The sequence below is a fragment of the Myxine glutinosa genome, chromosome 4 (assembly GCF_964187855.1).
Source record: "Myxine glutinosa chromosome 4, kmMyxGlut1.1, whole genome shotgun sequence".
Lineage (NCBI taxonomy): Eukaryota > Metazoa > Chordata > Myxini > Myxiniformes > Myxinidae > Myxine > Myxine glutinosa.
The window spans coordinates 140147643-140219731 of NC_136264.1; positions in this window are offsets into that span (position 1 = coordinate 140147643).

Sequence of the window (72089 nt, forward strand, 5' to 3'; positions counted from 1 at the left end):
AGATTGTTGACACCGACAGTGTGCCTTGTCTGAAAATAGATAGGTCCATGTGGATGGGATCGCATATCGAGAGAATTCGTAAAATAAAATAGAAATATAATTTGATTATGAACATTATCCTTTTTGTCAAGGGAGATGGAATATAAAGATTTGATTTGCTGAGTTATGAGCAGCCATTCATTGATAGTAAATTCATTGATAGTAAAAAAAATTGGGAGTAATCTTGAGATTCCATTTTGATAGAATTTATATGAGAATCAAAGCTATTTATGGATATGAGCTTCATAAAAATGTGGGAGTACAAAATTAGCCAAATTTGGGAGAGGTCTTCCACTGACTTCCCAGAGTACTCTGCTCACAGATTTTTATATATATAAACTTGAATTTTATCAGCATATAAATTGTGCTGTATGTATGGATGTGTATTAGGCATAGATGATATGAGAAAATAGTAAAGAAAATTTTGCTGGTTTGAACTATTGTGAGTTTTGAGTTCTGGAGTTCAAACAAAGTCACTGGTTAACAGATGAGAAAGGATAGTAAATAAATTATTCGATGCTGGGTAAATTAAGTACGATATTACTAAGACTTATGAGAGCTATTGTTCTTCCTTACAGCAGTGGAAAATTATTGGGAAAAAATTAGATCCAACATAATGAATCTATAAATGAATGTGATAGGGATAATATCCTCAATTTGTACTAATTATTTGATTGTGGGTAAAGGAATTAATTTATCATAGTGGATTGTTAACAGCAGCCTGAAAATGTCCTGAGAGTGCATCCATGTAATCAGAAATCCCAGATTTGTTTTTACAAACAACATTTTGGTAGAGGTCTTGTGTGGACAAGCACTTACTTGGTAGATAAAAAACGGTACTGCATGCTGGCAGCCACTTTTGTGGCCATTTAGACCGAACAAATTGGGAGAAACTGTAATTGAATAGGTAATTTACAGGTGAGTATTTGGGAAGAAAAAGGGAATTTATTGAGATGAGAGACATTTTTCGAAGTTTTATTAAAGTGCTATAATATGACACTCGGCAAGGCAAACTGTTGGATGAGAAAAATCAGATCTGGTTATAGAATAAATTTATTGACCCCTTGAAGTTAATTCTTTGAATCATTGTTTCACTGGCATTTTTAGTTCACATTGGAAATAGTTTGGTAGAGCTTTGGTTAAAACTTTTGGTTGCGGTATCTTGGAACGAATTGATAAACCATAGGAGATTGATAAGAATAGAAACAAATATGGACCCAAAATAGAAAGTTGGATTCATGCCTCTCATTGCAAGCAAGCACATGGGGCTAAGGTGGACGATCCCACAGAAAATGAGGCTGCACCTAGCAGCCCAGCAGAACATTCAGTGGCGGATAAATGATAGTCGTGATTTACATTCATTTGAATTACATTTTAACACCCCTTGCATTGATAAACATTACATTTTCAACATTTAATATTCCGACTTGAATTAGGGAAGATAGTGACATTTATTTGCCTACATGACATACCATTATCTACTGATATTAGCGCAACATGAGGGATAATGTATCACAACTACACTCATGATTAGGGGATTTAGTTCGACCACGGGAGATAGGGGGATCAGGGTAAGACAAATAATCTGATTTATATTACATATTAAGGGATTTTTCTTTATTTACCTGTTAGGAAGCTTACAAAGGTTAGGAAGTTTGGTATATAATGTTGAATGTCATGGACATATAATTATGTTATAGGTATGAACATATACAAGGGGTAGCTCACATGTTTTACAGATGGCTACAGGTGGGACAAAGGGAAGATCTTATCAAGACAAACCGACAAATCAAGGGAAAACAGAGACTTCTACTTCGGATACTCCTTGAAAATGGTGATATTCATCCTAGGAATGAGTTCTCTAGTAGTGGGGACTCTGTGTTGCATGCATTGTTTCGGGGTAATAAGAGAACAAAACGCAACATTGGTAGCCGACATACAGATATATGATTATGCGGGACGACATAAGAAAAAAAGAAGTTTAATGGAAGAAAGGGACACACCTTTAGAACCCGATGGATTACACGGGATTAATACTTTTTTACATTTAGCCCACACAAGGGCTGATATAGCAAATGAAAGTAATTGTTGGATATGCACACAAATGCCGCATTCTAGTGAGAACGGAGTACCATTGGAGGCAGTTCCTTTTGGTTGGGATGAATTATGTAGTCGCTTCCCACAGAGGTTGGTAGCAACAATACGACCTGATTTACCAATGTCGATGATGCTAGGGGATGCTAGTTGGGAAAAAGGGGGATATCAATGTGAGGAATTTGAAGACAGTTATAGGCCTAAATATGACAATGAAGTTATGCCCCCTTACGTAACTATTCAACAACAAATAAAAGGGCTCCTATGTTTCATCCGACATCGAACCACAGAGAATAATAAGTTGATGGGAAACTCCACCTGCCACCATTATAGTTACGAGTTGGGCTATATGAGATTGCTTGTCCCAGTAAAGGACACTAGCTTAAAGATGATATCTTTGTACTGGGAAGGAACTTGGATGTCAGATACGACATGGACCTATAATAATACATATTTTATATGTGGACACAAGGCGTATGCGTATCTCCCACTGACATGGTCAGGATCATGTTTTCTTGGGTTTGTGCTTCCACACATGCGCTTGTTAACAAAGTCACCAACGCATATCCTGCACTCTAGGCAGAAAAGAACTATTAGCATGGGGGAATGGGTTGGAATGGTAATATTTCCATTTTATGGAACCTGGAAGGCAGGGCGAGAACTTAGGCACATGGCATTGGCTATGGAGAAGTTGGCAAATAAAACGGCTAGTGGATTGGAAAAACTTACGAGAGAACTGGCAGCAACAAGAACGATGGCATTACAAAATCGTATGGCGTTAGATATGCTGTTAGCAGAAAAAGGAGGTACATGTGCAGTCATTGGTACAGATTGTTGTACGTACATACCTGATGATTCAGAAGAAATTTATAACATAGCCGATACAATCAGACAAGAGGGAGCAAGATACCACGATTACATAAAAGGGGGTGCCTTTGCATGGTTGGGAAACACATTTGGAGGGGTGGTAGCTAAGATACTCCAATATTTGTTTGGTGGTTTAGTAGTTATATTGGCAATTGTTTTAGTGGTGGCTTGCTTGAAAGCCTTAGTGATGGTGTGTTTGAATAAGGTAACCAACAACACGATGATAACGCATGAAGTGACAAATGAGGAAAGAAATGTGGAACCACAAGAGGAAGACTTTTATGGCGACATAAATACTGAGATTAAAAGAACTAGGGCATGCCCGTACGTGGGTGCAATGCCCGTACGTGGGTACGTGGGTGCGAGTACGGTGACAATCCCCCCCCCCTCTATTTACATGAAATGGTTTGGTCCATGAAATGGTTTGGTCCATTCGCAACGCCAAAGCGAACGGCGAACGGCTTGCGAGTACGGTGACAATCCCCCCCCCCTCTATTTACATGAAATGGTTTGGTCCATTCGCAACGACCACAGAACCCCCCCCCCCCCCCCCCCCTCTATTTACATGAAATGGTTTGGTCCATTCGCAACGCCAAAGCGAACGGCGAACGGCTAAATCGCCATAGCTCGGTATCTCGCTGTCTGATGATATGGACCAACTTCTATCTACTCATCCCAACTCTCTCTTCCTCATATGTGGTGATTTCAACTGTCATCATGCCAGTTGGCTGGGTGTGGGTACCTCTCTCACCAGCCATGGCTCCTCAGCAAAGGACTTCTGCGACTCACTGGGACTGACACAATCTGTCAATTTCCCGACCCGGATCTCAGTCAACGGAACATCTTCTCTTCTGGACTTGGTTATGACTAACTTCCCTGAAAATGTCTGCTGCTCTTCTTCTGCTCCGATCGGAACATCTGATCATGTCCTTGTTAAAGTGGACATCTCTCTGACCATCCTCAGGGAGCCTGCTCAGCGTCGACGAGTCTGGCATTTCACTCAGGCCAACTGGCACGGTCTTCAAGCAGCCATCAATCATCTGGACTGGTCTCCCATCTCTACCACCTCTGACATCAACTCATCCTGGGAATTCTTCCAAAGTAAATTGCTCTCTCTCATGCACAGATTTATCCCATCTCGTCTTCAGTTGTCATACCCTTCCTCCCGTCCATGGTACACGGAATCTTGTGGTGAGGCTGTTGCCCAGAAACAACTTGCCTTCGTCTCCTGGAAAGCAAATCCAACGGAAGGAAATCTCATTTCCTTTCACAAAGCCCGAAACAAGTGTGTGTCCACCCTCAGGAGAGCCAGGAAACAATATCTCTCCGTTCTCAAGACCGAACTCTCTTATCTGTCTCCCTCTTCCAAATCCTGGTGGCGTCTGGTCAAATCCGTTTCTGGTGTTTGTTCCTCCTCCATCCCCTCCCTTACCTCAAACGGCTACACAGCTGACTCCGCACGTGAAAAAGCTGAATGCCTCAACTCTGTGTTTGCCTCTAAATCTTGTGTCCCAAACCCATCCCTCTCTGTACCCACCATACCCAGTCGTACCCTGCTGCTCCTGGACTCCGTGTCCTTTCCTCCTGACAAGGTGGAAAAGTTTCTGTCAACCCTCGACTCTGATTCTGCAACTGGACCCGACGGCATCAGCCCACGGGTCCTAAAATCCTGCTCTGCTGCTCTATCTCACCCTCTCTCTGTTCTCTTCACCCTCTCTTTTGCTCAAGGTCAACTGCCATCTGCTTGGAAATCAGCCAACATCACCGCTTTGCACAAAAAAGGTGCAAAAACAGATCCTAGCAACTACAGACCAATCAGCCTTCTCCCAATTATCAGCAAAGTCATGGAATCCATCATTGCTTCTGATATGAAATATTTCCTCTTCTCCAATGGCTTGATCTCTGATCATCAATTTGGTTTCAGACCAGGTCACTCTACTCTGGACATGCTGCTTCTGCTGTCTCAACAATGGATGGAGGTCCTCAATGCCAAACAGGAAATTAGAGCTGTCTCCCTCGACATATCACGTGCCTTCGACACGGTCTGGCACCCCGCTCTGCTCACCAAACTCTCCTCCTTTGGTATCCATGGAAATCTCCACGCATGGCTGGCGGACTTCCTCTCTAGTCGTCGTCAACGTGTGGCCCTGAATGGGTTTCTCTCATCTCCTCTTCCTGTTCAGGCTGGAGTTCCCCAAGGCAGTGTTCTGGGCCCCGTGCTTTTTCTGGTCTTCATCAATGATCTCTCTGACTCTCTCGAAAATCCTCTCTATCTCTTTGCTGATGACTCCACTCTCTGCCGCTCCATTCCTCTTCCCTCAGATCGGCAGTCTGCTGCCTCCTCACTCTCTGAAGACCTGGACAAAATCACAGACTGGTCAAACAAGTGGAACATGTTTTTCAATCCTGACAAATCTCACACTCTTACTATGTCTCTCCGAAAAGATCGACTGGACAACCCTCCCATCTACTTTCTCAACAATCCTCTCCAAGAAGTTCTGTCGCTCAAGATTTTGGGTCTCACTATCTGCCATGATCTTTCTTGGGAAAACCACATTTCCAAGCTGGCCTCCAAAGCCAGTCGCCGACTGGGCATCCTCCGTCGTGCGAAGTCCTTCCTCGGCACACCTGAGCTCCTCACCACATACAAGGCTTTCATCCGCAGCTCAATGGAATACTGTTCTCCCCTATGGGCCGGTGCTCCTGCCTCACACCTAGCTCGGCTTCACGCTGTTGAAACCAAAGCTTTCAGAATTATTGGAATCTCCCGCGATGAAGCTATCTCTGAGGGCCTTTCACTCACTCACCGCAGGCAGGTAGGTGGTCTTTCTGTCTTCTACCGACTCCTCTCCGGCCTTGCACCCCCAGCTCTCTCTGTGCTCTGTCCCCCAAATATTCCTACAGGTCGCACAAGATCTGCCAGCAACCCTCTGATGGTTAAACTGCCGAAATCTCGGCTCTCCGCTCACCTTCACTCTTTCATTCCGCTTTTCTCCCGCCTCTGGAACAAACTCCCTCACTCCCTTCAATCCCACTCCTCCCTCCAGGTCTTTAAAACAGCTGTTCACCACCATCTCTTATCTTCCCCCATCCAAAACCTTGATCTTTTCTACCCCCGCTAATTCACCCCAGATCCACCTTGTTTGAAATTCCAACTTCTTTCCTGGAAGTCCTGGCAGTGTCCATATGTTTTATACCTCTCCCACTGCCCCCTTCCCACGCCCCCCCCCCCCCCCCAAAGCCCTCGCCCTCTCTCAGATCTCTCGATGTCTCCATGTCTCTCGGTCCCTGCTCTTAAATGTTGTGTTTGTGTCCTTCCCCCTCTCTCCCCATCTTGTCTACCGCTCCCTATGTTATATGTTTTATGTGTCGGTTTGTCTTTCTGTGTGATTAATGTTCGCTCTTTCACGAGCCTCGATATTGTATACAAAAAAAAAACAAAAAAAAAACGACTTGTCCGATTAATTTCAAACCTTGAAAAGGCACATCCTCGGGTCCCCAGCAATATACCTGGCAAGTTTCAAGTATATCGGACCCGTGGTTGTCGAGAAACAGCGGTCACAGACAAACACACAGACATACACACACACACACACACACACACACACACACACACACACACACACACACACACACACACACACACACACACACACACACAGAGATTAGTGGAATTATAGATAGATGAATCAAGTGATGTTACAAATGAATACAGTAGAGTTAAGATAAGGGCATAACAAAAATGTTGTGAGCTGTGTCAATTACAAGATCAGTGAACTCATATCACCACGAGTGACACACTGTTAAAAAAAAAAAAAAAAAAAAAAAGGGAAAAGAAAAAGTGGAGAGGAATTATGGTAATAATACATTATGCTTAATTTGCTGGTTTGGGAAAATTGTTGTTGGGAATTAGATATTCCCGTTTGTGATTGTAATCATATACAATTTATTTTCTTAGAGTAGTGCTAAAATACCTGCATGAGTTAATTTTTGAACTATATTAACCTGAAAGCATTTGTGGATGCTATTCTTAGTTTAGTAGTGAAATACATACCTGATTGAATATTATTTGTGTGACGCATATAAATGAATATAACTTTTAAATGTTTAAGGAAAACAACAAATTGTTGAATGTGAAACTGTCGGAAGACATACATGAGTATGCTGATTTCATGGTAGGATGTACCCTATCTGATTCAGTGTGTGTGGAAAGCAGATTCAGATGTGACTGAGCATAAGGATAAGACGAGATCACATTTGAAGGGGGTGCTAACGGAATTGGGAAGAAGTTCGAGAAAGAAAATTTGTGGCTAAAAAAAAGGAAGTTAATCGTGGCATACACCCTCTTTCTCAAAGAATGATGAAGACATTCTCCTGTATAACTTGGAGATGGATGCTTACCTTCACCAAGGAAATTTATGTGACCATGTGCCTGGATCACACTGCAACATATGAAGGAAAGGCGATCACTTACTCTTGTTTGAAGGCTTCGAACATTCATCACATCAGAAGTTGCAGGACAACGACATTTTACCTGCAACCTCTGCGAAATGCGGGGACATATGTTATTACTTCACCAACTTCCGGGGAGCCAGCATGGAGCTGCAAACAAATGGCTGTGCCTTTTCACAACAGCTGTGCACGATCCTGCTGGTTGCTCATGGTATGGACCATGGATGACCTGAACACCATGGTCCCAACATCATTGTGGATGCATCCGGCATCCCTGTTCCACATCTTGCTGGCCAATTAACGTCACACCAAGACTTGCTGCCCACTCATAATGAGGGAGGAGGCAAGTCGACTACAACTGGGCGAAGGCCTTGTTCAGGAATTACTATGGTTTACAGCAAAAGTGGCAAGAATGCTACATGGAGAGGAGGGTCAGTCTATGACTCCACACTGTTACCACAACAACGAAATCCTACACAAAGTAGTGCAGGTGTTATGAAGACAGAAAATGTTTCATACCTGGAGTCAAACACAAGTGATCAGCCCTTCCTTTCAAACAAAGTCAACATTTGTGTGGAGGCAAACGTTTTTGCCAGATGTTGCAGATGCTTTACAAAACTTGAAGATGAAGTGAAATTGTTGTATCTTAGTGATGGTGAAGTGTTGTTTTGAAAAGATATTTGTGATGCAAATGCAATAGATTGAACAATATGGAAGGAGTCAATGACCAACGAAATGTTTTGTGATTCTTGCAGGATGACGGTGTATGCCTAAGGGAATTTAATTACCAAAGTTGTGGTTTGAGTACTTGTATTGATATTTACTTATAGTGATTGATTGTTTACTTATACTTGTATTGATGTTTACTTGGAGTGATTGATTGTTTACTTATACTTGTATTGATGTTTACTTGGAGTGATTGATTGTTTACTTATATTGATGTTTAGATTAATGGTTAATATAAACAAAAACAAAAAGATGAGGGAATTGTGGAAATGTAACTCATTGATCGTTGGAATTGGAGGGCGAAGCAGAGAGTCATTCGTAAATGAATGTCAGGAATTTGCACGAACGTAATCTCTCGTCCACCTGGTCACAACCCCGGGCTAGAGCACCCTCTTCTTTGTGAGCCAAATGGACTCCCAGCAGGGGGGGGGAGCGAACCGGCTCCGATGAGGCGAGCGTGGATGACCTCGGGGCATTTGCGGAGAAGGGATTAGCGCGACAAGGCCCATAAAGACAGGAAACATACTTTGAGTCGAGAGCACTTGCCGGGAGAGTCTCTGACGGAAGGAACGAGTACGGAGCTGCGCAGGAAATCGGCCGAGCAAGAAGGAACATGCGGATAGAGTTATCTGGTACATTGAGTTAATGGTAGTTATTTGGTATTGGAATGTTAAGTGAATAACCAGTTAATAAAGTCCGAATCTTTTGTAAACCTGTGACATCATTGGAGTCTTGAGTCTCACTACACTTCCACGACACAACCCAGCTGCTCCTCGACTCTGTCTTTCTCTCCTGACAAGGTGGATAGATTTCTGTAAAACCTCGACTCTGATTCTGCAACTGAACCTGACAGCATCAGCTGATGGGTCCTAAAATCCTGCTCTGCGGCTCTATCTCACCTTCTCTGTGTTCTCTTCACCCTCTCCTTTGCTCAAGGTCATCTGCCATCTGCTTGGAATCAGCCAACGTTACCGCTTTACACAAAAAGGTGCACAAACAGATCCTTGCAACGACAGACCAATCAGCCTGCTCCCAATAATTAGCAAGGTCATGGAATCCATGGTCGCTTCTGACATTAAATCTTTCCACTTCGCCAATGGCTTGATCTCGGAACAACAATTTGGATTCGGACCAGGTCATTCTACTCTGGACATGCTGCTTCTGCTGTCTCAACAATGGATGGAGGTCCTCAATGCCAAACAGGAAATCAGAGCTGTATCCCTTGACATATCTCGTGCCTTCAATACGGTCTGGTACCCCGCCCTGCTCACTCCTACTATGGTATCCATGGAAACCTCCACGCATGGCTTGCAGACTTCCTCTCTGGTCGCAGTCAACGTGTGGCCCTGAATGGAATTCTCTCATCTCCCCTTCCTGTTCAGGCTGGAGTTCCTCAAGGCAGTGTTCTGGGCCCTGTGCTTTTTCTGGTCTTCATTAAAGATCTCACCGAATCTCTGGAAAATCCTCTCTATCTCTTTGCGGATGACCCCTATGACAGCAGAATGACCCCTTTTCTGTATTCAAACTGGTTGAATGGGTGGTGGTTCATGTGCAGCCACCCGGCTGCTGAATGCATCATTTTTCTGTGGGTGCGTCTGCCGCTGATGCAATGCCTCTCTATAACCAGTTATCTGGTACTCATTTTGCCGACCTCGGAAGGATGACAGGCTGAGTCAACCCCACCTGGCGTTAAGTCAACGGGATTCAAACTCAGGACCTTGGGATACCAAGCCCGCCGCCCTAACCATTAGGCCAACACTAGATGATACTGGTTGAATGAGTGATTTTTATATTGCAGGCACCCATCAACTCACCAGAGGTGAGTTCAATTCGAAAGTAAAGGAGAATCACCAGATTGAAATCTAATTATTTCTAACAACTTCTAAAAGGTGCCAATAACACTGTCCAGTCCATTTTAGGATTTCTGTGTGGAATAAGCTATGATTTATTACATTTTTCAGCTTTTTTTGTTTTGTTCCACTGCAAACCAAAGAAATACATATGTGAATACCAAAATATTTTTTAATTTCAACAATTTTCTGGAATAAATGGTGCATTGTTTGAAAAAATTGCAAGGGTGCCAATATTTTTGGCCACAACTGTATATATGAAATGTCTTACTCCACTGGCGTCAGTGTCTGACATTACCAATGATATGGAAAACAGATTGTAACCTAATCTGCATATTCTGTTAATCTAATCTGCATGAACAATACGATGTTTGTAAATCCTCCGAGGGTCAAACAGACCATTGTTGGAAAATTCACTCCGTCATCTCCGTATCTCTTTGGAATGTAAAGGCTTTGTGATGATAATCTCAACATATGGGACATTTGACCCACAAAGGGGCTGGTCATAAGCTGTCCTGCACTGATACCTCAGGCTATCTCAGGTTCTGTATAAATGGTGAAAGGTTTTCTGCCTCTTCACAGGTTGGCTTGATGTAATCCCAAGACAATCTCCCCGCAAGTGTGATGTTATGAACGATATTATATTTGGTTGTTTTATTTTGCGTTTAATAAAATATTGATATGCTCCGACAGCACCAAGCCACCTCCTTGCTTATGGAGCACACCAAGCGACCTACTTGCTATCGGAACACACCAATTGACCTCCTTGCTATCGGAACACACCAATTGACCTCCTTGCTATTGGAACACACCAATTGACCTCCTTGCTCACGGAACACACCAAGCGACCTCCTTGCTATCGGAACACACCAATTGACCTCCTTGCTAACGGAGCACACCAATTGACCTCCTTGCTAACGGAACACACCGAGCGACCTCCTTGCTAACGGAACACAACAAGCGACCTCCTTGCTAACGGAACACACCAAGCGACCTCCTTGCTAACGGAACACACCAAGCGACCTCCTTGCTTTCGGAACACACCAAGCACCTCCTTGCTAACAGGGCACACCAAGCGACCTGCTTGCTAACAGAGCACACCAAGTACACTCATATAGTCGATATTTGACATTATGTTGCCTTGACTGCTCACCTTCACACACAGTCAAAGCTAACTCAAACGGATCATTGATTTCGACACTGGAATCACTTTTGGCACCTTGAGTAGTCGGTTGTTTGTTTTGATGTTTATTGCTTAACAATATACCATTTAAATTACATCTCAGAGAATACACATTAGTAGTAGTAGGAGAATGGGGGTTCTGAAGCACACTAGAATTTAACATTGAAGTCAATGGAGAAAATTAAGGATAATTATTGACTCACTGGATTTTCAATGAGACTTTATCCTCAAATTCATTCCCATCCTCAAGATTTCAAGATGTCCAACAGATATTCGCTGACGCTCATTCTCACTCATTCTTTTTTTTATCTCCTCCATATATATAATTGATGTTTATAACTTCTCATTGAATTCATCATTCTATACTCTTCCCTTCTCAACATCAAACAATCATAATCTTGCTCAAAATGTATAGTCTCTTGAATTACATTCTTCTTTATTCCCTTCCACTTTCTATCATTCTTTTTAACATCCCCATCAATATATTTATATGCAAAGACCTTCGCTCTCATTCCCAAAATTTAATCGTAACATTTCCACCCAATTCATCTTTAAACTTTCCAATAACCTTTTTATTAGTTGTAGAAAACAACTTGTTGTTTTGGTTATAATTACTTGTATCATCTATCTATAATTCCAGCAATCTCTGTGTGTCTGTGTGTCTGTGTGTCTGTGTGTCTGTGTGTCTGTGTGTCTGTGTGTCTGTGTGTCTGTGACCGCTGTTTCTCGACAACCACGGGTCCGATATACTTGAAACTTGCCAGGTATATTGCTGGGGACCCGAGGATGTGCCTTTTCAAGGTTTCATATTAATCGGACAATTACTTACCGAGCTATGTCCAAAAAACGCTTCAACCAATCAGAGAGCAGCGAGCTATCACGTGTGCCGAACGTGGCGATCAGACTCTGCCTCGGACGGCACATTTGACAGCGTATTCATTTATTTCACGTTGGAAAACTATGTTGCCGTTAAACTATGTTTTAAAACGAATTCAAACTGCGATTAAATTAAAACGATTCATCCTAACTGCGATTTGCGAACTTCCGGACAGTGACGACTTATCTTCCGGCAGCCAATCACAGAACGCTCTGTTGCGTAGGCGTGGCCGATGTGAGACGAGCGGAGCTGAGCGCGTTACGAGCTGACCGCCATTACGGTACGTAATTCGATTTCTTATGCGCATTATTTCTCCCAATTCAGTCAGAGCGAAGGGCGGAAGCGAAGAGCGTTGCTTTTTTTGTTTACGGGCGTACGGGCGGGGTAGAGCGTACGGGTAGCGTTTTTTTTTTTTTTTGGCCACGGAACGGGCACCCACGTACGGGCAATGCCCTAGTAAATATCAATATCTTGAGACATATCCTTAAAAATATCTTCCGTATTGATTTTCAAAATAAAACTGTCTGTATCTGATGTGGATTTCTTCAGACCCCTCAAACAGATGGAGCCAGATTGTGGACAAGACAAAAAGGTTACATGTTGCACTATGTCCTATAAAACAGCATTTCATTTATTTAATATGGGTGATAACCTCCCCTCGTCAACTATGTACTATTTCTCTGCGCGAGGCAGCTATCCGTATCGGTTGAAGGAATGAACACAAGATGCATGTTGACAGTTATCTCGACCTTGGCCAAAAGTATATTAATGCCAGTGTAACTTGGCGTGGTTAAGATTTCTGAGTCGTGGAACTCTGAAATTCTTCCTTACGTAAGTCTCATCTTGAATAAATTTCTCTTGTGCACTGTCCGGAGTTCTAAGTGATTTCTTGAGTGATTGGAAACTGGTAAAATCCCTGACATATCCATATAAAATAAATTAATATCATCCACATATCTCCTCTTCAAGTTGTAGTAGTAGTCATGTATTAATAATTTTGACAAGCCAAGAATTGTTGTTCCTATATAAACAGGCTTATCCATTTCAATACTCTCTTTAATCATATGAATAGCACAAAAGTTCTCTGAAAACACCTCTACTCTTTGAAAACTGGGTCTATTAATTAATTTAGATGCTTGTTTCCAAGATGTAGCAAGTCTTATATTTTGTCTGTTCCTAACTTTTTCCATTGTCTTCCAAACACAGCATTGTTCATCAATTTATAAAAGTCCTTCTCAAAATCTGTCTTTGCCTCTGTTCTTCTCTTTGTATTAAAGTCAATGTATGTTTTCAACCAATGACTTGGTTTAAACTTTAAAACTCTATGAATCTTCGTTCCTCTCAAACCAGCCGCCAAATATTGACTCACATTCCTTTGATGAATGAATGAATATGAATGAATGAATGATCGTTTTAAGGCCATTTTCCCCTCTAGAGCGGGGGTTAGCCTTGCGGGCCCCATGACAATCATGGTTCCCTGTTTGCGGCAATGTTTTTATGGCCGGATGCCCTTCCTGACGCCAACCCTTGGTCACGCTCTTACGATGCGCAGGGATACGGTGTACCTATTCTAAATCGGGGTACACACCGTGATCATTCATCCCAGCAAGCTGGTACTCAATTTGCCAACCTCGGAAGGATGACAGGCTGAGTCAACCCCACTGGCGTTAATTCAGCGATCGATCGGGATTCGAACCCAGGATCCAAGGATCCCAAGCCGGCACCCTAACCGCTAAGCCAACACCAGGCTTTGATGTAGGACAAAATTTTCTTTATCATAAAATGTAGTAAGTAGTTTCTCTGCAGGCTTTCCTTTAGTAGAAAATGATTGTTCATAATCACCAAACCATTCCTTCTTTGGTTTCATCTTATCAGGGGCAGAGGGTAGGTCTTTATGTTTGTTATGTAGTTTTTCCGGATATTTTAAATCAACCTCAAAATAATATCCTACCTTTGATTTATCCAATTCACTTTGATTTGATATAACAATATCTTGTAGAACCTTTTCATAATTCTTTTCTTTTACCCATTTAAGTTTTCCATAAGGTAAAGCCTGAGACATAGCCCATCCATACAAATTGCTAGCATCATAATGCATCAAGTAAGAACTATCTTTTGTTGCATCATAACCAGGAAGATATTTGTTGTTTGCTTTAGCATATCTCTTTGAACATACTTGAGATATTCCTCCTCTTTTAGCCTTCTCTATCATCAAAAGCATATCTACATCACCGATTAAATCCAAATCCTGTTTTGTCATTTTTAACATCGCACTCCAAGCCAACCTTGGAGCTGTATAATAATGAGCAGGGTCTAATCCATATGAATCCTTATTATGACAAACTTCTCTGAAAGCCTCAAACACATTAGCCAATAAGAGCACATCAGTCTTGAGATATAAATCATGATATTCACCAAGATTCTTTATATTAAACTTCTTCCAAACATTTTGTGCTTGAGTAAAATCTTTATCAGTTATATGAGTTTTATTCAACTTGTTGTAGAAGTCTTCTTTAGAGGGGAGTTGTGTCTCTTCAAACCTCTCAAACGGGTTAATATAATCATATGAATGTATTCCCTGCTGTGATCGGAGTTCAATATCCTCTTGATTTGAAAAATGTGATTTAAGATTAGGAAACTTTTTAATGTTTGATGCAAAATTAGATAAAGGACTTGACATAAATTTAAATGTGTCAAGAAATCTGATATGAGTTCTGTGAGATGTATGAATTTTTTGTGAAAGAGATGTATTTCTGATCTGATTTAGGAATGGCTGAAATGTCTCCAGGTGTTTCACTCAATTATTTTATAAACAGATGTGTATCATAGTGTGCATTGTTGTGAAGAAAGACTGGAATGAAAGAGGGGGGTTTATAATAAATATTACAACTTTGATGAGCCGGAGCCCTGCAGGAACCTGTGAGATGACAATGATCTCTTACCTTCACTAATTTCCTCTTCACAAATATGACAGATATTGTTCTGCTCAAATTCCCTTTTCTCTTCTTTTGTGATATTAATTGGCTCATTGTGTTTTCTCATTATCTTAGTGAATCTAACACAGTCCTTTTCCTGTCATCTCACAAACTCTTCTGAAGCATCTTCTCCTCTATAAAGTTCTAACCTGTTGTATTATCACCAACAGATGATTTGATGTAATAGCAGAAACCACAAGGAGTATGCTTTTGATATTGATTTGTGTATGATTGTTTGGGATTTGGAGAAGTAGTATTTATCTTTTCAAGGACACATTTAAAATCAGCGTATATTACAAATGGATGTTTTATAGTCCTGTTGAAATCTTTAAATGATATGTTTGAACCTACTTTGGGCAAAGTAATTACAGTTGAATTATTACTACAATATTTTGAATGTTGCTTTAATCGCTATTTCGTATGAAAGAAGTTGAGACCGCTTACAGGGATATGTTTTACATTTTCTATTGACTACTTGTGAAGTGGTCAATCTTGATAAATTTTTGATGTAAGCATAATGTGAATTTTCTGCTGAATTATAATGAAGAAGATCAATATGTGTTTTATCATTTTTGTAGTCATCCGTAAGTTTCAAGATCTGAACTTTGTTTGTATCCGTTAATCCATATACATTAACAGACAGTCTATTCATTTGCTCAAATTTAGGAATATCAGTTAATGACATTGGAAACTCTTAATCTTTAACATTCAGCATATCCTCATATTTCTTATAATGAGATACTGTTTCAGAATCCTTTTTAGAAGGATGTAAATGAGCAAGAACAGACCATAGAAAACATTTAATATCTTTGTTTTGAATATTAATAACCACCTTTTTAAGTTTAATTTCTCTTGGTAAATCAATGTAAGAAGAAGCAGGAAGAGGGTCTGATTTCAATATGTGTCGATCCAGAAAAATGATTTTACTCATGCTAAATCCACCACCTACCACAGTTTTATCAACATCCAGTTCTTGTCTTTGGAGTTCATCATAAACAACACAAACTAATAAATCTTTGAATGATGTGATAAAGTGAGGGTCTGTTCTCATATGGGGAGTTTCTTCATCTCCTTTTCTTGCCATATTCATTTTTACTCCCATATAAAACTTAAAAGTATTCATTTCACTTAATGTGTTTTTAATTAGAATTTCAACACTTGGTTTAATCATATAAATTGCCTCGGCTATTGAAGATGGTCCTGGGTCTTCAAATTGAAAGGTTCCTATTTTTATATGTCCTTTAAATGCATTATCACTCTTTTCATCGAGTATCCAAACATAGTCTTTTGTTTGCGTGATTGACGGTGAGACTTGAAGCCTCCCTTTTTAATGTCCTTATTAGATGCCAGAAGCAGTTCTCCAACATTTCGTCTCTGCTTTTTTGTTGTAAGGTGTTTGTTATAACAGACCTTTGAGACATACTGAGAGCAGACATCACAGTGCATAACATTAGACTCTGGAGGCAGCTCTCCAGCATTTCGTCAATGCTTTTTTGTTTTCAGATGGTGAGCCAAAGCACGCTTATGATATTCGCGATTACAAACATCGCAATACCTTGTATTCACCATATTTATATAGAAAAAAACTTGATGAAAATCTCGTGGTAATTTATAGATACATTTTCGCTTAAAATAAAATTTTCTTGATGAAAATCTTGTGTTAATTTATAGATACTTTTTTGCTTAAAATAATATTTTCTTGATGAAAATCTCATGGTAATTTAAAGATACGTTTTTGCTTAAAATAATATTTTCTTGATGAAAATCTCGTGGTAACATATAGATACTTTTTCACTTAAAATAAAATGTTCTTGATGAAACTGCCGTGGTAATTTATAGATACTTTTTCACTTAAAATAAAATTTTCTTGATGAAACTGCCATGGTAATTTATAGATACGTTTTTGCTTAAAATAATATTTTCTTGATGAAAATCTCGTGGTAACGTATAGATATACTGAAAACCACTCATTTTTGGTCATCTTTATGCAGGAAGTTCAATTTTTTTTTTACTTAATAAATACAATGTATCAAGATACAAAAGACAAGTTTCACTCAATCACTACATTTGTAAAATATACTGAGAAATATGTCAAAGATGTAAAATTGAACAAGGATAATTATAACAACTACTGGATAAACCAATTATGAGTGATAATATGAGTTCTTCAATTTCCTTAAATGGAAGAGCTTTTAATATATCTGGAAGAACATCCATTAAAGTAGTTCTAACAAAAGTTTCACCTCTAAAATAGCAATCTATTTTAAGCTGGAAAAAGCAATGAAAAAAGTAAAAGTATCAGAAAAGAAAACCCTTGTGGATGAAGCTTTAGAAAGAGTAGATAAAACCATTAATAATAAGCATGGATAAATTTGTATTTTTTTTAACAACCCCAAATGTGTAAATCTTGATGAAATGAAGGATGTTAATATATCAGGTGAAATGACATTTCGTTCAGTGGTGGTTAAGAAACATTTTAAAATTATCTTTAATATAAAAAATGTAATAGTTGAATCTGTTAATGAAAAAAAAAAAGGATATATATGGCAATGTTTTTTCTACTAATTAAATACGAGTCATTATTCAAGTGAAGATTTTGAGAACTATGATAGTGATAACAGTATCTCTAATGGAACAGAAGACAGTTATGATACTGAGAGTTTGTGTTCAAACGAAAGTTATGAAAGTAGTTTTATAGATGATGATTATGAAAGCACTGATTATAGTGAAGATGAAATTGATTTAAAGTAAAGTTTTACGACAAAAATATGATGAATCTAAATGAAATACCAGATGTTCAGCCTCTTGAATTCCCTGTCACTCCATATGATAAATTAGAGAATTGTCCGGGTTGTGATAGTGGGATTAAACACAGAGTCAAAAGCCCATAAACAATGTTTATTCTGTGATTACCTTTTAATTAATGACAATAAAAAATATAAAAAGAAACAACTATTTTAAAATTACACCAAAAATGAATTACTTTACAAGATTAATAAGAGAAATTAACGTTAAGTATGAGGGTGATAATACACCTTTCCTTACAACGGAAGAGATTGATAAAATTTGGGTTAAGTTTCAAGGATTGATGTTACTTGCTATTCACGATTGTCATTTTCAGGGAAATATCAACACAAGATATTATATAAATAAAATAATGAATTATCTTGAAATTAAACCTGAATTCAGGATAAAACATAGAGTTTCTAAAAATAAACGCCTTGTTGCCTGCAAAACAGCACAGAAAGTTCTCCCAAGACCAAAGAGACAACAGGAGACCTGATTGGCAAGTAAAATATGGACCAGATAGATCAGATAGTACAGGGGATGATAACAACTGATGTTTTCTGTGTGGACAACTGGGACATTGGAAGAGCCAATGCCCGCAGGCCAACTGGAGAAACAGTGGACGAAACCAGACGAAGTGAAAGTTCTCCATTAAACTTATTGAACGACAATCTTCTTGGAGGGGACTTCAATCATTTGCATATTCCTCCACCATTTGGCGAGCCAGGCAGGAGGATTCTCTTGGGAAAGTTCTCAACCAAGTTAATGCCTCTTGAGGTGGGAAGCGAAGTGCCATCTGCCCCGCCCGAATCCAAATTGTATCCTTAAGATGAAATAGATTAAATAGTGAGGTATGAGGAAGAATCACATTTATACCACCGCAGGCGTCTTCCCCCTTCCCATGATCAACATGGGGGTCAGAGGGTTGGATCTGTTCAAGATGCACCTGTTGCACCTGGTGTACCTGTTGGATCTGTTGCATCCCCTAGCGCACCTTTGGAAGAGCAGGTACATGTGGTAACACCTGGACCTGGTGAAGGAGCTGCTGCTGCAGGCTCCCCAGGTGAGACTGGAGGTGAGATGTCACCTGTAACCATGCATGTTGAGGTTGAGGAAGAAACGACTAGTCCAGGTACTGCCCAGGCAGGTGCTATGGGAGGACAGCAGGTAGATCTTGGTAATGTGGGGAACAAACAGAGTGACCAAGAACCGATGGTCCTGCCCTCAAATTATCTCAACCCTCAGCATGATTCCCCAGCCCATCATTTGCGAAGTAGTGGGCCGGCTCCCGCACTGCCACCAGCCTCTCAAAGGGTGACACCCTTGAAGGGGGACCATGACACTGTAACGACGGGGATCTCTAAACTGTCATCCTACATTACTAATTTCTCCCAGAGACAGGTTCCGGGGGTTGGACAGAATAACAGAGTCTGTGTGCAGACCTTTTTTTTTTCTTTTTCTTTTTGTATACAGAGTCGAGGCTCGTGAAAGAGCTAACATTTATCAATCAAACAAACAAGCAAACAAAGTATATAAAAAGGGGAGCGGTCGACAAGATGGGGAGAGAAGGGGAGGAAGCACACAAACACAACATTTGAGAGCAGGGACATCGGGAGATGTGTGGGAGGGAGAGGGCCTGGGGGGAGGCAGGATAGGCATAAAACGCAAGGACACCAAGGACTTCCAGGAAAGAAGTCGGCACCTCAAAAAAGTGGATTTGAGGTGAAATTAGCGGGGGTAGAAAAGATCAAGGTTTTGGATTGGGGAAGATAAGAGATGGTGGTGAACAGCCGTTTTAAAGACCTGGAGGGAGGAGTGGGATTGAAGAGAGTCAGGGAGTTTGTTCCAGAGGCGGGAGAAAAGAGGAATGAAGGAGTGAAGGTGAGCAGAGAGTCTTGATTTTGGCAGTTTAACCATAAGAGGGTTGCGGGCAGATCTTGTGCGACCTGTAGGAATATTTGGGGGACAGAGCCCAGAGAGAGCTGGGGGAGCAAGGCCGGAGAGGAGTCGGTGGAAGACGGAAAGACCACCAACCTGCCTGCGGTGAGTAAGTGAAAGGCCCTCGGAGATAGCGTCATCGCGGGAGATTCCAATGATTCTGAACGCTTTGGTTTCAACAGCGTGAAAACGGGCTAGGTGTGAGGCAGGAGCACCAGCCCAGAGGGGAGAGCAGTACTCCATTGAGCTGCGGATGAAAGCCTTGTATGTGGTGAGGAGCTCAGGTGTGCCAAGGAAGGACTTCGCACGACGGAGGATGCCCAGTCGGCGACTGGCTTTGGAGGCCAGCTTGGAAATGTGGTTTTCCCAGGAACGATCATGGCAGATAGTGAGACCCAAAAGCTTGAGTGACAGAATTTCTTGGAGAGGATTATTCAGAAAGTAGATGGGAGGGTTGTCCAGTCGGTCTTTTCGGAGAGACATCGTAAGAGTGTGAGATTTGTCAGGATTGAAAGACATGTTCCACTTGTTTGCCCAGTCTGTGATTTTGTCCAGGTCTGCAGAGAGTGAGGAGGCTGCAGACAGCCGATATGAGGGATGAGGAATGGAGCGGCAGAGAGTGGAGTCATCAGCAAAGAGATAGAGAGGATTTTCAAGAGAGTCAGAGAGATCATTGGTGAAGACCAGAAAAAAAGACCTTGGCCTTTTTATGAGCTTAGGGAAATAAAAAAAACAATGTGCCATCGATTAGGCGTGATCCGATTAAATTTTCAGATGAATTGAAGATGATTGTAGATACTCAACTACCAACTGTGAGGGACTTGGACATCCTTCTTCTGATTATAATTCCCAATTTCACACAGCTGGCCCAATTGAAATTGGAGATCAGAATTAGATTGAAATTAGATTGAAATCAGTGCAAAATGGGGAATTGGGCTTGGGGGAGGGTGAAACGAAGGAGCAGGTAGGCAAGCTGATGTAGGCCATAAGGAAACTTCGACCAGAGGCTGACTGGAGCAAAGTAACAACTTGTAAACAGAAGACTGGGGATGATCCAACTGATTATTTGGAAAGATTGTGACAAGTGTTCAGATTACATTCAGGGGTTCCTGGGGAACAGGTAGACCATTCTTTGAAACATATTTTTGTGCAAGGCATATTGCCCAAACTGAGGGGAGAGGGAGAAAAACAGTGTGTTACCTGGGAAACTAGGCCTGTTGCAGAAATATTGGCGTATGCTTTGCATCACCATCATCTGCAGGAAAAGAATGCTTCATCAGCTGCAGCAAAGCTAATGCATTTGCAGACGCAAACCTTGTTGCCTGCAAAACAGCACAGAAGGTTCTCCCAAAACCCAAGACCCAATAGACAACAGGAGACCTGATTGGCAAGTAAAATATGGACCAGATAGATGAGATAGTACAGGTGAGGATAACAACCGATGTTTTCTGTGTGGACAACTGGGACATTGGAAGAGCCTATGCCTGCAGGCCAACTGGAAAAATAGTGGATGAAACCAGATGAAGTGGAAGTTCTCCATTAAACTTCTTGAACGACAATCTTCTTGGAGGGGCCTTCAATCATTTGCATATTCCTCCACACTGCAAAAACACAACAACAACATGCATTTTAAGGCCATTTTCCCTGCTAGAGCGGGGGTTAGCCTTGCGGTCCCCATGACAATCTTCTCCATCTTGCCCTATTTTCTGAATCTCTCCTTGTTAACCCCCTTGCCCGCATTTCTTCTTCCACCATCTTTAGCTAAGTCTTTCTCGGTCTTCCCCGTCCTCTACTTCCTTCTACATTCATTTCCATCACTCTTTTCAACAAGTCACTTTCATCCTTCCTCAACACATGACCAAACCATCTCAACCTGTTCCTCTTCACAGCATCAATCACAGGCTCTATTCCTATCATTTTTCGCAATTCATCATTTGTCTTCCTCTCTCTCAACGATACTCCGCACATCCATCGAACCATTCGCATTTCCACCCTTTCCAACCTTCGTTGCTGCTCTACGTTCATTACCCATGTCTCGCTCCCATAAATCATAACACTTCTCACACATGCAGCATACACCTTTCCCTTCAGCTTCAACGACGCTCCCCTCCTCATCAGCACGCCACTCAGTTCCCGAAACTTCTTCCATGCACATCTCACTCGAGCAAACTTTGCCGAGTCTGATCCACCTTCTCCATTCAGCATGTCTCCGAGGTAGCAAAATGTTTTCACACCTTCCAGCTTCATGCAGTCTCCAAGATCCAACTCAACATTTCCTACATCTGCAGCTCCCTCTGTGCACACCTTACATTTGAATGTAGCTGCCACACTGGTTAATGACCCTCTCAGACCACTACATTTTTGATGAACCCACTCAGCGCACATTGTACATTGAATGGAGTTAACTCCGACACCCTTCCTGCACACAGCGCAGGGCCACTTCCCAGTTCTTTCCACCTCACCACATGCTTTACCACTTGCCATCACCTTCGTCTTTCTGATATTCACCTTCAGACCTTTTGTCTCCATACATTCCTTCCACTTGTTCATCTTTTCCTTCAGTCCATCCATACTTTCCACGATCAACACCAGATCATCTGCATACAACAACTCCCACGGTAAACCCTCCTTTACATTCTGAGCCAGCACCTCCAGCACAGCTACAAATAGTAGTGGACTTAGTACCGACCCCTGATGCACTCCCACCTTCACCTCAAACTCACCACTGTTCCCGTCCTTCGTCCTTACAGCTGTGCGCGCTCTTTTGTACATTGCCATCACTACTCTGATCAACCATTCCTCCACTCCTAACTTCCTCATTGCCCATGTCAATACTTTGCGTGGAACCCTATCGAATGCTTTCTCCAGATCAACAAACCCAAGAATCAACTTCTTCCTCTTCTCCATGTACTTCTCCTGCAACTGCCTCACAATAAAAAGCACGTCTGTCGTTCCTCTTCCTTGCATAAATCCAAACTGCATTTCGTCGATCTTCACTTTCTTCCTTATCCTCCTCTCCAGCACCCTTTCCAATACCTTCATTCCATGCTCCAATAACTTTATCACTCGGTACGAGCCACACTCTAGAGGGTCACCTTTCCCCTTGTATAGAGGGACGAGGGTACTCAGTTCCCAATTCACTGGAATGCGGCCTTCTTTCACTGCCAGATTACAGATCTCTGTCATTCTCTTCACACCCCAACTTCCTGCTGCCTTCAACATATCTCCCACAACTCCCGTCGGCCCTCCCGCTTTTCTACTCTTCATTGCTTTTATCGCTTCCTCAACTTCCTTCTCAGTTATCTTCTCTGCCAGTCCTAAAACTGGGTTACTCTCTATGTTGCCATCCCATTCATTCTCTGTATTCAACAGCATTTCCATATATCTTTTCCATCTTCCTTTAATTCCATCTGGGTCTACAATAATTTGTCCCACTTCATCCTTCAAGCAACTCACCGCCATCACATCACACCTCTCTTTCGCTATCTGCTTTGCAATCCTGAATACTGCTCTCTGACCCTCTTCCGAATCCAAGGGTTCTCCGAAAAATTTCCTACATGCCTCCTGCGCCTTTGCTACCTCTTTCTTTGCAGCCTTCTTGGCTGCCTTATAACTTTCATGCTCTGCTGTTTCTGCTCCCATTCCCTTCGCCTTCTGCCACTCCTTGAACTTCTTCCTCTTCTCGTCAATCCTCTTTCCAACTTCCTCATCCCACCACCATGTTTCCGAGTGCCTCTGTGGTCCTTTTGTCCATCCACATATCTCACCAACGGCTCCCAACAGACTAGCTTTCATTGACATCCAACCACTTTCAAGCTCAACCACATCATCCTCTACCCTACTCAGCCTCTCTTTTAATGCCTCCCTTACTGTCACCTCTTTCAACCTCCACACCTTCATTCTCGGTTGGTACTTCACCCGCCCAGCTCTCCTCACACCTTTCACCATTATGTCGCAGACAACCAAGTGGTGCTGTGAAACAGCCTCCGCCCCCGGGATCACCTTTGTGTCCCGGAGGTGCCCCCTATCTCGCCTACGCACCATCAGGTAGTCAACGGTTGTCGTCGACCCACCTGACGTGTATGTAACAAGCTTATTATCCTCTTTCTGGAATTGATTATTACAAATCAACAAATCAGCTCCATCAGCAAACTCCAAAATCCTTTCACCTTCTCCATTTCTCACACCATATCCGTAACCCCCATGAACTCCCTCAAAACCATCCATACTCCTTCCCACATGGCCATTTAGGTCTCCTACCACAACAACTTCCTCATCTTTCACGTTTTCCATCAGCTTCTCTATCGCACACCAGAACTTGTCCTTCTCTTCATCGCTCCGACCAACCTGCGGAGCATATCCCGAGATGACGTTCACCAAGAGCTTTCCAATCATCATTTTCACCATCATCAACCTATCACTCACTCTAGTCACACTCACCACACTGTCTACAAACTCCTCAGAAAACAGGACACCAACACCATTCACACCCTCCAGATACCCTTGCCACACAAACTTGTATTTCTGTCCCTGCCTACCCTTCACCATTCTCACACCACTTCCCTTCCATCTCGTCTCTTGCACACAACATATGTCCACTCTTCTTCTGACCAATACTTCCACCACTTCTCCTGATCTCCCTGTCATTGTCCCTACATTCCATGTCCCAAACCTCAGAAACCGATCTCCACTTCGGGCTGTACCCTGCCCATTTGTAGTTGTAATTGTCATGGTTCTCTTTTTGAGGCAATGTTTTTATGGCCGGATGCCCTTCCTGACGCCAACCCTCTTAGTCGTCTCTTACGACACGCAGGGATACGGTGTACCTATTCTAATCCAGGGTACACACTGGGAAACGTTTAAAACATGGAAATTCTGGGGGGGTGTGGGGGGGTGGGGGGAGGCATCACGGCTGCGGGGGCCCCTTCAGCACCACACCACGTTTGCCCAGTCAGCACCACGGCGGCCCGGTCAGCACCACACCCTTGGAAAGGACTTCGATGCTGTGGAGAGATCGAAGCAAGCCTCCTTGCTCGAGCGGACCGGAAGCGGAAGTCCATATATATAAGCACATATATATAATGTGCACATTTCTCCAAGGATATAATATATTGTGGGCTTTCACTAAAAATACTCGCAAATAATAACGGTGGGGTAGCAGAAAAGGAGGTGGGGTTGAGAGGTTGGGGTATTCCGGGCAGATGGCTCTGGCGTCGAGGTCGATGTTGATGGTGCTTATGACGATGGAGTAAAAAAAAAAAATTTTTATGTCAAATACATATTCAACAAGGGAAACGAGTAGAGGATTTCTTCCGTTTCTAATTCCTTTATTTGCTGGTTTAAGTGTGGCGGGAGCATTGACGGGTGGTATTTCAGCAGCGGTAAAAACTGCTAACGAAAGGAAGGTTCAAATACAGGCTCAAAATACTTGGGAAGACATAACAAGGAGTTGGAGAAACAAATTAGTGGAAGTGGTGTCATTGTAGATTTTGCTGAAAAGACTGAAAGCATACCTGAAAAAGCGAGATTAAAGTATAATTTGTCTTTGATATGAAATCCAACGTTGAGAGAGAAAGTTGATAGATTTATCGTGAAAAAATTGATAAGTGCTAAATTGAGACCTGGGCTTGGTTATCAAAAAACTATTAAGCTCCAATGATGTCATCATGACTGAAGAGCAAATCGTTTTAGCTGATGAATTACATAAACCTATAATCACAAAATTTCAAAGAAGGAAGGTTTATTTCAAAGGTGTTGATTACATCTGGTCTGCTGATTTAATTGAACTAAATAAGTATAGGGGATACAAGTATGCTTTAACCGTTATTGATTTGAGGAGTAGATTTGCATGGGTTGCTCCGTTGAAAAACAAAAGGGGTAATACTCTTATGTTAGCTTTCAGTGAAATATTTAGTAAAAGCAAAAGGAAACCAAAGACGTTATGAACTGATGAGGGAACAGAGTTCTATAACAAAACATTTATGAGATTTCTTAAACATAATGGTATTGCATTATCCAGCACCTTTAATGAAGAAAAGGCAGTTGTTATTGAGCGTTTTAATCGCACTTTGAAAGAGAGACGATATAAAAAATTTACTCAACTCGGTTCTCAACAATGGGTTTCGATAATTAATTCAGGACATTGTCGATAATTACAATAATACAGTTCATTCATCAACAAAATCAAAACCATCGGAAACATTTACAAAAATAGAATACGAAAAGGAGATTAATCTGAGAAAGCCAAAGTTCAAAGTTGGTGATGTTGGAAGAATATATGGATGGAAAAGCCATTTTGAGAAAGGTTATACAAAGAGATGGACTGATGAACTCTTTAAAATTGTTGATGTAATGAATACAATTCATTGGACTTACAAATCATATGATTTAAAAGGAAAAGAGATTTTAGGTTCATTTTATTCACAGGAATTACAAAAGACACAAGTAAGCAGATAATACCCTTGAAAGCAATAGGTTGACACTTTACAGTCCACTACTTTACAGAGATGGGAGGATTAATGTTGTTGTTTGGGGGTTAAGAATCTAGAAATATACCTTATTCCTGGACTACAATCCTCCTCAACCCTGAGTAGCTCTTCTGTGAGACCGCTCTCAAGAAACTCTTCATAATTATTTAGTAGTCTAAGAGTTGTTCTTAAAAATGGGTTCCTCTTTTCACCTTGTATTGAGCACCCAAGTCTAATAGTTAGTGGCTTGATTTATTAAAGGAGTTATTTAGAGCTGTTTTAAAGTATCTATCACATTGTTCCACAGCCTCCTGAATAGATTTAGGTTTATTAACAAACTTTTGTAACTTCATAATTGTTAGGGGTTTCTCCATATTACAACAGTGCTCCATTTACAAGGTAATATTAAGAGATGCTTCTTAGCTTAAAATAAAAATTTCCTGGTGATTTAGCCATTTCATCTCTGCTCAATAAAGATACTTGTACCAAGAACCAAGTTCCAACATATTGTTTGTCATATACTTGATGGTGATGAGTGTTATAAGAAAATTCAATTATTCCCGAAAGTAAAACATAAACAAATATTCATTGGTCCACTTAGTGAGTATAATCAAATGCAGTCTCCCTCCCCAATTTCTCCTTCCCTCATTTCTCCCTCTCCTTCCCCTCCGCAATTCCCCTTCCCCCAATTTTCCCTTCCACCACAAGTAGAAGGAAAATAAGGTGTCTTGAATGCGCCGACTGACAGTGAACGAATGTAGTGAGTGAGAATGAGCGTCAGCGAATGTCTGTTGAACATCTTGAAATCTCGAGTATGGGAAGGAATTGGAGGATAAAATATAATTCAAAATCCAGTGAGTCAATAATTAACCTTAATTTTCTCCATTAACTTCAATGTTAAATTTTAGTGTGCTTCAGAACCCTCATTCTTCTACTACTTGCATTGCATATTATATCACCTGCTTTATATTATGGCGATGAAGTTAAATAAGTATATCTTTTGAGAGAAACTAAACACAACCAATACACCGTAAATATCCAGGTTCAAGGTGTGACCTACCTACTGCACATGCGCAGCAATTATCACGATAATTCATTCACATTTTCGTTGTCGCGAGAGCAAATCTAAAGCACGATTATCATCCCATCGCTATTATCGCCCAGCACTAAATTATCGTGATAAACTTAAGCATTTGACGCCCAAATGGTTCATCGGAAACCAGCTTCCATCATCTCTTGTTATGAAAGACCAATGAGACACCTTCGTCCCATGATGACGAAAACGAAGCCGACGTAGAAGACGAGATAAGTGACGCCGATAATGATGCACCACCAGGTAAATGATCGAGAACTGTGCTCCAAAAATGTTGAAAGCCGCCTTCAGTGCAATTAAATTATTCAGAGGACTCGGAAGATCAGACAAATACAGAAGAAGGAGATATGTTTTCAAGCTAAGAATGGGAACAGGATTTCACGACTTCGGAGGAAGAGAAGAGCGATTCTTCCGACAGTAACTATTTTCCTTGAACTGAATTCTGCAAAAATCCTTTGGAAAAACATTTGTCGCTTTAGTATTAATCAATGTAAACCAAGATTTGACAATTTTTTTGATAAATAGACTAAACCCAAGAGTCAACCATTATGTTTCAACTCATTTTGGCAATGGTTAAACAGCTGTCGTCTTAAAATTTTGCAACCATTTGGAAAATAAGGCAATTAGAAATACCAAATTACTAGCTGTTAAAATAACTTGTTTTTAGTCCTTGTTTTGTGGGAAAATGGTTGTCACATCTTTTTGTTTTAGCAAAAAAAACAATGTCAGTGTCAAAAAACCCTTTTTCTGAAATCCAAAGTTGTGATGACGTCATCACCCAAAAATACTGATGTCAGCAAATCTAATAAAACTATATCAAATGAAAGCTTGTTGCAAAGTGAGTCTTAATATGTCATTCGTATTTCAAAATAGCTTATTAATGCAACATTATTGATTATTTTGTTCTGATTTTTAACATTTGAAGACATCATTGATCACGTGATACCTGAGCATTTCTGAACAGGTCACCTGATGAATTTTGAAAGTTTGAACCCTTCCCTGCAGAAATCCGTTGAGAAATCAAATGTTCGGCTACATGTCAGATTGTCAGGCTATATGCCCTGCCTATAACTGGATATTTGAATTAAGGATAAACGTTATGCACATGTTCATCAGGATCTATCCAACTCTCAATAAACCTGAATCATCATGGATGAATGTTCATGTTAGATCAGATCGACGAGCTACAACTTCATTTCTTGTAGGATATAGCTATATACTCAGCAGTATAGCAAGCAGTAGGATATAGGATATAGAAGTCCAAACTCAAACTCAGAGAACAAGTCTAACCTGTGTAAGCTGATAGAAGAAAAAAGCAAGAAAAGAAGGAAAGTAATAATAGCTGAACACTTAATTTGTTTCAAATATTTTATTTTTTGTATTTGTATACATAGTCTCGGCTTGTGGAAGAGCTAGTACACTGAATGGATCAGGACATAATAGGACAAAAAGGAGCAGTAGGGAGAGGGGGAACCAACAGCAGAGGCAAAGGCCAAGATAGAGTCAGACTTGTACAAACAATGAGTGTGTGGAGGATTGGGGGCAGCAGAGGACAAATGGGGTGGACAACATGGACACAGAAGGAAACTCCAAGGAAAAGTGGAAATTTGGAAGGATGGCATGGGATCGGAAGAGGGAGAGTTGGGGGGGTTAAGGATGACAGAAAATATCATTGTTTTGGATTGGAAATAATCTGAGATGGTGGTGAACAACTGTGTTGAAGACCTGGATGGAAGAATGACATTGAAGAGAATGTAGAAGTTGGTTCCACAGGTGGGAGAAAAGAGGAACAGATGAGTGCAAGTGGGCAGTGATTCTGGATTTAGGTAGTTTCACCAGAAGGGGTTGATGGTGGATCGTGTGAGCCCTGCAGAAGCCAGGGAGGGGGTGGGGGACAAAGCACAGAAAGAGCAGAGAGTGCAAGACCAGAAAGGAAGCTGAAGAAGACAGAGACCAATGACCTGTCTGCAGTGGCGAAGTGATAAACTCACAGACTCACCTTCAGCGTGGGAGATTCCAATAACCTTGAAGGTTTCCACAGCATCAAGCTGAGTAACATGCAAGGCAGGGGTGCCAGCTAAAAAGAGTGAGCGGTATTCCATCAAGCTGCAGATGAACCTTCTAGGTCGATAGGGGTTCAGGTGTGGAAACTATGTGGTTCAGCAAAGAAAGATCATGGCTGATAGTGAGACCGAGGAGTTTGAATGACTGAACTTCCTCAAGAGGAATGCTAAGAAAGTAGATAAAGGGTTTGCCACACTGTCCATTCGGAGAGAGAGATAGTGAGAATGTCAGATGTGTCAGGAATGAAAGAGATATTCCAAGTGTTTGACCAGCTAGTGATTTTTTTCAAGGTCTGAAGAGAAGGAAGAGGCTGTAGCCTGCCTGTCTGAAGGATGAGAGATGTCATGGCACAGGGTGGAGTCATCAGCATTATAGATAAAGAGGATTTTCCAAAGAGATAATTGTTGAAGATCAGGCATAGGACTGGGCCCAGAACACTGCCGTAAGGCACTCCCGCCTTGATAGGGAGAGGAGATGAAAGGATCCGTTGAGTGCTACACTTTGGCCATTAGAGTAGAGGAATTCAGTAAACCATGTGTGGAATTGACCTTGATGCCATAAGCATCGAGTTTTGGAGAGCAAGGCAGGATGCCAGACTATCAAAATCACAACATATGCCCAGAGAGATGTCCCTAACCTCATGTCTGGCATTGAGGACCTCCATCATCGGTGCATGAGTATAAGCAGCATGTCCAAGGTGGAGTGACCTGGTCTGAAACTAAATTTGAGATGTGGTTGTTGGAGAAAAAGAAGGATTTCATATCAACTGTGATGATCGATTCCATGACCTTGCGGATGAATGTAACCAAGCTGATAGTTCTGTAATTAAGGGGATCAGTTTTTTGCACCTTTTTATGTGGTGTTGTGATGTTAGTGCATTTCCAAACAGATGCAAGATGACCGAGCACAAAAGACAGGGTGAAAGGGTAAAGTGAGAATGTGCAAGAGCAGCAGGGCAGGTTTTTGTGGCACGTGAGCCGATGCCATCCGGCACAGTTACAGAATCATAATTGAGGTTTGCCAGACACTTCTCCACTATCTCAGGTGTAAAGGTCACATCGTTCAGGAGCAGTTGGGTATGGCAGGTGTGTGTGAGAGAGAGAGAGAGAGAGAGAGAGAGAGAGAGATAGAGAGAGAGAGAGAGAGAGAGAGAGAGAGAGAGAGAGAGAGAGAGAGAGAGAGAGAGAAAGAGAAAGAGAGAGAGAGTGTGTGTGAGAGAGATTGAGATTCGGGGTTCGGTCCGGAACACAAGATTTGGAAGCAAACACAAAAACGATATGTAGCATAGTTCAAAAAGTTGTGGATGACGTGACAAAAATTGGTTGATGCGTTGGGTAAGTGACAAGAACAAGCCGATTCGATTTTGGTTGGGTCCGGATCCGGATCTGAACTATCAGTGGAATACAACACATAAATTGTTCAGCCTGGCGGATGTATGCTCTCTACCGAGTGCCGTTCTAGTTAATTGGTGTATTACTCTCAGTGCATATTTGTATACTTTGAGGTTCAAACTTGGTAAGGCTATTGGTAATTGTGATGCTTTCAGTCGTTTTCCCCTACCCAAGGGAAGGTTACCAGATGTCCCAGATGTACCCATATTTTGAGTTTGTCCGGCAGTTGATGGACAATTCTTCAGAACCAATCACATACCTACAAATACGAGACTGGATTGGAAAAGACCCCATTGTTGTGTCAGGTGTGTCATTATTTAAAAACGAGTTGGCCAGATAAATCACTGTCCGAGGAGCTGTTACCATTTTCCGAAGACAAACAGAACTAAGCATCGACATGAACGGGAAGTGTATTGTATAGGGTGATTGTTCCCATCCCAGGCCGGGCTCGGTTCTTGGAGGAATTACATGAGGCTCATCCTGGAGTGAGCATGGAAGGGTTAGCACATAGTTATTTGTGGTGGCCGAATTTGTGTAAGGACATCGAGAGTGTTGTACATCTGTGTAATGCTTGTCAGATGAATGTGAAGAATCCTCCTATTGCTATGTTACATCCTTGGGAATTGCTTGCCAAACCTTGGTGGAGATCGATCACTCCACGTCGGATCAAGTACATCCAGTCAGTAACAGGTTAGCAGAACGTTTGGTAGAAACATTTAAATATTCCTTGTAAAAGATGGCAGCGGACAATGATGAGTTGATGAGTTGTCCAACAATGTCACTCAGTTCCAGCTAAGATATAACGCCACACCTCATGCAGTCACCGGAGTTTCTCAGGCACAGTTGTTATTTCAAAGAAATGCAATATTGCATCTTGTTTTGATCAAACCCTGTTCTCCCCTATGGGCTGGTGCTCCTGCCTCACACCTGGCTCGGCTTCACGCTGTTGAATCCAAAGCTTTCAGAATCATTGGAATCTCCCGCGATGAAGCTATCTCTGAGGGCCTTTCACTCACTCACCGCAGGCAGGTAGGTGGTCTTTCTGTCTTCTACCGACTCCTCTCCGGCCTTGCTCCCCCAGCTCTCTCTGTGCTCTGTCCCCCAAATATTCCTACAGGTCGCACAAGATCTGCCAGCCACCCTCTGATGGTTAAACGGCCGAAATCTCGGCTCTCTGCTCACCTTCACTCCTTCATTCCTCTTTTCTCCCGCCTCTGGAACAAACTCCCACACTCACTTCAATCACACTCCTCCCTCCAGGTCTTCAAAACAGCTGTTCACCACCATCTCTTATCTTCCCCCATCGAAAACCTTGATCTTTTCTACCCCCACTAATTCACCCCAGATCCACCTTGTTTGAAATTCCAACTTCTTTCCTGGAAGTCTTGGCAGTGTCCATATGTTTTATACCTCTCCCACCCCCCCCCCCCCCCCCTTCCCATGCCTCCCCCCCAAAGCCCTCTCCCTCCCACAGTTCTCTCGATGTCTCCATGTCTCTCGGTCCCTGCTCTCAAATGTTGTGTTTGTGTCCTTCCCCCTCTCTCCCCATCTTGTCTACCGCTCCCGATGTTATTTGTTTTGTGTGTCTGTTTGTCTTTCTGTGTGATTAATGTTCGCTCTTTCACGAGCCTCGATCTTGTACACAAAAAAAAAAAAAAAAAAAAAAAAAAAAAAACCCACGTTATGTGTGCAGGTGGGAAAGTATCAGGACAAGCAGAGACATCGAGGTGAAACATCAAGGAAATTTGAGGACAATGAATGGATATGTCAAATATGCCAATAACATGGGGTAAGGGATACCATGGATACCAGGAGTTGTTTCGAAACAAACAGATCCAACATCATATCATATTCTAAATGAGTCAGGCCAAACACTTCGATTTCATGTTGATCAAATGCGGACTCGGGAATCTGATTGACAAGACACGAGGAGGACAGAGTCTGTTGGTCTGGTACAGCGTACAGCCAATAACGATTGTAAGGAAATGTAACACTTACAGTGGATGTTGAGTCTTCTGTAACACCAGTGCGTCGTTCGCAACGAATGTCCAAACCACCAGAGTAGATCACGTGAAGGATTTTGTTGTCACTTGATGGAAATGGACGTCATGTGTCAGAGTTCCACGTCAGGACTGCTCTCTATCCCCACGTCAAAGAGTATTAGCTCGCGGCTCATTTTTCTTGGGAACGATCCGTTTGTCTGGTTTGTTGATGTTCCGTTACTAAGCAACGGGCAAGCGCTTGCCAAGCCAGCTGTTCCTTAGCAACGGTTTCGAATGGAGTGCTTGCTTTAGTGCTTACGCCGCTTGACAAGCCCTCGACAAGACATTTGGTAACTGAACACACCCGACCCTGATCTTAATAACGACGCATCTCTTAATCTAAAGGAAATGCAAAACGAAAAGAGGAAACGAAATATGTCGGGAACGAAATGAAGAAGGAACTGCGTCGCTTTCTCGATTAAATAGTGCAGAATGAAATGAGGAATCTAATTTGGAGGTGATTGTTGTATTGGTTCTTCAAGAGGACGCCGATTGATATCAATTGAAATAGACTTTTACAGAACAACATTCCCAAAACCCGCCATCGACCCGGAAGTGACGTATTTTCGGAGTAAATCCGGTTGTTGTTATAAATTCCGGATGGCATAGGCATTGCAGATGTTACAAATGTAATCAAATCGGGAGGGAACTGCGCGGCTTTCTCCACAGAAGATGAAATATGAGGGGTGAAATTATTGTGGGGAATAAAATCTGGAAGGAACTCCGCATCGTTATCTCCATTGGATGAAATAGGAGGAATTAAGGAAGGATTGAATACAATGTGAAGGTGATTGAAATCTGGAGGGAATGAATTGGGAGGGGTCTGCACGGTTTTCTCCTCATTTGAAATACTGTAGGTGGGAATGAAATCTGTAAGGAATGAAGCGAAAAAGTGATTGAAATCATGGGAGGGAATGAATTGTGAAATCTGGAGGGAATGAATTGGGAGGGGTCTGCGAGGTTTTCTCCTCATTTGAAATACTGTAGGTGGGATTGAAATATGTAAAGAATGAAACGGTAAGGTGATTGAAATGTGGGAGGGAATGAATTGTGAAATCTGAAGGGAATGATTTTCTCCACAGATTCAATATGGAGGAAATTTCACTCTCTCCGTGTCCATGCTGCCAAAAACGGGGTAATCGTCTCTCTCGCAGTAACGGGTCACTGGAATACCACTCCATCTCGCATGAATTGTTGCTTTTGTTTATTTTATTCTTTCCATTCCGTATATTGATGCGTTTTATAATTTATGTGATGAATTGTCTCCAAGGGTGCTTTAAATGTGTTGAAGTGCGGTGCTGTGCGCACGACCTGTTTGCCAAGAAGATAAGCAACAACGCGGGTAACCAAAAAGAGGATGAGGATGTTTTGAGGATGTTTCACCCACGTTGAACCAAAATAAATTTTCCCACTGCAATTGGGTGGTTTTTTTCGGGGACACCATCTCCGTGGTAGATGGCCGATGGCTCCCAAAGGGAGCTCATCCGCCCTTTGCCAGGTGTTCTTTTTACTCCTGGCAGCGTATCACAGTCACCCTGCGCCCCGAGTAAAGCTAGTTTGGGGTGATGGTTTAGTCGCCAACAACCCAACCACGTGGCAGGCCGCAGTGGGTTACATGTTACCTCTCGCAGTCCCTTCATACCTGGCAAAGGGCAGGTGTGACCTGACTAATGAACGAAAAACAAGAAGGAAAATAAAGCATCCACAACAATTCCCACCAAAGGGAAAAGTTGATGGGCCCCAAGCACGCCCGTCAAAGTGATGGACATCCATTGTGATTTCCATCTCCACTTCACCGATGAAGGAAATTTTTGAGGATGTTTCACCCACGCTAAACCAAAAAATGAATTTTCCCACTGCAATTGGGTGTTTTTTTTCGGAGACACCATCTCCGTGGGAGATGGCCGATGGCTCCCAAAGGGAGCTCATCCGCCCTTTGCCAGGTGTTCTTTTTACTCCTGGCAGGGTATCACACTATCACAGTCACCCTGCCCCCCGAGTAAAGCTCGTTTGGGGTGACGGTTGAGTCGCCAACAACCCAACCATGTGGCAGGTCGCATTGGGTTACAGGTTACCTCTCACAGTCCCTTAAGACCTGGCAAAGGGCGGGTGTGACCTGACTAATGAATGAAAAACAAGAAGGAAAATAAAGCATCCACAACAATTCCCACCAAAGGGAAAGTTGACGGGCCCCAACCCCACCCATCAGTGATGGACATCCATTGTGATTTCCATCTCCACTTCACCGATGAAGGAAATTTTTGAGGATGTTTCACCCACGTTGAACCAAAATAAATTTTCCCACTGCAATTTGGTGTTTTTTTGCGGAGACATCATCTCCGTGGTAGATGGCCGATGGCTCCCAAAGGGAGGTCATCCGCCCTTTGCCAGGTGTTCTTTTTACTCCTGGCAGGGTATCACACTATCACAGTCACCCTGCCCCCCGAGTAAAGCTAGTGTGGGGTGACGGTTTAGTCGCCAACAACCCAACCATGTGGCAGGCAGCAGTGGGTTACATGTTGCCACTGGCAGTCCCTTCATACCTGGCAAAGGGTGGATGTGACCTGACTCATGAATGAAAAGCACGCAGGAAAATAAACCATCCACAACAATGCCCACCAAAGGGAAAAGTTGACGCGCCCCAACCACGCCCGTCAAAGTGATGGACATCCATTGTGATTTCCATCTCCACTTCACCGATGAAGGAAATTGTTGAGGATGTTTCACCCACCTTGAACCAAAATAAATTTTCCCACTGCAATTTGGTGTTTTTTTTCGGAGACACCATCTCCGTGGAAGATGGCCGATGGCTCCCAAAGGGAGCTCATCCGCCCTTTGTCAGGTGTTATTTTTCTTCTGGCAGGATATCACAGTCACCCTGCCCCCTGAGTAAAGCTCGTTTGGGGTGACGGTTTAGTCGCCAACAACCCAACCATGTGGCAGGCCGCAGTGGGTTACATGTTACCTCTCGGAGTCCCTTAAGACCTGGCAAAGGGTGGATGTGACCTGACTCATGAATGAAAAGCACGAAGGAAAATAAACCATCCACAACAATGCCCACCAAAGGGAAAAGTTGACGGGCCCCATCCACGCCCGTCAAAGTGATGGACATCCATTGTGATTTCCATCTCCACTTCACCGATGAAGGAAATTGTTGAGGATGTTTCACCCACCTTGAACCAAAATAAATTTTCCCACTGCAATTTGGTGTGTTTTTTCGGAGACACCATCTCCGTGGAAGATGGCCGATGGCTCCCAAAGGGAGCTCATCCGCCCTTTGTCAGGTGTTATTTTTCTTCTGGCAGGATATCACAGTCACCCTGCCCCCCGAGTAAAGCTCGTTTGGGGTGACGGTTTAGTCGCCAACAACCCAACCATGTGGCAGGCCGCAGTGGGTTACATGTTACCTCTCGGAGTCCCTTAAGACCTGGCAAAGGGTGGATGTGACCTGACTCATGAATGAAAAGCACGAAGGAAAATAAACCATCCACAACAATGCCCACCAAAGGGAAAAGTTGACGGGCCCCAACCACGCCCGTCAAAGTGATGGACATCCATTGTGATTTCCATCTCCACTTCACCGATGAAGGAAATTGTTGAGGATGTTTCACCCACCTTGAACCAAAATAAATTTTCCCACTGCAATTTGGTGTTTTTTTTCGGAGACACCATCTCCGTGGAAGATGGCCGATGGCTCCCAAAGGGAGCTCATCCGCCCTTTGTCAGGTGTTATTTTTCTTCTGGCAGGATATCACAGTCACCCTGCCCCCCGAGTAAAGCTAGTTTGGGGTGACGGTTTAGTCGCCAACAACCCAACCATGTGGCAGGCCGCAGTGGGTTACATGTTACCTCTCGGAGTCCCTTAAGACCTGGCAAAGGGTGGATGTGACCTGACTCGTGAATGAAAAGCACGAAGGAAAATAAACCATCCACAACAATGCCCACCAAAGGGAAAAGTTGACGGGCCCCAACCACGCCCGTCAAAGTGATGGACATCCATTGTGATTTCCATATCCACTTCACCGATGAAGGAAATTGTTGAGGATGTTTCACCCACCTTGAACCAAAATAAATTTTCCCACTGCAATTTGGTGTTTTTTTTCGGAGACACCATCTCCGTGGAAGATGGCCGATGGCTCCCAAAGGGAGCTCATCCGCCCTTTGTCAGGTGTTATTTTTCTTCTGGCAGGATATCACAGTCACCCTGCCCCCCGAGTAAAGCTAGTTTGTGGTGACGGTTTAGTCGCCAACAACCCAACCATGTGGCAGGCCGCAGTGGGTTACATGTTACCTCTCGGAGTCCCTTAAGACCTGGCAAAGGGTGGATGTGACCTGACTCATGAATGAAAAGCACGAAGGAAAATAAACCATCCACAACAATGCCCACCAAAGAGAAAAGTTGACGGGCCCCAACCACGCCCGTCAAAGTGATGGACATCCATTGTGATTTCCATCTCCACTTCACCGATGAAGGAAATTGTTGACGATGTTTCACCCACCTTGAACCAAAATAAATTTTCCCACTGCAATTTGGTGTTTTTTTTCGGAGACACCATCTCCGTGGAAGACGGCCGATGGCTCCCAAAGGGAGCTCATCCGCCCTTTGTCAGGTGTTATTTTTCTTCTGGCAGGATATCACAGTCACCCTGCCCCCCGAGTAAAGCTAGTTTGGGGTGACGGTTTAGTCGCCAACAACCCAACCATGTGGCAGGCCGCAGTGGGTTACATGTTACCTCTCGGAGTCCCTTAAGACCTGGCAAAGGGTCGATGTGACCTGACTCATGAATGAAAAGCACGAAGGAAAATAAACCATCCACAACAATGCCCACCAAAGGGAAAAGTTGACGGGCCCCAACCACGCCCGTCAAAGTGATGGACATCCATTGTGATTTCCATCTCCACTTCACCGATGAAGGAAATTGTTGAGGATGTTTCACCCACCTTGAACCAAAATAAATTTTCCCACTGCAATTTGGTGTTTTTTTTCGGAGACACCATCTCCGTGGAAGATGGCCGATGGCTCCCAAAGGGAGCTCATCCGCCCTTTGTCAGGTGTTATTTTTCTTCTGGCAGGATATCACAGTCACCCTGCCCCCCGAGTAAAGCTAGTTTGGGGTGACGGTTTAGTCGCCAACAACCCAACCATGTGGCAGGCCGCAGTGGGTTACATGTTACCTCTCGGAGTCCCTTAAGACCTGGCAAAGGGTGGATGTGACCTGACTCATGAATGAAAAGCACGAAGGAAAATAAACCATCCACAACAATGCCCACCAAAGGGAAAAGTTGACGGGCCCCAACCACGCCCGTCAAAGTGATGGACATCCATTGTGATTTCCATCTCCACTTCACCGATGAAGGAAATTTTTGAGGATGTTTCACCCACGCTAAACCAAAAAATGAATTTTCCCACTGCAATTGGGTGTTTTTTTTCGGAGACACCATCTCCGTGGGAGATGGCCGATGGCTCCCAAAGGGAGCTCATCCGCCCTTTGCCAGGTGTTCTTTTTACTCCTGGCAGGGTATCACAGTCACCCTGCCCCCCGAGTAAAGCTCGTTTGGGGTGACGGTTGAGTCGCCAACAACCCAACCATGTGGCAGGTCGCATTGGGTTACAGGTTACCTCTCACAGTCCCTTAAGACCTGGCAAAGGGCGGGTGTGACCTGACTAATGAATGAAAAACAAGAAGGAAAATAAAGCATCCACAACAATTCCCACCAAAGGGAAAGTTGACGGGCCCCAACCCCACCCATCAGTGATGGACATCCATTGTGATTTCCATCTCCACTTCACCGATGAAGGAAATTTTTGAGGATGTTTCACCCACGTTGAACCAAAATAAATTTTCCCACTGCAATTTGGTGTTTTTTTGCGGAGACATCATCTCCGTGGTAGATGGCCGATGGCTCCCAAAGGGAGGTCATCCGCCCTTTGCCAGGTGTTCTTTTTACTCCTGGCAGGGTATCACACTATCACAGTCACCCTGCCCCCCGAGTAAAGCTAGTGTGGGGTGACGGTTTAGTCGCCAACAACCCAACCATGTGGCAGGCAGCAGTGGGTTACATGTTGCCACTGGCAGTCCCTTCATACCTGGCAAAGGGTGGATGTGACCTGACTCATGAATGAAAAGCACGCAGGAAAATAAACCATCCACAACAATGCCCACCAAAGGGAAAAGTTGACGCGCCCCAACCACGCCCGTCAAAGTGATGGACATCCATTGTGATTTCCATCTCCACTTCACCGATGAAGGAAATTGTTGAGGATGTTTCACCCACCTTGAACCAAAATAAATTTTCCCACTGCAATTTGGTGTTTTTTTTCGGAGACACCATCTCCGTGGAAGATGGCCGATGGCTCCCAAAGGGAGCTCATCCGCCCTTTGTCAGGTGTTATTTTTCTTCTGGCAGGATATCACAGTCACCCTGCCCCCTGAGTAAAGCTCGTTTGGGGTGACGGTTTAGTCGCCAACAACCCAACCATGTGGCAGGCCGCAGTGGGTTACATGTTACCTCTCGGAGTCCCTTAAGACCTGGCAAAGGGTGGATGTGACCTGACTCATGAATGAAAAGCACGAAGGAAAATAAACCATCCACAACAATGCCCACCAAAGGGAAAAGTTGACGGGCCCCATCCACGCCCGTCAAAGTGATGGACATCCATTGTGATTTCCATCTCCACTTCACCGATGAAGGAAATTGTTGAGGATGTTTCACCCACCTTGAACCAAAATAAATTTTCCCACTACAATTTGGTGTGTTTTTTCGGAGACACCATCTCCGTGGAAGATGGCCGATGGCTCCCAAAGGGAGCTCATCCGCCCTTTGTCAGGTGTTATTTTTCTTCTGGCAGGATATCACAGTCACCCTGCCCCCCGAGTAAAGCTCGTTTGGGGTGACGGTTTAGTCGCCAACAACCCAACCATGTGGCAGGCCGCAGTGGGTTACATGTTACCTCTCGGAGTCCCTTAAGACCTGGCAAAGGGTGGATGTGACCTGACTCATGAATGAAAAGCACGAAGGAAAATAAACCATCCACAACAATGCCCACCAAAGGGAAAAGTTGACGGGCCCCAACCACGCCCGTCAAAGTGATGGACATCCATTGTGATTTCCATCTCCACTTCACCGATGAAGGAAATTGTTGAGGATGTTTCACCCACCTTGAACCAAAATAAATTTTCCCACTGCAATTTGGTGTTTTTTTTCGGAGACACCATCTCCGTGGAAGATGGCCGATGGCTCCCAAAGGGAGCTCATCCGCCCTTTGTCAGGTGTTATTTTTCTTCTGGCAGGATATCACAGTCACCCTGCCCCCCGAGTAAAGCTAGTTTGGGGTGACGGTTTAGTCGCCAACAACCCAACCATGTGGCAGGCCGCAGTGGGTTACATGTTACCTCTCGGAGTCCCTTAAGACCTGGCAAAGGGTGGATGTGACCTGACTCATGAATGAAAAGCACGAAGGAAAATAAACCATCCACAACAATGCCCACCAAAGGGAAAAGTTGACGGGCCCCAACCACGCCCGTCAAAGTGATGGACATCCATTGTGATTTCCATATCCACTTCACCGATGAAGGAAATTGTTGAGGATGTTTCACCCACCTTGAACCAAAATAAATTTTCCCACTGCAATTTGGTGTTTTTTTTCGGAGACACCATCTCCGTGGAAGATGGCCGATGGCTCCCAAAGGGAGCTCATCCGCCCTTTGTCAGGTGTTATTTTTCTTCTGGCAGGATATCACAGTCACCCTGCCCCCCGAGTAAAGCTAGTTTGGGGTGACGGTTTAGTCGCCAACAACCCAACCATGTGGCAGGCCGCAGTGGGTTACATGTTACCTCTCGGAGTCCCTTAAGACCTGGCAAAGGGTGGATGTGACCTGACTCATGAATGAAAAGCACGAAGGAAAATAAACCATCCACAACAATGCCCACCAAAGAGAAAAGTTGACGGGCCCCAACCACGCCCGTCAAAGTGATGGACATCCATTGTGATTTCCATCTCCACTTCACCGATGAAGGAAATTGTTGACGATGTTTCACCCACCTTGAACCAAAATAAATTTTCCCACTGCAATTTGGTGTTTTTTTTCGGAGACACCATCTCCGTGGAAGACGGCCGATGGCTCCCAAAGGGAGCTCATCCGCCCTTTGTCAGGTGTTATTTTTCTTCTGGCAGGATATCACAGTCACCCTGCCCCCCGAGTAAAGCTAGTTTGGGGTGACGGTTTAGTCGCCAACAACCCAACCATGTGGCAGGCCGCAGTGGGTTACATGTTACCTCTCGGAGTCCCTTAAGACCTGGCAAAGGGTCGATGTGACCTGACTCATGAATGAAAAGCACGAAGGAAAATAAACCATCCACAACAATGCCCACCAAAGGGAAAAGTTGACGGGCCCCAACCACGCCCGTCAAAGTGATGGACATCCATTGTGATTTCCATCTCCACTTCACCGATGAAGGAAATTGTTGAGGATGTTTCACCCACCTTGAACCAAAATAAATTTTCCCACTGCAATTTGGTGTTTTTTTTCGGAGACACCATCTCCGTGGAAGATGGCCGATGGCTCCCAAAGGGAGCTCATCCGCCCTTTGTCAGGTGTTATTTTTCTTCTGGCAGGATATCACAGTCACCCTGCCCCCCGAGTAAAGCTAGTTTGGGGTGACGGTTTAGTCGCCAACAACCCAACCATGTGGCAGGCCGCAGTGGGTTACATGTTACCTCTCGGAGTCCCTTAAGACCTGGCAAAGGGTGGATGTGACCTGACTCATGAATGAAAAGCACGAAGGAAAATAAACCATCCACAACAATGCCCACCAAAGGGAAAAGTTGACGGGCCCCAACCACGCCCGTCAAAGTGATGGACATCCATTGTGATTTCCATCTCCACTTCACCGATGAAGGAAATTGTTGAGGATGTTTCACCCACCTTGAACCAAAATAAATTTTCCCACTGCAATTTGGTGTTTTTTTTCGGAGACACCATCTCCGTGGAAGATGGCCGATGGCTCCCAAAGGGAGCTCATCCGCCCTTTGTCAGGTGTTATTTTTCTTCTGGCAGGATATCACAGTCACCCTGCCCCCCGAGTAAAGCTAGTTTGGGGTGACGGTTTAGTCGCCAACAACCCAACCATGTGGCAGGCCGCAGTGGGTTACATGTTACCTCTCGGAGTCCCTTAAGACCTGGCAAAGGGTGGATGTGACCTGACTCATGAATGAAAAGCACGAAGGAAAATAAACCATCCACAACAATGCCCACCAAAGGGAAAAGTTGACGGGCCCCAACCACGCCCGTCAAAGTGATGGACATCCATTGTGATTTCCATCTCCACTTCACCGATGAAGGAAATTGTTGAGGATGTTTCACCCACCTTGAACCAAAATAAATTTTCCCACTGCAATTTGGTGTTTTTTTTCGGAGACACCATCTCCGTGGAAGATGGCCGATGGCTCCCAAAGGTAGCTCATCCGCCCTTTGTCAGGTGTTATTTTTCTTCTGGCAGGATATCACAGTCACCCTGCCCCCCGAGTAAAGCTCGTTTGGGGTGACGGTTTAGTCGCCAACAACCCAACCATGTGGCAGGTCGCAGTGGGTTACATGTTACCTCTCGGAGTCCCTTAAGACCTGGCAAAGGGTGGATGTGACCTGACTCATGAATGAAAAGCACGAAGGAAAATAAACCATCCACAACAATGCCCACCAAAGGGAAAAGTTGACGGGCCCCAACCACGACCGTCAAAGTGATGGACATCCATTGTGATTTCCATCTCCACTTCACCGATGAAGGAAATTGTTGAGGATGTTTCACCCACCTTGAACCAAAATAAATTTTCCCACTGCAATTTGGTGTTTTTTTTCGGAGACACCATCTCCGTGGAAGATGGCCGATGGCTCCCAAAGGGAGCTCATCCGCCCTTTGTCAGGTGTTATTTTTCTTCTGGCAGGATATCACAGTCACCCTGCCCCCCGAGTAAAGCTCGTTTGGGGTGACGGTTTAGTCGCCAACAACCCAACCATGTGGCAGGTCGCAGTGGGTTACATGTTACCTCTCGGAGTCCCTTAAGACCTGGCAAAGGGTGGATGTGACCTGACTCATGAATGAAAAGCACGAAGGAAAATAAACCATCCACAACAATGCCCACCAAAGGGAAAAGTTGACGGGCCCCAACCACGCCCGTCAAAGTGATGGACATCCATTGTGATTTCCATCTCCACTTCACCGATGAAGGAAATTGTTGAGGATGTTTCACCCACCTTGAACCAAAATAAATTTTCCCACTGCAATTTGGTGTTTTTTTTCGGAGACACCATCTCCGTGGTAGATGGCCGATGGCTCCCAAAGGGAGCTCATCCGCCCTTTGTCAGGTGTTATTTTTCTTCTGGCAGGATATCACAGTCACCCTGCCCCCCGAGTAAAGCTAGTTTGGGGTGACGGTTTAGTCGCCAACAACCCAACCATGTGGCAGGCCGCAGTGGGTTACATGTTACCTCTCGGAGTCCCTTAAGACCTGGCAAAGGGTGGATGTGACCTGACTCATGAATGAAAAGCACGAAGGAAAATAAACCATCCACAACAATGCCCACCAAAGGGAAAAGTTGACGGGCCCCAACCACGCCCGTCAAAGTGATGGACATCCATTGTGATTTCCATCTCCACTTCACCGATGAAGGAAATTGTTGAGGATGTTTCACCCACCTTGAACCAAAATAAATTTTCCCACTGCAATTTGGTGTTTTTTTTCGGAGACACCATCTCCGTGGAAGATGGCCGATGGCTCCCAAAGGGAGCTCATCCGCCCTTTGTCAGGTGTTATTTTTCTTCTGGCAGGATATCACAGTCACCCTGCCCCCCGAGTAAAGCTAGTTTGGGGTGACGGTTTAGTCGCCAACAACCCAACCATGTGGCAGGCCGCAGTGGGTTACATGTTACCTCTCGGAGTCCCTTAAGACCTGGCAAAGGGTGGATGTGACCTGACTCATGAATGAAAAGCACGAAGGAAAATAAACCATCCACAACAATGCCCACCAAAGAGAAAAGTTGACGGGCCCCAACCACGCCCGTCAAAGTGATGGACATCCATTGTGATTTCCATCTCCACTTCACCCATGAACGAAATTGTTGACGATGTTTCACCCACCTTGAACCAAAATAAATTTTCCCACTGCAATTTGGTGTTTTTTTTCGGAGACACCATCTCCGTGGAAGACGGCCGATGGCTCCCAAAGGGAGCTCATCCGCCCTTTGTCAGGTGTTATTTTTCTTCTGGCAGGATATCACAGTCACCCTGCCCCCCGAGTAAAGCTAGTTTGGGGTGACGGTTTAGTCGCCAACAACCCAACCATGTGGCAGGCCGCAGTGGGTTACATGTTACCTCTCGGAGTCCCTTAAGACCTGGCAAAGGGTCGATGTGACCTGACTCATGAATGAAAAGCACGAAGGAAAATAAACCATCCACAACAATGCCCACCAAAGGGAAAAGTTGACGGGCCCCAACCACGCCCGTCAAAGTGATGGACATCCATTGTGATTTCCATCTCCACTTCACCGATGAAGGAAATTGTTGAGGATGTTTCACCCACCTTGAACCAAAATAAATTTTCCCACTGCAATTTGGTGTTTTTTTTCGGAGACACCATCTCCGTGGAAGATGGCCGATGGCTCCCAAAGGGAGCTCATCCGCCCTTTGTCAGGTGTTATTTTTCTTCTGGCAGGATATCACAGTCACCCTGCCCCCCGAGTAAAGCTAGTTTGGGGTGACGGTTTAGTCGCCAACAACCCAACCATGTGGCAGGCCGCAGTGGGTTACATGTTACCTCTCGGAGTCCCTTAAGACCTGGCAAAGGGTGGATGTGACCTGACTCATGAATGAAAAGCACGAAGGAAAATAAACCATCCACAACAATGCCCACCAAAGGGAAAAGTTGACGGGCCCCAACCACGCCCGTCAAAGTGATGGACATCCATTGTGATTTCCATCTCCACTTCACCGATGAAGGAAATTGTTGAGGATGTTTCACCCACCTTGAACCAAAATAAATTTTCCCACTGCAATTTGGTGTTTTTTTTCGGAGACACCATCTCCGTGGAAGATGGCCGATGGCTCCCAAAGGGAGCTCATCCGCCCTTTGTCAGGTGTTATTTTTCTTCTGGCAGGATATCACAGTCACCCTGCCCCCCGAGTAAAGCTAGTTTGGGGTGACGGTTTAGTCGCCAACAACCCAACCATGTGGCAGGCCGCAGTGGGTTACATGTTACCTCTCGGAGTCCCTTAAGACCTGGCAAAGGGTGGATGTGACCTGACTCATGAATGAAAAGCACGAAGGAAAATAAACCATCCACAACAATGCCCACCAAAGGGAAAAGTTGACGGGCCCCAACCACGCCCGTCAAAGTGATGGACATCCATTGTGATTTCCATCTCCACTTCACCGATGAAGGAAATTGTTGAGGATGTTTCACCCACCTTGAACCAAAATAAATTTTCCCACTGCAATTTGGTGTTTTTTTTCGGAGACACCATCTCCGTGGAAGATGGCCGATGGCTCCCAAAGGTAGCTCATCCGCCCTTTGTCAGGTGTTATTTTTCTTCTGGCAGGATATCACAGTCACCCTGCCCCCCGAGTAAAGCTCGTTTGGGGTGACGGTTTAGTCGCCAACAACCCAACCATGTGGCAGGCCGCAGTGGGTTACATGTTACCTCTCGGAGTCCCTTAAGACCTGGCAAAGGGTGGATGTGACCTGACTCATGAATGAAAAGCACGAAGGAAAATAAACCATCCACAACAATGCCCACCAAAGGGAAAAGTTGACGGGCCCCAACCACGACCGTCAAAGTGATGGACATCCATTGTGATTTCCATCTCCACTTCACCGATGAAGGAAATTGTTGAGGATGTTTCACCCACCTTGAACCAAAATAAATTTTCCCACTGCAATTTGGTGTTTTTTTTCGGAGACACCATCTCCGTGGAAGATGGCCGATGGCTCCCAAAGGGACCTCATCCGCCCTTTGTCAGGTGTTATTTTTCTTCTGGCAGGATATCACAGTCACCCTGCCCCCCGAGTAAAGCTAGTTTGGGGTGACGGTTTAGTCGCCAACAACCCAACCATGTGGCAGGCCGCAGTGGGTTACATGTTACCTCTCGGAGTCCCTTAAGACCTGGCAAAGGGTGGATGTGACCTGACTCATGAATGAAAAGCACGAAGGAAAATAAACCATCCACAACAATGCCCACCAAAGGGAAAAGTTGACGGGCCCCAACCACGCCCGTCAAAGTGATGGACATCCATTGTGATTTCCATCTCCACTTCACCGATGCAGGAAATTGTTGAGGATGTTTCACCCACCTTGAACCAAAATAAATTTCCCACTGCAATTTGGTGTTTTTTTTCGGAGACACCATCTCCGTGGAAGATGGCCGATGGCTCCCAAAGGGAGCTCATCCGCCCTTTGTCAGGTGTTATTTTTCTTCTGGCAGGATATCACAGTCACCCTGCCCCCCGAGTAAAGCTCGTTTGGGGTGACGGTTTAGTCGCCAACAACCCAACCATGTGGCAGGCCGCAGTGGGTTACATGTTACCTCTCGGAGTCCCTTAAGACCTGGCAAAGGGTGGATGTGACCTGACTCATGAATGAAAAGCACGAAGGAAAATAAACCATCCACAACAATGCCCACCAAAGGGAAAAGTTGACGGGCCCCAACCACGCCCGTCAAAGTGATGGACATCCATTGTGATTTCCATCTCCACTTCACCGATGAAGGAAATTGTTGAGGATGTTTCACCCACCTTGAACCAAAATAAATTTTCCCACTGCAATTTGGTGTTTTTTTTCGGAGACACCATCTCCGTGGAAGATGGCCGATGGCTCCCAAAGGGAGCTCATCCGCCCTTTGTCAGGTGTTATTTTTCTTCTGGCAGGATATCACAGTCACCCTGCCCCCCGAGTAAAGCTAGTTTGGGGTGACGGTTTAGTCGCCAACAACCCAACCATGTGGCAGGCCGCAGTGGGTTACATGTTACCTCTCGGAGTCCCTTAAGACCTGGCAAAGGGTGGATGTGACCTGACTCATGAATGAAAAGCACGAAGGAAAATAAACCATCCACAACAATGCCCACCAAAGGGAAAAGTTGACGGGCCCCAACCACGCCCGTCAAAGTGATGGACATCCATTGTGATTTCCATCTCCACTTCACCGATGAAGGAAATTGTTGAGGATGTTTTACCCACCTTGAACCAAAATAAATTTTCCCACTGCAATTTGGTGTTTTTTTTCGGAGACACCATCTCCGTGGAAGATGGCCGATGGCTCCCAAAGGGAGCTCATCCGCCCTTTGTCAGGTGTTATTTTTCTTCTGGCAGGATATCACAGTCACCCTGCCCCCCGAGTAAAGCTCGTTTGGGGTGACGGTTTAGTCGCCAACAACCCAACCATGTGGCAGGCCGCAGTGGGTTACATGTTACCTCTCGGAGTCCCTTAAGACCTGGCAAAGGGTGGATGTGACCTGACTCATGAATGAAAAGCACGAAGGAAAATAAACCATCCACAACAATGCCCACCAAAGGGAAAAGTTGACGGGCCCCAACCACGCCCGTCAAAGTGATGGACATCCATTGTGATTTCCATCTCCACTTCACCGATGAAGGAAATTGTTGAGGATGTTTCACCCACCTTGAACCAAAATAAATTTTCCCACTGCAATTTGGTGTTTTTTTTCGGAGACACCATCTCCGTGGAAGATGGCCGATGGCTCCCAAAGGGAGCTCATCCGCCCTTTGTCAGGTGTTATTTTTCTTCTGGCAGGATATCACAGTCACCCTGCCCCCCGAGTAAAGCTAGTTTGGGGTGACGGTTTAGTCGCCAACAACCCAACCATGTGGCAGGCCGCAGTGGGTTACATGTTACCTCTCGGAGTCCCTTAAGACCTGGCAAAGGGTGGATGTGACCTGACTCATGAATGAAAAGCACGAAGGAAAATAAACCATCCACAACAATGCCCACCAAAGGGAAAAGTTGACGGGCCCCAACCACGACCGTCAAAGTGATGGACATCCATTGTGATTTCCATCTCCACTTCACCGATGAAGGAAATTGTTGAGGATGTTTCACCCACCTTGAACCAAAATAAATTTTCCCACTGCAATTTGGTGTTTTTTTTCGGAGACACCATCTCCGTGGAAGATGGCCGATGGCTCCCAAAGGGAGCTCATCCGCCCTTTGTCAGGTGTTATTTTTCTTCTGGCAGGATATCACAGTCACCCTGCCCCCCGAGTAAAGCTAGTTTGGGGTGACGGTTTAGTCGCCAACAACCCAACCATGTGGCAGGCCGCAGTGGGTTACATGTTACCTCTCGGAGTCCCTTAAGACCTGGCAAAGGGTGGATGTGACCTGACTCATGAATGAAAAGCACGAAGGAAAATAAACCATCCACAACAATGCCCACCAAAGGGAAAAGTTGACGGGCCCCAACCACGCCCGTCAAAGTGATGGACATCCATTGTGATTTCCATCTCCACTTCACCGATGCAGGAAATTGTTGAGGATGTTTCACCCACCTTGAACCAAAATAAATTTTCCCACTGCAATTTGGTGTTTTTTTTCGGAGACACCATCTCCGTGGAAGATGGCCGATGGCTCCCAAAGGGAGCTCATCCGCCCTTTGTCAGGTGTTATTTTTCTTCTGGCAGGATATCACAGTCACCCTGCCCCCCGAGTAAAGCTCGTTTGGGGTGACGGTTTAGTCGCCAACAACCCAACCATGTGGCAGGCCGCAGTGGGTTACATGTTACCTCTCGGAGTCCCTTAAGACCTGGCAAAGGGTGGATGTGACCTGACTCATGAATGAAAAGCACGAAGGAAAATAAACCATCCACAACAATGCCCACCAAAGGGAAAAGTTGACGGGCCCCAACCACGCCCGTCAAAGTGATGGACATCCATTGTGATTTCCATCTCCACTTCACCGATGAAGGAAATTGTTGAGGATGTTTCACCCACCTTGAACCAAAATAAATTTTCCCACTGCAATTTGGTGTTTTTTTTCGGAGACACCATCTCCGTGGTAGATGGCCGATGGCTCCCAAAGGGAGCTCATCCGCCCTTTGTCAGGTGTTATTTTTCTTCTGGCAGGATATCACAGTCACCCTGCCCCCCGAGTAAAGCTAGTTTGGGGTGACGGTTTAGTCGCCAACAACCCAACCATGTGGCAGGCCGCAGTGGGTTACATGTTACCTCTCGGAGTCCCTTAAGACCTGGCAAAGGGTGGATGTGACCTGACTCATGAATGAAAAGCACGAAGGAAAATAAACCATCCACAACAATGCCCACCAAAGGGAAAAGTTGACGGGCCCCAACCACGCCCGTCAAAGTGATGGACATCCATTGTGATTTCCATCTCCACTTCACCGATGAAGGAAATTGTTGAGGATGTTTCACCCACCTTGAACCAAAATAAATTTTCCCACTGCAATTTGGTGTTTTTTTTCGGAGACACCATCTCCGTGGAAGATGGCCGATGGCTCCCAAAGGGAGCTCATCCGCCCTTTGTCAGGTGTTATTTTTCTTCTGGCAGGATATCACAGTCACCCTGCCCCCCGAGTAAAGCTAGTTTGGGGTGACGGTTTAGTCGCCAACAACCCAACCATGTGGCAGGCCGCAGTGGGTTACATGTTACCTCTCGGAGTCCCTTAAGACCTGGCAAAGGGTGGATGTGACCTGACTCATGAATGAAAAGCACGAAGGAAAATAAACCATCCACAACAATGCCCACCAAAGAGAAAAGTTGACGGGCCCCAACCACGCCCGTCAAAGTGATGGACATCCATTGTGATTTCCATCTCCACTTCACCGATGAACGAAATTGTTGACGATGTTTCACCCACCTTGAACCAAAATAAATTTTCCCACTGCAATTTGGTGTTTTTTTTCGGAGACACCATCTCCGTGGAAGACGGCCGATGGCTCCCAAAGGGAGCTCATCCGCCCTTTGTCAGGTGTTATTTTTCTTCTGGCAGGATATCACAGTCACCCTGCCCCCCGAGTAAAGCTAGTTTGGGGTGACGGTTTAGTCGCCAACAACCCAACCATGTGGCAGGCCGCAGTGGGTTACATGTTACCTCTCGGAGTCCCTTAAGACCTGGCAAAGGGTCGATGTGACCTGACTCATGAATGAAAAGCACGAAGGAAAATAAACCATCCACAACAATGCCCACCAAAGGGAAAAGTTGACGGGCCCCAACCACGCCCGTCAAAGTGATGGACATCCATTGTGATTTCCATCTCCACTTCACCGATGAAGGAAATTGTTGAGGATGTTTCACCCACCTTGAACCAAAATAAATTTTCCCACTGCAATTTGGTGTTTTTTTTCGGAGACACCATCTCCGTGGAAGATGGCCGATGGCTCCCAAAGGGAGCTCATCCGCCCTTTGTCAGGTGTTATTTTTCTTCTGGCAGGATATCACAGTCACCCTGCCCCCCGAGTAAAGCTAGTTTGGGGTGACGGTTTAGTCGCCAACAACCCAACCATGTGGCAGGCCGCAGTGGGTTACATGTTACCTCTCGGAGTCCCTTAAGACCTGGCAAAGGGTGGATGTGACCTGACTCATGAATGAAAAGCACGAAGGAAAATAAACCATCCACAACAATGCCCACCAAAGGGAAAAGTTGACGGGCCCCAACCACGCCCGTCAAAGTGATGGACATCCATTGTGATTTCCATCTCCACTTCACCGATGAAGGAAATTGTTGAGGATGTTTCACCCACCTTGAACCAAAATAAATTTTCCCACTGCAATTTGGTGTTTTTTTTCGGAGACACCATCTCCGTGGAAGATGGCCGATGGCTCCCAAAGGGAGCTCATCCGCCCTTTGTCAGGTGTTATTTTTCTTCTGGCAGGATATCACAGTCACCCTGCCCCCCGAGTAAAGCTAGTTTGGGGTGACGGTTTAGTCGCCAACAACCCAACCATGTGGCAGGCCGCAGTGGGTTACATGTTACCTCTCGGAGTCCCTTAAGACCTGGCAAAGGGTGGATGTGACCTGACTCATGAATGAAAAGCACGAAGGAAAATAAACCATCCACAACAATGCCCACCAAAGGGAAAAGTTGACGGGCCCCAACCACGCCCGTCAAAGTGATGGACATCCATTGTGATTTCCATCTCCACTTCACCGATGAAGGAAATTGTTGAGGATGTTTCACCCACCTTGAACCAAAATAAATTTTCCCACTGCAATTTGGTGTTTTTTTTCGGAGACACCATCTCCGTGGAAGATGGCCGATGGCTCCCAAAGGTAGCTCATCCGCCCTTTGTCAGGTGTTATTTTTCTTCTGGCAGGATATCACAGTCACCCTGCCCCCCGAGTAAAGCTCGTTTGGGGTGACGGTTTAGTCGCCAACAACCCAACCATGTGGCAGGCCGCAGTGGGTTACATGTTACCTCTCGGAGTCCCTTAAGACCTGGCACAGGGTGGATGTGACCTGACTCATGAATGAAAAGCACGAAGGAAAATAAACCATCCACAACAATGCCCACCAAAGGGAAAAGTTGACGGGCCCCAACCACGCCCGTCAAAGTGATGGACATCCATTGTGATTTCCATCTCCACTTCACCGATGAACGAAATTGTTGAGGATGTTTCACCCACCTTGAACCAAAATAAATTTTCCCACTGCAATTTGGTGTTTTTTTTCGGAGACACCATCTCCGTGGAAGATGGCCGATGGCTCCCAAAGGGAGCTCATCCGCCCTTTGTCAGGTGTTATTTTTCTTCTGGCAGGATATCACAGTCACCCTGCCCCCCGAGTAAAGCTAGTTTGGGGTGACGGTTTAGTCGCCAACAACCCAACCATGTGGCAGGCCGCAGTGGGTTACATGTTACCTCTCGGAGTCCCTTAAGACCTGGCAAAGGGTGGATGTGACCTGACTCATGAATGAAAAGCACGAAGGAAAATAAACCATCCACAACAATGCCCACCAAAGGGAAAAGTTGACGGGCCCCAACCACGACCGTCAAAGTGATGGACATCCATTGTGATTTCCATCTCCACTTCACCGATGAAGGAAATTGTTGAGGATGTTTCACCCACCTTGAACCAAAATAAATTTTCCCACTGCAATTTGGTGTTTTTTTTCGGAGACACCATCTCCGTGGAAGATGGCCGATGGCTCCCAAAGGGACCTCATCCGCCCTTTGTCAGGTGTTATTTTTCTTCTGGCAGGATATCACAGTCACCCTGCCCCCCGAGTAAAGCTAGTTTGGGGTGACGGTTTAGTCGCCAACAACCCAACCATGTGGCAGGCCGCAGTGGGTTACATGTTACCTCTCGGAGTCCCTTAAGACCTGGCAAAGGGTGGATGTGACCTGACTCATGAATGAAAAGCACGAAGGAAAATAAACCATCCACAACAATGCCCACCAAAGGGAAAAGTTGACGGGCCCCAACCACGCCCGTCAAAGTGATGGACATCCATTGTGATTTCCATCTCCACTTCACCGATGCAGGAAATTGTTGAGGATGTTTCACCCACCTTGAACCAAAATAAATTTTCCCACTGCAATTTGGTGTTTTTTTTCGGAGACACCATCTCCGTGGAAGATGGCCGATGGCTCCCAAAGGGAGCTCATCCGCCCTTTGTCAGGTGTTATTTTTCTTCTGGCAGGATATCACAGTCACCCTGCCCCCCGAGTAAAGCTAGTTTGGGGTGACGGTTTAGTCGCCAACAACCCAACCATGTGGCAGGCCGCAGTGGGTTACATGTTACCTCTCGGAGTCCCTTAAGACCTGGCAAAGGGTGGATGTGACCTGACTCATGAATGAAAAGCACGAAGGAAAATAAACCATCCACAACAATGCCCACCAAAGGGAAAAGTTGACGGGCCCCAACCACGCCCGTCAAAGTGATGGACATCCATTGTGATTTCCATCTCCACTTCACCGATGCAGGAAATTGTTGAGGATGTTTCACCCACCTTGAACCAAAATAAATTTCCCACTGCAATTTGGTGTTTTTTTTCGGAGACACCATCTCCGTGGAAGATGGCCGATGGCTCCCAAAGGGAGCTCATCCGCCCTTTGTCAGGTGTTATTTTTCTTCTGGCAGGATATCACAGTCACCCTGCCCCCCGAGTAAAGCTCGTTTGGGGTGACGGTTTAGTCGCCAACAACCCAACCATGTGGCAGGCCGCAGTGGGTTACATGTTACCTCTCGGAGTCCCTTAAGACCTGGCAAAGGGTGGATGTGACCTGACTCATGAATGAAAAGCACGAAGGAAAATAAACCATCCACAACAATGCCCACCAAAGGGAAAAGTTGACGGGCCCCAACCACGCCCGTCAAAGTGATGGACATCCATTGTGATTTCCATCTCCACTTCACCGATGAAGGAAATTGTTGAGGATGTTTCACCCACCTTGAACCAAAATAAATTTTCCCACTGCAATTTGGTGTTTTTTTTCGGAGACACCATCTCCGTGGAAGATGGCCGATGGCTCCCAAAGGGAGCTCATCCGCCCTTTGTCAGGTGTTATTTTTCTTCTGGCAGGATATCACAGTCACCCTGCCCCCCGAGTAAAGCTAGTTTGGGGTGACGGTTTAGTCGCCAACAACCCAACCATGTGGCAGGCCGCAGTGGGTTACATGTTACCTCTCGGAGTCCCTTAAGACCTGGCAAAGGGTGGATGTGACCTGACTCATGAATGAAAAGCACGAAGGAAAATAAACCATCCACAACAATGCCCACCAAAGGGAAAAGTTGACGGGCCCCAACCACGCCCGTCAAAGTGATGGACATCCATTGTGATTTCCATCTCCACTTCACCGATGAAGGAAATTGTTGAGGATGTTTTACCCACCTTGAACCAAAATAAATTTTCCCACTGCAATTTGGTGTTTTTTTTCGGAGACACCATCTCCGTGGAAGATGGCCGATGGCTCCCAAAGGGAGCTCATCCGCCCTTTGTCAGGTGTTATTTTTCTTCTGGCAGGATATCACAGTCACCCTGCCCCCCGAGTAAAGCTCGTTTGGGGTGACGGTTTAGTCGCCAACAACCCAACCATGTGGCAGGCCGCAGTGGGTTACATGTTACCTCTCGGAGTCCCTTAAGACCTGGCAAAGGGTGGATGTGACCTGACTCATGAATGAAAAGCACGAAGGAAAATAAACCATCCACAACAATGCCCACCAAAGGGAAAAGTTGACGGGCCCCAACCACGCCCGTCAAAGTGATGGACATCCATTGTGATTTCCATCTCCACTTCACCGATGAAGGAAATTGTTGAGGATGTTTCACCCACCTTGAACCAAAATAAATTTTCCCACTGCAATTTGGTGTTTTTTTTCGGAGACACCATCTCCGTGGAAGATGGCCGATGGCTCCCAAAGGGAGCTCATCCGCCCTTTGTCAGGTGTTATTTTTCTTCTGGCAGGATATCACAGTCACCCTGCCCCCCGAGTAAAGCTAGTTTGGGGTGACGGTTTAGTCGCCAACAACCCAACCATGTGGCAGGCCGCAGTGGGTTACATGTTACCTCTCGGAGTCCCTTAAGACCTGGCAAAGGGTGGATGTGACCTGACTCATGAATGAAAAGCACGAAGGAAAATAAACCATCCACAACAATGCCCACCAAAGGGAAAAGTTGACGGGCCCCAACCACGACCGTCAAAGTGATGGACATCCATTGTGATTTCCATCTCCACTTCACCGATGAAGGAAATTGTTGAGGATGTTTCACCCACCTTGAACCAAAATAAATTTTCCCACTGCAATTTGGTGTTTTTTTTCGGAGACACCATCTCCGTGGAAGATGGCCGATGGCTCCCAAAGGGAGCTCATCCGCCCTTTGTCAGGTGTTATTTTTCTTCTGGCAGGATATCACAGTCACCCTGCCCCCCGAGTAAAGCTAGTTTGGGGTGACGGTTTAGTCGCCAACAACCCAACCATGTGGCAGGCCGCAGTGGGTTACATGTTACCTCTCGGAGTCCCTTAAGACCTGGCAAAGGGTGGATGTGACCTGACTCATGAATGAAAAGCACGAAGGAAAATAAACCATCCACAACAATGCCCACCAAAGGGAAAAGTTGACGGGCCCCAACCACGCCCGTCAAAGTGATGGACATCCATTGTGATTTCCATCTCCACTTCACCGATGCAGGAAATTGTTGAGGATGTTTCACCCACCTTGAACCAAAATAAATTTTCCCACTGCAATTTGGTGTTTTTTTTCGGAGACACCATCTCCGTGGAAGATGGCCGATGGCTCCCAAAGGGAGCTCATCCGCCCTTTGTCAGGTGTTATTTTTCTTCTGGCAGGATATCACAGTCACCCTGCCCCCCGAGTAAAGCTCGTTTGGGGTGACGGTTTAGTCGCCAACAACCCAACCATGTGGCAGGCCGCAGTGGGTTACATGTTACCTCTCGGAGTCCCTTAAGACCTGGCAAAGGGTGGATGTGACCTGACTCATGAATGAAAAGCACGAAGGAAAATAAACCATCCACAACAATGCCCACCAAAGGGAAAAGTTGACGGGCCCCAACCACGCCCGTCAAAGTGATGGACATCCATTGTGATTTCCATCTCCACTTCACCGATGAAGGAAATTGTTGAGGATGTTTCACCCACCTTGAACCAAAATAAATTTTCCCACTGCAATTTGGTGTTTTTTTTCGGAGACACCATCTCCGTGGAAGATGGCCGATGGCTCCCAAAGGGAGCTCATCCGCCCTTTGTCAGGTGTTATTTTTCTTCTGGCAGGATATCACAGTCACCCTGCCCCCCGAGTAAAGCTCGTTTGGGGTGACGGTTTAGTCGCCAACAACCCAACCATGTGGCAGGCCGCAGTGGGTTACATGTTACCTCTCGGAGTCCCTTAAGACCTGGCAAAGGGTGGATGTGACCTGACTCATGAATGAAAAGCACGAAGGAAAATAAACCATCCACAACAATGCCCACCAAAGGGAAAAGTTGACGGGCCCCAACCACGCCCGTCAAAGTGATGGACATCCATTGTGATTTCCATCTCCACTTCACCGATGAAGGAAATTGTTGAGGATGTTTCACCCACCTTGAACCAAAATAAATTTTCCCACTGCAATTTGGTGTTTTTTTTTGGAGACACCATCTCCGTGGAAGATGGCCGATGGCTCCCAAAGGGAGCTCATCCGCCCTTTGTCAGGTGTTATTTTTCTTCTGGCAGGATATCACAGTCACCCTGCCCCCCGAGTAAAGCTAGTTTGGGGAGACGGTTTAGTCGCCAACAACCCAACCATGTGGCAGGCCGCAGTGGGTTACATGTTACCTCTCGGAGTCCCTTAAGACCTGGCAAAGGGTGGATGTGACCTGACTCATGAATGAAAAGCACGAAGGAAAATAAACCATCCACAACAATGCCCACCAAAGGGAAAAGTTGACGGGCCCCAACCACGCCCGTCAAAGTGATGGACATCCATTGTGATTTCCATCTCCACTTCACCGATGAAGGAAATTGTTGAGGATGTTTCACCCACCTTGAACCAAAATAAATTTTCCCACTGCAATTTGGTGTTTTTTTTCGGAGACACCATCTCCGTGGAAGATGGCCGATGGCTCCCAAAGGGAGGTCATCCGCCCTTTGTCAGGTGTTATTTTTATTCTGGCAGGATATCACAGTCACCCTGCCCCCCCGAGTAAAGCTAGTTTGGGGAGACGGTTTAGTCGCCAACAACCCAACCATGTGGCAGGCCGCAGTGGGTTACATGTTACCTCTCGGAGTCCCTTAAGACCTGGCAAAGGGTGGATGTGACCTGACTCATGAATGAAAAGCACGAAGGAAAATAAACCATCCACAACAATGCCCACCAAAGGGAAAAGTTGACGGGCCCCAACCACGCCCGTCAAAGTGATGGACATCCATTGTGATTTCCATCTCCACTTCACCGATGAAGGAAATTGTTGAGGATGTTTCACCCACCTTGAACCAAAATAAATTTTCCCACTGCAATTTGGTGTTTTTTTTCGGAGACACCATCTCCGTGGAAGATGGCCGATGGCTCCCAAAGGGAGCTCATCCGCCCTTTGTCATGTGTTATTTTTCTTCTGGCAGGATATCACAGTCACCCTGCCCCCCGAGTAAAGCTCGTTTGGGGTGACGGTTTAGTCGCCAACAACCCAACCATGTGGCAGGCCGCAGTGGGTTACATGTTACCTCTCGGAGTCCCTTAAGACCTGGCAAAGGGTGGATGTGACCTGACTCATGAATGAAAAGCACGAAGGAAAATAAACCATCCACAACAATGCCCACCAAAGGGAAAAGTTGACGGGCCCCAACCACGCCCGTCAAAGTGATGGACATCCATTGTGATTTCCATCTCCACTTCACCGATGAAGGAAATTGTTGAGGATGTTTCACCCACCTTGAACCAAAATAAATTTTCCCACTGCAATTTGGTGTTTTTTTTTCGGAGACACCATCTCCGTGGAAGATGGCCGATGGCTCCCAAAGGGAGCTCATCCGCCCTTTGTCAGGTGTTATTTTTCTTCTGGCAGGATATCACAGTCACCCTGCCCCCCGAGTAAAGCTAGTTTGGGGTGACGGTTTAGTCGCCAACAACCCAACCATGTGGCAGGCCGCAGTGGGTTACATGTTACCTCTCGGAGTCCCTTAAGACCTGGCAAAGGGTGGATGTGACCTGACTCATGAATGAAAAGCACGAAGGAAAATAAACCATCCACAACAATGCCCACCAAAGGGAAAAGTTGACGGGCCCCAACCACGCCCATCAAAGTGATGGACATCCATTGTGATTTCCATCTCCACTTCACCGATGAAGGAAATTGTTGAGGATGTTTCACCCACCTTGAACCAAAATAAATTTTCCCACTGCAATTTGGTTTTTTTTTTCGGAGACACCATCTCCGTGGAAGATAGCCGATGGCTCCCAAAGGGAGCTCATCCGCCCTTTGTCAGGTGTTATTTTTCTTCTGGCAGGATATCACAGTCACCCTGCCCCCCGAGTAAAGCTCGTTTGGGGTGACGGTTTAGTAGCCAACAACCCAACCATGTGGCAGGCCGCAGTGGGTTACATGTTACCTCTCGGAGTCCCTTAAGACCTGGCAAAGGGTGGATGTGACCTGACTCATGAATGAAAAGCACGAAGGAAAATAAACCATCCACAACAATGCCCACCAAAGGGAAAAGTTGACGGGCCCCAACCACGCCCGTCAAAGTGATGGACATCCATTGTGATTTCCATCTCCACTTCACCGATGAAGGAAATTGTTGAGGATGTTTCACCCACCTTGAACCAAAATAAATTTTCCCACTGCAATTTGGTGTTTTTTTTCGGAGACACCATCTCCGTGGAAGATGGCCGATGGCTCCCAAAGGGAGCTCATCCGCCCTTTGTCAGGTGTTATTTTTCTTCTGGCAGGATATCACAGTCACCCTGCCCCCCGAGTAAAGCTCGTTTGGGGTGACGGTTTAGTCGCCAACAACCCAACCATGTGGCAGGCCGCAGTGGGTTACATGTTACCTCTCGGAGTCCCTTAAGACCTGGCAAAGGGTGGATGTGACCTGACTCATGAATGAAAAGCACGAAGGAAAATAAACCATCCACAACAATGCCCACCAAAGGGAAAAGTTGACGGGCCCCAACCACGCCCGTCAAAGTGATGGACATCCATTGTGATTTCCATCTCCACTTCACCGATGAAGGAAATTGTTGAGGATGTTTCACCCACCTTGAACCAAAATAAATTTTCCCACTGCAATTTGGTGTTTTTTTTCGGAGACACCATCTCCGTGGAAGATGGCCGATGGCTCCCAAAGGGAGCTCATCCGCCCTTTGTCAGGTGTTATTTTTCTTCTGGCAGGATATCACAGTCACCCTGCCCCCCGAGTAAAGCTCGTTTGGGGTGACGGTTTAGTCGCCAACAACCCAACCATGTGGCAGGCCGCAGTGGGTTACATGTTACCTCTCGGAGTCCCTTAAGACCTGGCAAAGGGTGGATGTGACCTGACTCATGAATGAAAAGCACGAAGGAAAATAAACCATCCACAACAATGCCCACCAAAGGGAAAAGTTGACGGGCCCCAACCACGCCCGTCAAAGTGATGGACATCCATTGTGATTTCCATCTCCACTTCACCGATGAAGGAAATTGTTGAGGATGTTTCACCCACCTTGAACCAAAATAAATTTTCCCACTGCAATTTGGTGTTTTTTTTCGGAGACACCATCTCCGTGGAAGATGGCCGATGGCTCCCAAAGGGAGGTCATCCGCCCTTTGTCAGGTGTTATTTTTCTTCTGGCAGGATATCACAGTCACCCTGCCCCCCGAGTAAAGCTAGTTTGGGGAGACGGTTTAGTCGCCAACAACCCAACCATGTGGCAGGCCGCAGTGGGTTACATGTTACCTCTCGGAGTCCCTTAAGACCTGGCAAAGGGTGGATGTGACCTGACTCATGAATGAAAAGCACGAAGGAAAATAAACCATCCACAACAATGCCCACCAAAGGGAAAAGTTGACGGGCCCCAACCACGCCCGTCAAAGTGATGGACATCCATTGTGATTTCCATCTCCACTTCACCGATGAAGGAAATTGTTGAGGATGTTTCACCCACCTTGAACCAAAATAAATTTTCCCACTGCAATTTGGTGTTTTTTTTCGGAGACACCATCTCCGTGGAAGATGGCCGATGGCTCCCAAAGGGAGCTCATCCGCCCTTTGACAGGTGTTATTTTTCTTCTGGCAGGATATCACAGTCACCCTGCCCCCCGAGTAAAGCTAGTTTGGGGTGACGGTTTAGTCGCCAACAACCCAACCATGTGGCAGGCCGCAGTTGGTTACATGTTACCTCTCGGAGTCCCTTAAGACCTGGCAAAGGGTGGATGTGACCTGACTCATGAATGAAAAGCACGAAGGAAAATAAACCATCCACAACAATGCCCACCAAAGGGAAAAGTTGACGGGCCCCAACCACGCCCGTCAAAGTGATGGACATCCATTGTGATTTCCATCTCCACTTCACCGATGAAGGAAATTGTTGAGGATGTTTCACCCACCTTGAACCAAAATAAATTTTCCCACTGCAATTTGGTGTTTTTTTTCGGAGACACCATCTCCGTGGAAGATGGCCGATGGCCCCCAAAGGGAGCTCATCCGCCCTTTGTCAGGTGTTATTTTTCTTCTGGCAGGATATCACAGTCACCCTGCCCCCCGAGTAAAGCTAGTTTGGGGTGACGGTTTAGTCGCCAACAACCCAACCATGTGGCAGGCCGCAGTGGGTTACATGTTACCTCTCGGAGTCCCTTAAGACCTGGCAAAGGGTGGATGTGACCTGACTCATGAATGAAAAGCACGAAGGAAAATAAACCATCCACAACAATGCCCACCAAAGGGAAAAGTTGACGGGCCCCAACCACGCCCATCAAAGTGATGGACATCCATTGTGATTTCCATCTCCACTTCACCGATGAAGGAAATTGTTGAGGATGTTTCACCCACCTTGAACCAAAATAAATTTTCCCACTGCAATTTGGTGTTTTTTTTCGGAGACACCATCTCCGTGGAAGATGGCCGATGGCTCCCAAAGGGAGCTCATCCGCCCTTTGTCAGGTGTTATTTTTCTTCTGGCAGGATATCACAGTCACCCTGCCCCCCGAGTAAAGCTAGTTTGGGGTGACGGTTTAGTCGCCAACAACCCAACCATGTGGCAGGCCGCAGTGGGTTACATGTTACCTCTCGGAGTCCCTTAAGACCTGGCAAAGGGTGGATGTGACCTGACTCATGAATGAAAAGCACGAAGGAAAATAAACCATCCACAACAATGCCCACCAAAGGGAAAAGTTGACGGGCCCCAACCACGCCCGTCAAAGTGATGGACATCCATTGTGATTTCCATCTCCACTTCACCGATGAAGGAAATTGTTGAGGATGTTTCACCCACCTTGAACCAAAATAAATTTTCCCACTGCAATTTGGTGTTTTTTTTCGGAGACACCATCTCCGTGGAAGATGGCCGATGGCTCCCAAAGGGAGCTCATCCGCCCTTTGTCAGGTGTTATTTTTCTTCTGGCAGGATATCACAGTCACCCTGCCCCCCCGAGTAAAGCTCGTTTGGGGTGACGGTTTAGTCGCCAACAACCCAACCATGTGGCAGGCCGCAGTGGGTTACATGTTACCTCTCAGAGTCCCTTAAGACCTGGCAAAGGGTGGATGTGACCTGACTCATGAATGAAAAGCACGAAGGAAAATAAACCATCCACAACAATGCCCACCAAAGGGAAAAGTTGACGGGCCCCAACCACGCCCGTCAAAGTGATGGACATCCATTGTGATTTCCATCTCCACTTCACCGATGAAGGAAATTGTTGAGGATGTTTCACCCACCTTGAACCAAAATAAATTTTCCCACTGCAATTTGGTGTTTTTTTTCGGAGACACCATCTCCGTGGAAGATGGCCGATGGCTCCCAAAGGGAGGTCATCCGCCCTTTGTCAGGTGTTATTTTTCTTCTGGCAGGATATCACAGTCACCCTGCCCCCCGAGTAAAGCTAGTTTGGGGAGACGGTTTAGTCGCCAACAACCCAACCATGTGGCAGGCCGCAGTGGGTTACATGTTACCTCTCGGAGTCCCTTAAGACCTGGCAAAGGGTGGATGTGACCTGACTCATGAATGAAAACCACGAAGGAAAATAAACCATCCACAACAATGCCCACCAAAGGGAAAAGTTGACGGGCCCCAACCACGCCCGTCAAAGTGATGGACATCCATTGTGATTTCCATCTCCACTTCACCGATGAAGGAAATTGTTGAGGATGTTTCACCCACCTTGAACCAAAATAAATTTTCCCACTGCAATTTGGTGTTTTTTTTCGGAGACACCATCTCCGTGGAAGATGGCCGATGGCTCCCAAAGGGAGCTCATCCGCCCCATGTCAGGTGTTATTTTTCTTCTGGCAGGATATCAGTCACCCTGCCCCCCGTGTAAAGCTCGTTTGGGGTGACGGTTTAGTCGCCAACAACCCAACCATGTGGCAGGCCGCAGTGGGTTACATGTTACCTCTCGGAGTCCCTTAAGACCTGGCAAAGGGTGGATGTGACCTGACTCATGAATGAAAAGCACGAAGGAAAATAAACCATCCACAACAATGCCCACCAAAGGGAAAAGTTGACGGGCCCCAACCACGCCCGTCAAAGTGATGGACATCCATTGTGATTTCCATCTCCACTTCACCGATGAAGGAAATTGTTGAGGATGTTTCACCCACCTTGAACCAAAATAAATTTTCCCACTGCAATTTGGTGTTTTTTTTCGGAGACACCATCTCCGTGGAAGATGGCCGATGGCTCCCAAAGGGAGCTCATCCGCCCTTTGTCAGGTGTTATTTTTCTTCTGGCAGGATATCACAGTCACCCTGCCCCCCGAGTAAAGCTAGTTTGGGGTGACGGTTTAGTCGCCAACAACCCAACCATGTGGCAGGCCGCAGTGGGTTACATGTTACCTCTCGGAGTCCCTTAAGACCTGGCAAAGGGTGGATGTGACCTGACTCATGAATGAAAAGCACGAAGGAAAATAAACCATCCACAACAATGCCCACCAAAGGGAAAAGTTGACGGGCCCCAACCACGCCCGTCAAAGTGATGGACATCCATTGTGATTTCCATCTCCACTTCACCGATGAAGGAAATTGTTGAGGATGTTTCACCCACCTTGAACCAAAATAAATTTTCCCACTGCAATTTGGTGTTTTTTTTCGGAGACACCATCTCCGTGGAAGATGGCCGATGGCTCCCAAAGGGAGCTCATCCGCCCTTTGTCAGGTGTTATTTTTCTTCTGGCAGGATATCACAGTCACCCTGCCCCCCGAGTAAAGCTAGTTTGGGGTGACGGTTTAGTCGCCAACAACCCAACCATGTGGCAGGCCGCAGTGGGTTACATGTTACCTCTCGGAGTCCCTTAAGACCTGGCAAAGGGTGGATGTGACCTGACTCATGAATGAAAAGCACGAAGGAAAATAAACCATCCACAACAATGCCCACCAAAGTGAAAAGTTGACGGGCCCCAACCACGCCCATCAAAGTGATGGACATCCATTGTGATTTCCATCTCCACTTCACCGATGAAGGAAATTGTTGAGGATGTTTCACCCACCTTGAACCAAAATAAATTTTCCCACTGCAATTTGGTGTTTTTTTTCGGAGACACCATCTCCGTGGAAGATGGCCGATGGCTCCCAAAGGGAGCTCATCCGCCCTTTGTCAGGTGTTATTTTTCTTCTGGCAGGATATCACAGTCACCCTGCCCCCCGAGTAAAGCTAGTTTGGGGTGACGGTTTAGTCGCCAACAACCCAACCATGTGGCAGGCCGCAGTGGGTTACATGTTACCTCTCGGAGTCCCTTAAGACCTGGCAAAGGGTGGATGTGACCTGACTCATGAATGAAAAGCACGAAGGAAAATAAACCATCCACAACAATGCCCACCAAAGTGAAAAGTTTACGGGCCCCAACCACGCCCATCAAAGTGATGGACATCCATTGTGATTTCCATCTCCACTTCACCGATGAAGGAAATTGTTGAGGATGTTTCACCCACCTTGAACCAAAATAAATTTTCCCACTGCAATTTGGTGTTTTTTTTCGGAGACACCATCTCCGTGGAAGATGGCCGATGGCTCCCAAAGGGAGCTCATCCGCCCTTTGTCAGGTGTTATTTTTCTTCTGGCAGGATATCACAGTCACCCTGCCCCCCGAGTAAAGCTCGTTTGCGGTGACGGTTTAGTCGCCAACAACCCAACCATGTGGCAGGCCGCAGTGGGTTACATGTTACCTCTCGGAGTCCCTTATGACCTGGCAAAGGGTGGATGTGACCTGACTCATGAATGAAAAGCACGAAGGAAAATAAACCATCCACAACAATGCCCACCAAAGGGAAAAGTTGACGGGCCCCAACCACGCCCGTCAAAGTGATGGACATCCATTGTGATTTCCATCTCCACTTCACCGATGAAGGAAATTGTTGAGGATGTTTCACCCACCTTGAACCAAAATAAATTTTCCCACTGCAATTTGGTGTTTTTTTTCGGAGACACCATCTCCGTGGAAGATGGCCGATGGCTCCCAAAGGGAGCTCATCCGCCCTTTGTCAGGTGTTATTTTTCTTCTGGCAGGATATCACAGTCACCCTGCCCCCCGAGTAAAGCTCGTTTGGGGTGACGGTTTAGTCGCCAACAACCCAACCATGTGGCAGGCCGCAGTGGGTTACATGTTACCTCTCGGAGTCCCTTAAGACCTGGCAAATGGTGGATGTGACCTGACTCATGAATGAAAAGCACGAAGGAAAATAAACCATCCACAACAATGCCCACCAAAGGGAAAAGTTGACGGGCCCCAACCACGCCCGTCAAAGTGATGGACATCCATTGTGATTTCCATCTCCACTTCACCGATGAAGGAAATTGTTGAGGATGTTTCACCCACCTTGAACCAAAATAAATTTTCCCACTGCAATTTGGTGTTTTTTTTCGGAGACACCATCTCCGTGGAAGATGGCCGATGGCTCCCAAAGGGAGGTCATCCGCCCTTTGTCAGGTGTTATTTTTCTTCTGGCAGGATATCACAGTCACCCTGCCCCCCGAGTAAAGCTAGTTTGGGGAGACGGTTTAGTCGCCAACAACCCAACCATGTGGCAGGCCGCAGTGGGTTACATGTTACCTCTCGGAGTCCCTTAAGACCTGGCAAAGGGTGGATGTGACCTGACTCATGAATGAAAAGCACGAAGGAAAATAAACCATCCACAACAATGCCCACCAAAGGGAAAAGTTGACGGGCCCCAACCACGCCCGTCAAAGTGATGGACATCCATTGTGATTTCCATCTCCACTTCACCGATGAAGGAAATTGTTGAGGATGTTTCACCCACCTTGAACCAAAATAAATTTTCCCACTGCAATTTGGTGTTTTTTTTCGGAGACACCATCTCCGTGGAAGATGGCCGATGGCTCCCAAAGGGAGCTCATCCGCCCTTTGTCATGTGTTATTTTTCTTCTGGCAGGATATCACAGTCACCCTGCCCCCCGAGTAAAGCTCGTTTGGGGTGACGGTTTAGTCGCCAACAACCCAACCATGTGGCAGGCCGCAGTGGGTTACATGTTACCTCTCGGAGTCCCTTAAGACCTGGCAAAGGGTGGATGTGACATGACTCATGAATGAAAAGCACGAAGGAAAATAAACCATCCACAACAATGCCCACCAAAGGGAAAAGTTGACGGGCCCCAACCACGCCCGTCAAAGTGATGGACATCCATTGTGATTTCCATCTCCACTTCACCGATGAAGGAAATTGTTGAGGATGTTTCACCCACCTTGAACCAAAATAAATTTTCCCACTGCAATTTGGTGTTTTTTTTCGGAGACACCATCTCCGTGGAAGATGGCCGATGGCTCCCAAAGGGAGGTCATCCGCCCTTTGTCAGGTGTTATTTTTCTTCTGGCAGGATATCACAGTCACCCTGCCCCCCCGAGTAAAGCTCGTTTGGGGTGACGGTTTAGTCGCCAACAACCCAACCATGTGGCAGGCCGCAGTCGGTTACATGTTACCTCTCGGAGTCCCTTATGACCTGGCAAAGGGTGGATGTGACCTGACTCATGAATGAAAAGCACGAAGGAAAATAAACCATCCACAACAATGCCCACCAAAGGGAAAAGTTGACGGGCCCCAACCACGCCCGTCAAAGTGATGGACATCCATTGTGATTTCCATCTCCACTTCACCGATGAAGGAAATTGTTGAGGATGTTTCACCCACCTTGAACCAAAATAAATTTTCCCACTGCAATTTGGTGTTTTTTTTCGGAGACACCATCTCCGTGGAAGATGGCCGATGGCTCCCAAAGGGAGGTCATCCGCCCTTTGTCAGGTGTTATTTTTCTTCTGGCAGGATATCACAGTCACCCTGCCCCCCGAGTAAAGCTAGTTTGGGGAGACGGTTTAGTCGCCAACAACCCAACCATGTGGCAGGCCGCAGTGGGTTACATGTTACCTCTCGGAGTCCCTTAAGACCTGGCAAAGGGTGGATGTGACCTGACTCATGAATGAAAAGCACGAAGGAAAATAAACCATCCACAACAATGCCCACCAAAGGGAAAAGTTGACGGGCCCCAACCACGCCCGTCAAAGTGATGGACATCCATTGTGATTTCCATCTCCACTTCACCGATGAAGGAAATTGTTGAGGATGTTTCACCCACCTTGAACCAAAATAAATTTTCCCACTGCAATTTGGTGTTTTTTTTCGGAGACACCATCTCCGTGGAAGATGGCCGATGGCTCCCAAAGGGAGCTCATCCGCCCTTTGTCAGGTGTTATTTTTCTTCTGGCAGGATATCACAGTCACCCTGCCCCCCGAGTAAAGCTAGTTTGGGGTGACGGTTTAGTCGCCAAAAACCCAACCATGTGGCAGGCCGCAGTGGGTTACATGTTACCTCTCGGAGTCCCTTAAGACCTGGCAAAGGGTGGATGTGACCTGACTCATGAATGAAAAGCACGAAGGAAAATAAACCATCCACAACAATGCCCACCAAAGGGAAAAGTTGACGGGCCCCAACCACGACCGTCAAAGTGATGGACATCCATTGTGATTTCCATCTCCACTTCACCGATGAAGGAAATTGTTGAGGATGTTTCACCCACCTTGAACCAAAATAAATTTTCCCACTGCAATTTGGTGTTTTTTTTCGGAGACACCATCTCCGTGGAAGATGGCCGATGGCTCCCAAAGGTACCTCATCCGCCCTTTGTCAGGTGTTATTTTTCTTCTGGCAGGATATCACAGTCACCCTGCCCCCCGAGTAAAGCTAGTTTGGGGTGACGGTTTAGTCGCCAACAACCCAACCATGTGGCAGGCCGCAGTGGGTTACATGTTACCTCTCGGAGTCCCTTAAGACCTGGCAAAGGGTGGATGTGACCTGACTCATGAATGAAAAGCACGAAGGAAAATAAACCATCCACAACAATGCCCACCAAAGGGAAAAGTTGACGGGCCCCAACCACGCCCGTCAAAGTGATGGACATCCATTGTGATTTCCATCTCCACTTCACCGATGCAGGAAATTGTTGAGGATGTTTCACCCACCTTGAACCAAAATAAATTTTCCCACTGCAATTTGGTGTTTTTTTTCGGAGACACCATCTCCGTGGAAGATGGCCGATGGCTCCCAAAGGGAGCTCATCCGCCCTTTGTCAGGTGTTATTTTTCTTCTGGCAGGATATCACAGTCACCCTGCCCCCCGAGTAAAGCTAGTTTGGGGTGACGGTTTAGTCGCCAACAACCCAACCATGTGGCAGGCCGCAGTGGGTTACATGTTACCTCTCGGAGTCCCTTAAGACCTGGCAAAGGGTGGATGTGACCTGACTCATGAATGAAAAGCACGAAGGAAAATAAACCATCCACAACAATGCCCACCAAAGGGAAAAGTTGACGGGCCCCAACCACGCCCGTCAAAGTGATGGACATCCATTGTGATTTCCATCTCCACTTCACCGATGCAGGAAATTGTTGAGGATGTTTCACCCACCTTGAACCAAAATAAATTTCCCACTGCAATTTGGTGTTTTTTTTCGGAGACACCATCTCCGTGGAAGATGGCCGATGGCTCCCAAAGGGAGCTCATCCGCCCTTTGTCAGGTGTTATTTTTCTTCTGGCAGGATATCACAGTCACCCTGCCCCCCGAGTAAAGCTCGTTTGGGGTGACGGTTTAGTCGCCAACAACCCAACCATGTGGCAGGCCGCAGTGGGTTACATGTTACCTCTCGGAGTCCCTTAAGACCTGGCAAAGGGTGGATGTGACCTGACTCATGAATGAAAAGCACGAAGGAAAATAAACCATCCACAACAATGCCCACCAAAGGGAAAAGTTGACGGGCCCCAACCACGCCCGTCAAAGTGATGGACATCCATTGTGATTTCCATCTCCACTTCACCGATGAAGGAAATTGTTGAGGATGTTTCACCCACCTTGAACCAAAATAAATTTTCCCACTGCAATTTGGTGTTTTTTTTCGGAGACACCATCTCCGTGGAAGATGGCCGATGGCTCCCAAAGGGAGCTCATCCGCCCTTTGTCAGGTGTTATTTTTCTTCTGGCAGGATATCACAGTCACCCTGCCCCCCGAGTAAAGCTAGTTTGGGGTGACGGTTTAGTCGCCAACAACCCAACCATGTGGCAGGCCGCAGTGGGTTACATGTTACCTCTCGGAGTCCCTTAAGACCTGGCAAAGGGTGGATGTGACCTGACTCATGAATGAAAAGCACGAAGGAAAATAAACCATCCACAACAATGCCCACCAAAGGGAAAAGTTGACGGGCCCCAACCACGCCCGTCAAAGTGATGGACATCCATTGTGATTTCCATCTCCACTTCACCGATGAAGGAAATTGTTGAGGATGTTTTACCCACCTTGAACCAAAATAAATTTTCCCACTGCAATTTGGTGTTTTTTTTCGGAGACACCATCTCCGTGGAAGATGGCCGATGGCTCCCAAAGGGAGCTCATCCGCCCTTTGTCAGGTGTTATTTTTCTTCTGGCAGGATATCACAGTCACCCTGCCCCCCGAGTAAAGCTCGTTTGGGGTGACGGTTTAGTCGCCAACAACCCAACCATGTGGCAGGCCGCAGTGGGTTACATGTTACCTCTCGGAGTCCCTTAAGGCCTGGCAAAGGGTGGATGTGACCTGACTCATGAATGAAAAGCACGAAGGAAAATAAACCATCCACAACAATGCCCACCAAAGGGAAAAGTTGACGGGCCCCAACCACGCCCGTCAAAGTGATGGACATCCATTGTGATTTCCATCTCCACTTCACCGATGAAGGAAATTGTTGAGGATGTTTCACCCACCTTGAACCAAAATAAATTTTCCCACTGCAATTTGGTGTTTTTTTTCGGAGACACCATCTCCGTGGAAGATGGCCGATGGCTCCCAAAGGGAGCTCATCCGCCCTTTGTCAGGTGTTATTTTTCTTCTGGCAGGATATCACAGTCACCCTGCCCCCCGAGTAAAGCTAGTTTGGGGTGACGGTTTAGTCGCCAACAACCCAACCATGTGGCAGGCCGCAGTGGGTTACATGTTACCTCTCGGAGTCCCTTAAGACCTGGCAAAGGGTGGATGTGACCTGACTCATGAATGAAAAGCACGAAGGAAAATAAACCATCCACAACAATGCCCACCAAAGGGAAAAGTTGACGGGCCCCAACCACGCCCGTCAAAGTGATGGACATCCATTGTGATTTCCATCTCCACTTCACCGATGCAGGAAATTGTTGAGGATGTTTCACCCACCTTGAACCAAAATAAATTTTCCCACTGCAATTTGGTGTTTTTTTTCGGAGACACCATCTCCGTGGAAGATGGCCGATGGCTCCCAAAGGGAGCTCATCCGCCCTTTGTCAGGTGTTATTTTTCTTCTGGCAGGATATCACAGTCACCCTGCCCCCCGAGTAAAGCTCGTTTGGGGTGACGGTTTAGTCGCCAACAACCCAACCATGTGGCAGGCCGCAGTGGGTTACATGTTACCTCTCGGAGTCCCTTAAGACCTGGCAAAGGGTGGATGTGACCTGACTCATGAATGAAAAGCACGAAGGAAAATAAACCATCCACAACAATGCCCACCAAAGGGAAAAGTTGACGGGCCCCAACCACGCCCGTCAAAGTGATGGACATCCATTGTGATTTCCATCTCCACTTCACCGATGAAGGAAATTGTTGAGGATGTTTCACCCACCTTGAACCAAAATAAATTTTCCCACTGCAATTTGGTGTTTTTTTTCGGAGACACCATCTCCGTGGAAGATGGCCGATGGCTCCCAAAGGGAGCTCATCCGCCCTTTGTCAGGTGTTATTTTTCTTCTGGCAGGATATCACAGTCACCCTGCCCCCTGAGTAAAGCTCGTTTGAGGTGACGGTGTAGTCGCCAACAACCCAACCATGTGGCAGGCCGCAGTGGGTTACATGTTACCTCTCGGAGTCCCTTAAGACCTGGCAAAGGGTGGATGTGACCTGACTCATGAATGAAAAGCACGAAGGAAAATAAACCATCCACAACAATGCCCACCAAAGGGAAAAGTTGACGGGCCCCAACCACGCCCGTCAAAGTGATGGACATCCATTGTGATTTCCATCTCCACTTCACCGATGAAGGAAATTGTTGAGGATGTTTCACCCACCTTGAACCAAAATAAATTTTCCCACTGCAATTTGGTGTTTTTTTTCGGAGACACCATCTCCGTGGAAGATGGCCGATGGCTCCCAAAGGGAGCTCATCCGCCCCATGTCAGGTGTTATTTTTCTTCTGGCAGGATATCAGTCACCCTGCCCCCCGTGTAAAGCTCGTTTGGGGTGACGGTTTAGTCGCCAACAACCCAACCATGTGGCAGGCCGCAGTGGGTTACATGTTACCTCTCGGAGTCCCTTAAGACCTGGCAAAGGGTGGATGTGACCTGACTCATGAATGAAAAGCACGAAGGAAAATAAACCATCCACAACAATGCCCACCAAAGGGAAAAGTTGACGGGCCCCAACCACGCCCGTCAAAGTGATGGACATCCATTGTGATTTCCATCTCCACTTCACCGATGAAGGAAATTGTTGAGGATGTTTCACCCACCTTGAACCAAAATAAATTTTCCCACTGCAATTTGGTGTTTTTTTTCGGAGACACCATCTCCGTGGAAGATGGCCGATGGCTCCCAAAGGGAGCTCATCCGCCCTTTGTCAGGTGTTATTTTTCTTCTGGCAGGATATCACAGTCACCCTGCCCCCCGAGTAAAGCTAGTTTGGGGTGACGGTTTAGTCGCCAACAACCCAACCATGTGGCAGGCCGCAGTGGGTTACATGTTACCTCTCGGAGTCCCTTAAGACCTGGCAAAGGGTGGATGTGACCTGACTCATGAATGAAAAGCACGAAGGAAAATAAACCATCCACAACAATGCCCACCAAAGGGAAAAGTTGACGGGCCCCAACCACGCCCGTCAAAGTGATGGACATCCATTGTGATTTCCATCTCCACTTCACCGATGAAGGAAATTGTTGAGGATGTTTCACCCACCTTGAACCAAAATAAATTTTCCCACTGCAATTTGGTGTTTTTTTTCGGAGACACCATCTCCGTGGAAGATGGCCGATGGCTCCCAAAGGGAGCTCATCCGCCCTTTGTCAGGTGTTATTTTTCTTCTGGCAGGATATCACAGTCACCCTGCCCCCCGAGTAAAGCTCGTTTGCGGTGACGGTTTAGTCGCCAACAACCCAACCATGTGGCAGGCCGCAGTGGGTTACATGTTACCTCTCGGAGTCCCTTATGACCTGGCAAAGGGTGGATGTGACCTGACTCATGAATGAAAAGCACGAAGGAAAATAAACCATCCACAACAATGCCCACCAAAGGGAAAAGTTGACGGGCCCCAACCACGCCCGTCAAAGTGATGGACATCCATTGTGATTTCCATCTCCACTTCACCGATGAAGGAAATTGTTGAGGATGTTTCACCCACCTTGAACCAAAATAAATTTTCCCACTGCAATTTGGTGTTTTTTTTCGGAGACACCATCTCCGTGGAAGATGGCCGATGGCTCCCAAAGGGAGCTCATCCGCCCTTTGTCAGGTGTTATTTTTCTTCTGGCAGGATATCACAGTCACCCTGCCCCCCGAGTAAAGCTCGTTTGGGGTGACGGTTTAGTCGCCAACAACCCAACCATGTGGCAGGCCGCAGTGGGTTACATGTTACCTCTCGGAGTCCCTTAAGACCTGGCAAATGGTGGATGTGACCTGACTCATGAATGAAAAGCACGAAGGAAAATAAACCATCCACAACAATGCCCACCAAAGGGAAAAGTTGACGGGCCCCAACCACGCCCGTCAAAGTGATGGACATCCATTGTGATTTCCATCTCCACTTCACCGATGAAGGAAATTGTTGAGGATGTTTCACCCACCTTGAACCAAAATAAATTTTCCCACTGCAATTTGGTGTTTTTTTTCGGAGACACCATCTCCGTGGAAGATGGCCGATGGCTCCCAAAGGGAGGTCATCCGCCCTTTGTCAGGTGTTATTTTTCTTCTGGCAGGATATCACAGTCACCCTGCCCCCCGAGTAAAGCTAGTTTGGGGAGACGGTTTAGTCGCCAACAACCCAACCATGTGGCAGGCCGCAGTGGGTTACATGTTACCTCTCGGAGTCCCTTAAGACCTGGCAAAG